Source organism: Mchenga conophoros, linkage group LG20 (genome assembly GCF_057382185.1).
Source record: "Mchenga conophoros isolate Kocher_MC1m ecotype Shallow Benthic linkage group LG20, M_conophoros_male_GT1.1, whole genome shotgun sequence".
Lineage (NCBI taxonomy): Eukaryota > Metazoa > Chordata > Actinopteri > Cichliformes > Cichlidae > Mchenga > Mchenga conophoros.
This window is the reverse complement of record NC_140545.1, coordinates 34,805,423-34,876,214: the sequence shown is the minus strand read 5'-3', so window position 1 is coordinate 34,876,214 and position 70,792 is coordinate 34,805,423. Positions and strand designations below refer to the sequence as shown.

The 70,792-nt window shown below is 40.8% G+C and overlaps 3 protein-coding genes across 5 annotated transcripts; 1 reads left to right on the top strand and 2 right to left on the bottom strand.

Annotated features, from left to right (window-relative positions):
- Positions 1-10,465: 10,465 nt before the first annotated feature.
- On the top strand, positions 10,466-19,198 carry LOC146551285 (G protein-coupled receptor 37-like 1). Its single transcript, XM_085259663.1, has 4 exons — positions 10,466-11,798; positions 13,988-14,296; positions 14,828-15,196; positions 15,419-19,198. Exons 1-4 carry the CDS (start codon positions 11,094-11,096, stop codon positions 15,590-15,592), a joined length of 1,557 nt encoding a protein of 518 aa, XP_085115789.1. The 5' UTR covers positions 10,466-11,093; the 3' UTR covers positions 15,593-19,198.
- An 8,189-nt stretch (positions 19,199-27,387) lies between these two features.
- On the bottom strand, positions 27,388-38,223 carry LOC146551284 (ADP-ribosylation factor-like protein 8A). Its single transcript, XM_085259523.1, has 7 exons — positions 37,812-38,223; positions 36,391-36,471; positions 35,560-35,633; positions 34,596-34,689; positions 34,181-34,248; positions 33,785-33,855; positions 27,388-32,273 (listed from the first exon to the last, which is right to left on the bottom strand). The coding sequence occupies exons 1-7, from the start codon at positions 37,932-37,934 to the stop codon at positions 32,221-32,223; spliced, it is 564 nt and encodes a 187-aa protein (XP_085115649.1). The 5' UTR covers positions 37,935-38,223; the 3' UTR covers positions 27,388-32,220.
- Positions 38,224-40,182: 1,959 nt separating this feature from the next.
- Positions 40,183-57,998, bottom strand: LOC146551283 (tyrosine-protein phosphatase non-receptor type 7-like). 3 transcript variants are annotated; one of them, XM_085260313.1, is made up of 12 exons: positions 53,694-53,993; positions 51,355-51,630; positions 49,671-49,837; positions 49,307-49,487; positions 48,491-48,575; positions 48,320-48,399; positions 45,814-45,951; positions 44,880-45,080; positions 44,058-44,254; positions 42,090-42,203; positions 41,920-42,004; positions 40,183-41,026 (listed from the first exon to the last, which is right to left on the bottom strand). In XM_085260313.1, the coding sequence occupies exons 3-12, from the start codon at positions 49,775-49,777 to the stop codon at positions 40,919-40,921; spliced, it is 1,296 nt and encodes a 431-aa protein (XP_085116439.1). In that variant the 5' UTR covers positions 49,778-49,837; positions 51,355-51,630; positions 53,694-53,993; the 3' UTR covers positions 40,183-40,918. The 3 variants fall into 3 exon arrangements, with proteins under 3 accessions (XP_085116439.1, XP_085116437.1, XP_085116440.1); XM_085260311.1 differs by lacking the exons at positions 51,355-51,630; positions 53,694-53,993 and adding an exon at positions 57,875-57,998; XM_085260314.1 differs by lacking the exon at positions 51,355-51,630.
- Between the last annotated feature and the right edge of the window lie 12,794 nt (positions 57,999-70,792).

Sequence of the window (70,792 nt, the reverse complement as noted above, 5' to 3'; positions counted from 1 at the left end):
TAATCACCTGTTAGAAAAAAGTCTTTGTAAAAGCAACGAAATCCATGAATTTCTGATTTTTCATATATTGTAGAAGAAAATGCGAAAATGTCAACTGCAGGTATAATTTCTGGTATCCAAGCAAGACCATGCATGAAGTGCAAACTTATTTCTGGGTTTCAGAGTTCCTCAAGTGGACATTAGAGACATTGCAGTTTTCAATCCTCAGTCTCCAAATTTTCCTGCTCACTTAATTCTAACCAGCCATGTTTCTCTAGAGCCCACTGCTGTTTTATAGACTTCTAAATATTTACAGGGATCTTTTTAAATTCCTTTCAAATCATCCCTGGAACACTTCTTTCAATCATCCTGAAGTTTTCCAGCATCTGCGAAATTACTAAAATGTTTTTTCTTTTGTCAAACAGAACTTGATTTCACCATCATTGTTATGCGACTGAAATTTAAACCATGACAACTTGTTTCTCTCAAAGATGTGAAATGCAGAAGTTTGTGGTTTGCTATTGTAAACCACAATTTTCCGTCACAAGACAGAAACACCCAGAAGCCGTGTTTTTACCCCACAGATGTGCAGGCTGAGTGTGTCTGTGGAGTCCTGCTGAGCGGAGTTCTTCTTTTAACTGTTAAATGAGCAGGTAAGCTGTCTGATGCACTTCAGCTATGCTCCAGTAAACATCACAGACGTCTTATTCACCGACGGTTCATGAAGCTCTGTGGAACACCTCAAGTATTTACATAAAGAAAACAGACCAAAGTGATATCAAATGACAGCTGTCTGTAGGCTTGACTCAGTCTAGCTCTGTAAAGAAAAGAGGAAACAAGCAGGGCGAAACACAGTCTTGTTCCTGATTGGCTGGAAGGTGTGACACGCTACACTGAGGCGGCACAAATATTGGTTCCAAACCATTGAACTGGTGCCCACATCTGAGTTTCAGGGATTTCAATGATTCTGTTGAGTAATATAGAAGTGCACAGTGTCATACCTGGAAGCGTAAATAACACATGAAAACATGAGTGAAGAACACTAATGAACAATGCTTAAAAAAAACCATTTAATATTAGCCCTTAAAATGCATCCAGGATTAAAATACATGCCTCATGTCTGGTTGTAATTTAAGAAAATCTAATCGCAATGAACTGACTGGTGTTTTTTTTATGTGGACTGTTAGGGTCATTTTTACCTTTTGCCTCCAGTTTATCTTCACTGGACCTGGATAAACGTCACACAGGTGATGATTTAAGATCTGCAAGTTAATCCTGTGTATTTGTGTTAAAACCCAAAGACCTGGATACTGAACTACAACACACACACACACACACACACACACACACACACACACACACTGACTCGCATCCCGACAGGTTGGTCATTGGGATGCAATACCACAAATGACCACTAGGTCAAAGAGAGCTGTTTTCATGCATTATTGCTCAACAGATTTATATATTTAATCCATGTGAACAAAAAGCTTTAGACTCTGCTACCAAAAACTTTTTATATTTGTTTTTATACAGCCACGTGTTATAGGCACAACACAAACAAGGAGGCACGAGCAGCACTGTGTCCCACCCCTCTACTGGCATCTGGAAGCCGGCCAGTCAGAATAAAATGGACTTTAAGCCAGGCGGCCTTAAAGAGACAGGAGCCCGAATGGCTCATTTCAGAGGATCAGTGGATCAACTGAGGCGTCATGTTTTCAGCTTTTGCCTGTACATCCACGACAACAACTGCTAACAGTTAATTAGGCACATTTTAGGCCTCCAGTATGACTGCTTTGGTCCACTTTAATGGCAGAAATCTAGCATAGACTCCCAAGTGATTATTTGCAAATTGCTGCAGCTGCAAAGGCTCCACTCCCATGCAAAGTTTGCTATATTAAAAATTAAAAAAAAGATGGTGACGCATGTGTGTCCCAAAAAAGTCGAGACAGCTTAAATAAAAAGACAGAAACCTCATAACTCATATTTTATTCACAATTGAAAACAGAAAATATATCAAATGTTTAAACGAAGACAAATCTCCATTTTAAGAAAAATATTAGCTTCTTTATGTCTCAAAAAAGTTGTGACAGGGCCATGTTCCCCGCTGTGCAGCATCTAATCTTCCTTTAACAGCAGACTGTAAAGGTGCAGGAGCAGAGGAGAGCAGCTGCTGCGTTTTGTTGTCACATTCTGGTCTGATAGAATATTTTAGTTGATCAGCAGTTCTGAGTTTTCTTTGGTGTGTTTTTCATTTCATGATGGACCAAATGTTTGGTGAGAAGTCTGGAATGGAGGCAGGCCAGCTGAGGAACTGGTCCCATCTTTTGTGAAACCATGATGTTGTAATAGATGCAGTTTAGCATCGTTCAGCTCAAATGTGCAGGACTTTCCCTGAAAATGCAGCATTGATGGTTGTCACTTCCATAGGTGTTGTTGCTTTACTCAACATGTTTTGTTCTTTTTGTGTTTTGTTTAAAGGCTTTTTGGATTGATTAATAGTTGTAGTTTCAGAGGCAGTTATCCCTCCATGTGCTGTACGTAAATGCAAGGGAAACCGCAGCTGAACACAATAATAGTAATCAGTAATCCACTCACGCCACCTCTTCCTCTCCATTTACAGATTTATAACAACATGTGAGTTTCCGTGGTCACGTGGTCTCTGTGGTGACTGAAAAAATAAGGCCAACTATGCTTTTCTTTCTTCTCCCATTGGAACACATCTAGACTACGTTTAGGGGCAAACAGCAAGTCCTCGAGAATCTTTTGGTTTCAGGGTAAAATCCTGGTTTCGATTCAAAGTTTGGTTTAAGGTCACATTGTGATGAAAGGAAATCAATGAAGTAAAGAAAACAAAAGATGCCGGGTGTGTTTGTGACACCTGGCAGCGTCTGTCGTCCTTAAATAAAACTAAGGTTCTCTCAGAGAGACAAAATCTCACCTCACAGAGACACAATTCAGTCAAACTGTGGTGTTCGGTCGTTTGAGCAGGTCCTCCCCACTATGTCCAAATGTCTACAATGACTGAATCCTGTTTTTAGCTCCTTTGTTTTCAAATGTCAGCCATCAGGGAGAAGCAAACATCCAAGCCAACAACCTCCCGATTTGTGGATGCCCCCCAAAATGAGCTTTCTCTCTGTGTGTGTGTGTGTGTGTGTGTGTGTGTGTGTGTGTGTGTTTGTATGTGTGACATAGTTGTGTTGACAATTTAAAGTGATGTAGGGTGGACAGATTTAGAAAATGGCATCTGTTTAAATAGAGAAAAAAAACTTTCCATCTGAACCTGAAAACACGCCACTCTCCTCTCTGGAGGTTATGAACCCAGACGTGGGTGCTTATCTGGGGCAAAGGGAGGGAGGAGAACTGAAAAACTCCAGAAGAAGATGAAGTAAAAGTTCAGAAAAGCCTCGTTGCAGTTTAGAGCCAGTGTATTTCGGTGCACAAAATTCTCAGTTTTGGGGTCAGAGTCTGAGCCACTTTTGGTAAAGCAAAGGAAAGAAAAGACAAAACAACAATTATGTGTTAAAGTTAGAAAAAAGTAGTAAATAGCAAAAGGTGTTTAATCTTTATTCTCATAAGACTGAAAAGGCAAGCTCGTCAGCACACAAAGACTTCTGTCAGAAACAGTTTCAATCACAGGAAAGGATGAAGTGAAACAGGCGATAATCCCCAGGGCTGAAAAATGAAGCCTGTGCAGAAGCGCTAAAACCCACAATTCTTCTAATGGACACTCCAAACATGAGCGAATCACCACAGACTCACACGTTAAAACACTCAGCTGCGAAACCTTTGGTCTCTATAGCTAATTACCCCCTTCATATTCACTGTATGGGGAGTGAATTAAAAATAGTTCATCCATTTGGATGCTGGTAAGGCTTAAAAGAAAAACTGAGTGAAAAAGATTAGATACCGAGAATACGTGGACAGGAATCACATGACTTCACCCCAAACAGGGAGAAAAAGAGTCAAGAAAAACATGAGCTGGGTGGAGAACTTTCTTTGTGTCCATTAAACCTCTTTGCAGTGGTTTAACGGCGCCAATTAGATTAATAGCTGTTTACATGACGAATAAACTCCGAATATTGTAGTTGATGATATGATTAAGCATGACTTTGAATTGTGTTTCAGTTTTTTGGTTGAAATGTGGCCAGATGTGTCATGTGTGAGGTTTGTTTCATAAAGCACATTAAGGGTAGTTATTCTGGTGAACAGCTGATATTTTTATAGTTCTGCATCACTAACCACTTTACTCTGTTGTAAGAGTGAGTCCATGCAGCACTTTCTTCTGTGCTGTTAAGTACTTTTCAACCATGAACACTGGAGCATGCAGACTGAAGGAGCCGGGGGTCAAACTGAGTTCTCTAGCTGTAATTTAGGGCGTTTCCTACACCTCTAGTTAATTTACTGTGGCTATAATCTGCTGATGAGTTAGTAAACTTGTAGTTTTCCCCCCGTTTGGTTTCTTTTCACAGATAAAGCTCCAAACAAACTCCAGGTGAACCAAAAGATGTTACTGCAAACCATGTGAGAACATTCAGTCCTCATACAAGTCAGGTGTGTTCGGGGCAGGAGCCAGACAGGAAGAAGGTGCTGTGTTTGGACCAGTGCATGATGTTAATAATGTACTCCTCCTGTGGTACTCGGTTGCATCAAAGAATACAAAGTATACCTGGCAGTCCGAAGGAATTTAGCTCTAACTGGCAGTGTTCACGTGGGTGTCGAGTCACCTCCTCCAAAGGGTCTTAGCACAGCTGATGGACCAAACAGCAGAGGTGTGAAACACTCAGAAACATTCAGATATTGACAAATGGCTCATTTCCAAATAAAGAGATTGTGAATGAAGTAAATCAGACACGACATCAGTACACTCTTTGTCTTCTGTACAAAACATTGAGCTGTAGTTGACAGAACACAGAAATCAAAACCTGAATGATGCACTGAAGCAATGATGAGCTGTGCTTAGTTTATGGAAACAAAGAACAAAGAAACAACAGTAACTGAATATGAATCTTTAAATTTAAGTTAAAATCCCGAAAGCACATTGGGATTTTGAACACAGGTGGAAAAAGTTGGGCTTCCACAGAATCCTGAGGCTGCTAGAGGAGCATGGACTGGGCAGATGGATACGGTATCATTCCCATCAGGACTTGGGGAACAAACATCTGGGCTTTAAGATTCTCCAGAATGTTTCAGTGCGTGACAATCAGCCGGCGTCGTGCATCTTCATGATGAATGTGGTCTCTCCCCCTGAGGATGGACAGAACATATGGCACTGGCGGTGCTGGTGGACAGGGACAGTGTATTAATTAGGACAGATTGTATGTTTTTTTAATATTTGAGGTCAGCTGCAGGATGCTTCACTCCAAGCCAAACATGACTGTCAGCCTGGGAGATTTAAATGGGATTTAAGGGAAAGGAGGAATTTCATGCTCCGTTATTTCACACCAACATTTTCCACCGACTTTCTCTCCCATATAAGGTTTGCATGTGTGTGTGTCCGCTGACCCGTGCTGCCCTCCATGTCTTTCCACTGGAGAGACTGACAGCCTTATATAGAGCTGCAGGAGCAGAGAGGACAAAGTAGGACAGCGAGTCCACATGCAGCTCCTGGACTCACCTGATGGCTGTCTCTGTGAGGACCTACGGCACCTACAGCCTGTCACAGTGCTGACTCCGCCTGTAGCTGGTTGAACTGGAGCAACCAGATGGTCAGTATGAAATGCTTTATTATTACTAATTATTACTATTACTGCCGCGCTCCTTTCAAAAGCAATCAGAGATGGTAGGTGTGTCTTTTCACAATCCATCACACTGAAGATGTTCCTGCATTGCCCTTAATCACATCGTCACAGTTTGAGGGTTCACACTCGGTTTCAGGGTTGTGGTTAGATTTAGGTTAGTGCGGAAGGCCTCAGAAGATCAAATATGTATATCAATAACATAATGAGAACATGTCACTGCACAATCATAATCTAGGACAATATGGCTTAATTCTATTTATTTCCATGGATTACCATTTTATAGAGACAGAGTGAGTCACACTCACACACAAAGAGTTTATTTAGTCCACTAATCAGAAACTTTATATTCTAAATCATAAAGCAAGACAAATTCCTCCTAATACGCACATTAATCTAAAGGGGTTAAATAAATAAAGACCACAAGGCCTCCTGGATGAGAACGAAGACCTTCCAATCTTTGTGTATAACTCGCAGTGCTGGGTTTGACCTATGAACAGACTTCTTTTTTTTTTTTTTTTTTTTTTTTTTTTTTCTTAAATGACATCAGAAACAGCAGTATGCGACATTACGTGATGGCAGAGCTTCAGTTCATCCTTTGTCATTTTTTTTTTTTTTTTTAATAAATAGGACAGGGGGAATGAATGAGAGAAAGAGGGGGAGAGAAAGAAAGAAAACCAAAGGGGAGAAGAGACGGTGAGAAGGGGGGGGAAGAGAGAGAAAAAAAAAAAGAACTCCTGGGTCACCTGTATGGAGAAAAAAACAAAAAAACAAAACAAACAAACAGAGGAGACAGCAAACAACAAAGAGCAACATAATAATAGAGAAAACAAAGCACCATCACAATAAACTAGCTAGTCATAGATATCAGTATTTACTAAATAATAAACGATATTGTGCAGCACGCAAGATAGACAGCGCACAGTGTGCTTTGAGGCAGCAGCCAAGAAAGCTTTAGTCCGCGTCTGTGAATACCCATGTGTGCATACCTGTGTGGATCAGCATGCTTGCATTCCAAAGGTTTCTCCATGTAATGATCTGCTAGGGAGTGTGGGGGGGCCACAGCCCCGTCCTCCAGGGTGTGAAGCGGGTATGGAGGAGATCAAAATCCAGACATCCAGAGGCCCCCAGAACACAAGAGACCAAGGAAGACCAACAGAGGGGCAGCCGCGCCACTGTCCCAGTAAGAGCTGAGGAGAGTCCCAGATGAGGGCTCGCCCAGCAGCCGCGGAGCAGAAGTCAGGGGGAGTTGCAGTGACGCGCCCGTGAGCTCCGCCGGCCCCCAGCTGCGCCTGAGTGACCGAGCCCCAGGCCGAGAGGCCGGGGGCACCCCACCTCCAAAGGGGCCCGAGCGAGCCCCAGGCCCCAGGCCCCCACAAGCGGCCGCCAAGGAGTGAGCCGGTGTGTACCCGGACGCCCACCCCCAGACTTCTTCAGAGAAACAAGCTTCTGTGGGAGAATCAAGTTTCATTTTTCTTTATCATCATTTGGCATCTAATCAAATTCCCATGTACTCCTAAAACTCGCGGGCAGTGGTGCTCAAACATTTACTGGCACGGTTCATATCAAAAGTTTAAACAATGTAATGCCCCATATCCCCCATATCACTCTGTGCAAATTTAAACCAGTGAAACAAAATCCAAGATGATTTTCAGTGAAATGAATCGGTAGAAAACCAATAGCACAGGAGTAAACTCTTTCAGGCGTCGTCTTTCAACCATCCTTGCTTAATTAATCCAAATTCTTTCCCTGGTTGTTCACACCTGCACTGACTCACAGTCAGAGTTTAAACGGTCGTAAATGTTATTTATCTTCATTAGAGGGAATCAGTGAGAACTGCAGGAGGCTCTATCATAGGTGCAGACTGAATGTTGATCAGCACTCCAAGAACTGGAGGAGGTGTGTGTTAGTTGACTTAGCTAAGACGGAGCAATATCGACCTCTGATAGAAGAAAGCTGAACTGCAGGTTGTGGATAAACAATGAAACATCTCACGATCACAAATAAGATTTCCATACCTAGAATCTGATGCAGTGGACTATTCTGATTCTGCATCGCAATGAAAAAGAAATCTGTTCAAATGAATGCACAGAATCTATGTATCAAACCTCAGCTGAGCAGTTATTACCACAGATCAATACCACATGAGCCCAAAAGCCAGTAACTGATTTCCAACCAACTGGAGGAATCGGTCCGCCAGGACCTCCACTCCTGACCGCTGCCTGACTCACATTGCACCCGACCCCTACGGTGACTCCTGTGGGTGGTGGGCCTGCAGGAAGATGGGCCCATATCCCTCTTTTGGGCTGTGCCCAGCCGGGCCCCATGAACTAAGGCCCGGCCAGCCGGAAAAGGGTGGAGTGCCCACTTCGGGTCAGGGACGAGATCCTGCGCCAAGTGGAGGAGTTTAATCAAATCAAATCAAATCAAAATTTATTTATATAGCACATATTAAAACAACAGTGTTGACCATAGTGCTTCACAGTCAATAAAAACACAAGACAGTTAAAACAAACAATAAAAGAGGACAACAAACAATAGGTAACAACGCAACAAGCTAAAACAGACAACTAGACAGAATCAAAAGCCAAAGTAAAAAATAAGTTTTAAGACGTGATTTAAAAGACTGGATAGACTCGGCAGTGCGAATATGAACGGGGAGGTTGTTCCAGAGTCTGGGTGCCACGGATGCAAAGGCCCGGTCGCCTCTCGACTTCATTCGAGTCCTAGGTTGTGCTAGGAGCCTGTGGTTGGATGATCTAAGTGCTCTGTTGGGATTGTATGAATGGAGTAAATCAGAAAGATAACTGGGCGCTAAATTGTTCAAAATATTAAAAGTGAACAAAAGCATTTTAAAATCTATACAATATTTAACAGGGAGCCAATGTAATTTGGCTAAAATTGGAGTTATGTGTTCATGAATTCTCGTACCTGTTAAAAGACGCGCAACTGCATTTTGAATTAACTGGAGCCGGCAAAGAGAGGAGTGTTGGAGGCCCGAGTAGAGGGAGTTACAGTAGTCCAATCTGGATGTAATAAATGCGTGGATAAGCTTTTCAAGGTCCTTTAAAGGAAGGAACGGCTTTGCTTTGGAAATCTGACGCAACTGGTAAAAGCTGTTTTTTACCACAGTGGACACCTGTTTCTCGAGTTTAAGTATCTCAGGGTCTTGTTCATAAGTGATGGGAGAAGGGAGCGGGAGATCGACAGATGGATTGGTACCGGTCTGTTGTGGTGAAGAGTGTAAAAGCAAAGCTCTCAATTTACCGGTCGATCTACGCCCCTACCATCACCTATCGTCACGAGCTGTGCGTAGTGACCGAAAGAACGAGATTGCGAATACAAGCGGCAGAAATGGGCTTCCTCTGAAGGGTGTCTGGCCTCTCCCTTAGAGATAGGGTGAGAAATTCAGCCATCCGGGAGGGGCTCAGAGTAGAGCAGCTGCTCCTCCACATCAAAAGGAGCCAGCTGAGGTGGTTCGGGCATCTGACAAGGATGCCTCCTGGGAGAGGTTTCCTGGGCATGTCCCACTAGGAAGAGGCCCTGGGGCAGACGCAGGACATGCTGGAGAGATTATATCTCTCGGCTGGCCTGGGAACGCCTTAGTGTTCCCCCGGATAAGCTGGAGGAGGGCTGGGGAGAGAGAGGTCTGGGCTTCTCTGCTTGGGCTGCTGCCCCCGCGACCCGGTCCCGAATAAGCGGAAGAAAATGGATGGATGGATGTCTGTCCTGCTTGCATACATTTATGCTTTCTATTGATTTTTTTTAGATAATGTTTTTTTAAACTGAAAACAAGAACATAGTTTTGCCTACCTACACCTACTGAGTGCTGAAGTTGTAACTTTAGTTTTGGTTTTGTCATTTCTTACAGGACACACAGTTTACTCTTTCAGTGATCAAATCAAATGGGAAAATGCAGGGCTTACAATTAATAAATATATAATAACTGAAAATAAAATAAAGCATCATAAGATATTTAGTCTTATTAGAGAATACCTTTTTCATCCAGTTAAGTTAATATGTGCATGGACGCATGCACTTGTATGTTGTACGTACAATGGCTGTCATTGGGGAGATCACTCACAGCTAAGTCACTGTTTATAGGTGTGCACAGGTGACACGAGAGTATAGCCCTCCATAAAAACATGGCAGAGAAAGAATTTTACATTGAAATCAATGATAGCAGTAGAAGTACAACTTCCAGTAGAAAAAAACGTTTAGAAAACTTAAAAGTCAATTTTTAAAGACGTTTTCTATCAGATGACCAACTTAGACAATGCTGCAGAAGGACTGAACAAACACATATCCTGAAATGTTTTAAAATAGCTACTAGATGATAGCTGCTAGTCTAGATGAAATAATGGATGTATTAACTGGTGTAACTGTAACTGTAACTCTACCAGGTAAAAGAGAGAAGAAGAAAAAAACGCTTTAGCAGGATAGAAAGTGTCATTATAGAATCATACAGTCAGTCTTTGATGATATTGCTAAGTTTAGACAAGTACAAACTCAAAAAGAGAAGCAGTTTCATCAACACTCTTTCTCAGTCAACTCACCTGCTTCCCAAGTACACCCACCACCACCAGGGGGCAGCAGAACTGAGAATTTGTTAAAAATGCGTGTGTGAGAGAAGGTGAGAGACAAAAACAGCAAAAGAAAGTATGCGTGCATGATCGTGCAGACAAATGTGTGTATTTGTGTGTGTGCCAGCCTTGTTTGTATGCTTGTGTGTCCCGACAAAGGCTCCATCCAGCCGTGCTGCAGAGGGCTGCTCGTTCCCAGAGATCCTCAGAGCTCCAGGACGCCCAGTCTCTGCGCTGCCTGCAGCCAAGACACAGCAGCCCAGACACGGACACACACCCTGCTGCTGCCCCCACCATCCCGCTTCTCCTGGAGCCTCAACACCTGTTTGGATTATTAATGGATGGGAAAAACAGAGGGAAGTTTTAAAGTGAGTAAAGTGGGGGTGTTTGCAGTTTGAAGAGAAGAGATAACAGAGGACCCCTCTATCCTGGACCTCAAACTTGTAGAAAAACTGACTGGCTATCTTCAGAAACAGGCTTTTTCTATAACTGGAAATATTTTTAAACTGGGCAGAGTTTTATGAAACAATTTCAAAGTAATCTTAGCATTCCTTTTTAGTTGATTTTTGACCCCCGTCCCCCCACACGCAATTTTATGGATTTCTGGACTTGCTCAATCTAATTGAAATTTATTGGAAACTTTGCCAACATACAAATTGTTGTTTTCAGTGGATTGGAAATTTCTGGGAACATTTCTGGATTTTTACTGAATTATTTACAGATTTCGTAGCAACAGGTAGTCCTGAACTCTTCTGGTTTGAGTTTAAAAGGAAACTGTCATATTAAGTTTTGCATCATGGCTCTGTCAGTCGGTCTGTGGCTGTGTCTGTATCTGCTGCTGCTGCTTACTGATGCAAAGAGTGTTGGGCAACATGACGGGCAGCACAGCAATAATGATAAACCTTCCTCCCCTGTCGAACCAAAGCCCCTTTGGATTGGCAAACCGGTCAAAACCCAGGATGAATCTTACGTCCTTGACAAGAGCCTCCCCCAAACCGAGGTGCTGGACCTGGACCTTGACCGTAACCGCCGCCAAGCCCGTGGTGCGGATGAGGAGGAGCAACAGTCCACCTTTGGTGATTCCTTTGAAAATGAATGGGTTACAGCGCCTCAAGTTACTGAGTTCAGCAATAAAACGACTACAGTGGCAGGAAAGGTTCATGAAGATGATAACCTCCACACAAACAGCTCCAACACTGACCATGATGCTCCAGGACTTTTCAACCCCTTTTACCCCCTGATGGAGGGCTCATATGCAGCCTACGCCATCCTCTTCCTGGCCGGCCTGGTGCTGGCAGTGGGCGTAGTAGGAAACATGGCAGTCATGTGCATTGTCTGGAACAACTATTACATGAGGTCAGCCTGGAACTACCTACTGGCCAGCATGGCATTTTGGGACTTCCTAGTTCTGGTTCTGTGCCTTCCAGTGGTGGTCCTCAACCAGCTATCCCATAGGAGGATCCTGGGTGACATCACCTGTTGCATGGTGCCTTATATGGAGGTGGGTGTGGCTTATGTTAAAAAAGCAGGAAGTCAGTGTAACGACATAATTTGTTTTTCTTTTTTTTGTCCTATGAAGTCTTAAAGGAGTATACATCTGCTGTTGGACAGCTGACTGTACAAATACAAATGTGAAGCAGAAATTTTACCCAAACTGCTGATGTAGAAAACATCAGCAGATCCAAAGATTAAGATTTCCTTTACAACTACTTGTGTAAAATGACAACAAATATAAAAAAAACTTTCCAAAATTACAGGCATGTGCTAGTTCTGTAATAATCAATATAATAGCGGCAACTGACCTCAATTTTATTGTTTTACATTTCTAATCTTAATGAGACTAACAGCTGTAGATAGTATTAAAGAAGAAATGATGATTAATTCAATTCAATTTAATTGATATAGCGCCAAATCACAACAACAGTCACCTCAAGGTGCTTTATATTGTAAGGTAGAGCCTACAATAATGCATACAGAGAAAAAAAAACAACAATCATATGAGCCCCTATGAGCACTTTGGCGACAGTGGGAAGGAAAAACTCCCTTTAAACAGGAAGAAACCTCCAGCAGAACCAGGCTCAAGAAAACACTCAATGCATCATGGGAATCCCCCGGCAGCCTACGTCTATTGCAGCATAACTAAGGGAGGATTCAGGGTCACCTGGTCCAGCCCTAACTATATGCTTTAGCAAAAAGGAAAGTTTGAAGCCTAATCTTGAAAGTAGAGATAGTGTCTGTCTCCTGAATCCAAACTGGAAGCTGATTCCACAGAAGAGGGGCCTGAAAACTGAAGGCTCTGCCTCCCATTCTACTTTTAAATACTCTAGGAACAACAAGTAGGCCTGCAGAGCGAGAGCGAAGTGCTCTAATAGGGTGATATGGTACTACAAGGTCATTAAGATCAGATGGGGCCTGATTATTTAAGACCTTGTGAGTGATTCATGTTTTTATGTTATTTTGTTACTGATTGTCCAAAATGTAAGTCTGTTACTAGATTAGTTTACTAATAAAGCTGCCAGTAAACTAATTAAAGATGGTGCTGCAGGACAGCCAGACTGAAATGTGCTCGCTGGCTCTTTGAAATACCCAAACAACTGCATATTACATATATTACACTACTAGAGTATCAGTTTTTTGGTCCATCACACAGAAAATGGTTGGAATGGTCATAGGAAACAGTGTGGTTAAGATTTGCTCTACAACTTCCTGCTACAGCTTGCAGTTAAACAAAAAAAAAACTTGGAGATGAAAATGTGTTTGTATGATTAAGTGCCTTCCTATGGCCGACACTGCCGGCTCTCTGTCCATCGTCTATAGAATCAAGCAGCTTTGGAGGTACTGATTGCTGTTGTAGGTATACTCATTGTTCAAATCTATGCTACTCACATCACAGAGGCACAGAGATGCCATTGTGTTTCCATCTGACACTCACATTTACATCTATGGGCAGTTTAACATCACCAATTGACCCCAATAACTGCATGTCTTTGGACTGTGGGAGGAAGCCAGAGTACCCGAAGAGAACCACCGCAAACATGGGGAGAACATGCAAACTACACACAGATATATGAACTGTTAATACATTATGATATATTAACAGTATAACATTAACAAAAAGACTATTTTGTATAGAAGCATATGGGAAAACAATCCTCAGCTGTCTTACACTTTGACCTCAGTAAACATTTTCCATATGACTTAATGGGGTCTATTGACAATTCCAGGGTGACTAAATAAAACAGAATACTGATGCTGTTCATTATGATCAGTGTTAGATTTAAAAGAGATGATCTGTTGGTTATGCTCCACGAGAAGTCATTAGCCACTGAGCGTGCATTGTCCTCTGTTTCAACATTAGGCCCAGTTAGCTTGTTTGCAAAGCACCAGGATGGAGACAATCAAAACGCTCAGCTTGAGGCTTCATAGCCTATTGGTGATGTCATAGTAACCATGCCTCTCATCATATATATTTATGATATGGACTTGAACATGTGACATACTGAATCTTTTTCATCAGGTGAGCTACATGAGATAAGGTAATAGACTGATTTCAGAAATAGCAACATGAACTCAATAAAAGAGGATTTAGCAGTTTTACTGTAAACTGTTTAACTTTTAGGCACAGTTACCTTCTCTGATGAGAATGGCCACATTGACTTACTGCTGTTGTTACCCTCCTCTTCCCTGCAGGTTGTGTCTCTGGGCATCACCTCCTTCACTTTGTGTGCTCTGGGTATCGATCGCTTCCACGCCGCCACCTCGTCCTCCCAGCCAAAGGCTCGGCGGGTGGAGCGCTGTCGCTCAGTGCTGATGAAGATGGTGCTGGTGTGGCTCTCAGCTCTGCTGCTGTCCAGCCCTGAAATCTTCCTATGGCAGCTCAGCCAGGCCGTGTCTCCATCCACCGGCCGGCTGGTCGACTCTTGCACCATCACGCCCTCCTCTCCTCTGTCCCTCTACCTGCCTGATTCCCTTCACTCCCTGCTGCTCAGGTATCACCAGGTGAGACCAAAGCAGACGTACGCACTGAACTGACCAACACATAGTATCCGTGTGTTGATTAGGTGACACGGAACATGTAAATCTGGACCTAGAGCGTATATAATGGTGCTTCTCTCTTTAACTGGTGGCCGTCCACATGTTGTGTACACTAGCACTGAAGAAATGGACACCAGTTGGACACCGTCAAAAGAGCACCAGTAGGAGCTCAAATGAAAGTAAAAAAAATGAAGCATTTCTGTTTGTTTTCTGGTTTATTGAATTAATGAGTAAGGATTTAGTAAGGACAGAGATATCATGGGTTTGTCTCAGAGGAGCAGCTTCATCACACAGGTTGGCTCAGAGGTCATAAATGAAACCACATTTAGTTTTCTGTCCAGAACATTTTAGGTAAAAGCAGAAAGATCTGAGTTCCTGAAAGGGCAATTTAGCTGTGGAGAAAAGCTGTTGTGGCTTTTTTTTGCCCAGACAAAAGCAGAATGTTCCCAAAGTTCTCCTCCTTCAGCTCTTACTGTTTTAACCTCTGTGCTTCAGGGTCGTATGTGGTGGTGTTTTGGCTGCTACTTCTGCCTCCCTGTCCTCTTCACCATCCTTTGCCAAATGGCCACCCGGAATGTCAACAGCGACTCCAGCGCCACCCAAAAGCAGCGTAACCTCGACGAACGCTCCAACCAGAAGCGTCAACAACACCAAACCTTGGAGCGACAGCTGAACTGCACTCTACTAGCTCTAGCTGTTGTGTATGGCGTGTGTGCTCTCCCCGAGCATGTCTGCAACATCACGCTGGCCTACACGCACATCACCATCTCCGAAGACACTGCCACCATGCTGGTGCTGTTACATCACTTCCTGTTGTTCTTCAAGTCATCAGTGACGCCGGTGCTGCTGCTGTGCCTGTGTAAGGTAGGTTGCCACCGAGCTACAAGGTGTTTTCTCAAAGACGTCTGTACAACTGAAGCCTTTTTCCAAGCAGAGAATTCACCACCTGCTGTCCACTACCCATTTAGAGAAATGGCAGATGGTTGAAAAGGTTGAATTCCTTGCATATTGGTCCTCTGGAGTATTGTGTTTGATTTTGTGCGTATAGTTGTCACTTACCAAAGCTGTGCATCGTCTGCATTTCAGGCTCTTGGCCAAGCCTTCATGGACTGCTGCTGCTGCTGCTGTCAGGAGTGTCAGCCAACCGGAGCCCAAGGCTCTCCAGGACCTCCCCAGGTCAAACTCAAGGGGGCCAATGAGACGTCCATCTTCTTTGATAAGGCTAAAGACACGTCAGCCATTTTGTCCATCTCTAGCTAGAGCAACAAGTCTGTCTCTGATTGTAGATCATCTCTTCTTCTCTTAGTCTTTCCTCCTTTGCTCCTTTCTACAACATTACCTGTATACCCATCGTCTCCTTCTACACGTTCTTTCCATTTTTCCCTATTTTGAAAATATTTTTCAACTTTCTGTCTGTTCTCTTCTCTTCTACCGGAATATCGTTTGTATGATACTCCCATGTGGACTCAGAGTTACCCCCTTCAGCTTCCTGTCAGTGCAGGAAGTAATGTTTAATCTGTAGCAAGATTAGAAGAAGATGGTGTACTTGCACAACCAGTTGTTATAAATGCAGGAGCCTGTTTCAGGACTCTGAAAGAACTCATCTCTCTGGCCTCCTGCTGCACAATATATGGAAATGTCTTGAAAGTCTTCCTTGGTTACGCTCCTTAGATCGATGCTGTGAGGCTCGAGTTCGTTGTGTTTTTTTGGAACATTAATTTAAACTCATTTATATGCAACATTAGTTTGGTGCAAAGCATAGAAGTTTCCTGCTGTCATAAGAGGTGAACTGGGCTGAGCATAAATTTGAAATTAGTATGACATTTTAATATAAACATTTGATCTGCTTAAATATAAAATGAAAAACTTCTGGAACTGATTGAACTGAAACATTTCATTGACACAGACCAGCCCGAAACAGCTTCACATTAGTTAAACAAATGTAGCTGTTGAGGCAGAAATAATCCTGTGAAATCCTTTCCTGTAAAATGGGATACAAGTTATCCTGGTCACTGCATTTTACTTTTTCTTTAACAACAGTTTCTGGCTATGAACTAGTTTGTGTTTGCATGTTAGTTTCTCCAGTGGAAAAATAATGCTAATGTACAGAGGGTTAACTTTAGCTTCCCAAATTTAATTTAGAGTGCACTCACACCTGCACTTTTTAATGCAGTTAAATCTGATTCTCAATATGAATTATCTGGGTGTGACTACAGTGATGAACAAACACAACAAGGACCTTTACAGGTGGTTTTATCCTGGTCCCAAACAAACTTTGGAACAGTTCGTTTATGGGTGGGATGATGAGCGGCTCATATTCACATAACTTTGCTCTTTGTGTACAGAGTAAGTGTTTAAAAATGCTTTTAGAAATGTTTGAACGTTTCAACCAAAAGTAAATAAGTTTAGACCTTAAAACTATTTTTCTTTGAAAACCAGAAAATTCCAAGAACTTTGATGGAAATCAATGGAAATTCCTAAAAGTTGACAACAAACATTTACCATTTATCTTGAGAGTTTTTGCTTCTACATTTTTGCATCATCTACAATTTAAAGAAAGGGTTCAGGTTAGATTATTTCTGCCTCCAGTGCAGTGCTGCCTTTCAGCAATGTTTGCAGCATCTGTTCAGCAACAACCAGGGAAGAATTTTATTGAACTGTGCAGCTCATATATGCATAATATGCACTTGTGGAAGGAAAATCAGGATGTGTTTAAAGTTATTTCTATGGGTTCTGTTTTGGGAAAGGATGTGGTGCTTCGTGAGGCCACAAACCCATCCTGAAGCAATAAGATGAAGAAAGTGGTGAAACGAGGAGGATATCTGAAGAGTTTTTGAACAGGACTCTCACCCTCTCAATACTGAGGTGCTCTGTTTGTACAGGAGGTTCTGCTGTGTAGTTTTAAGAGATGTAATCTGTATTTAACACAGTGCTTTCACTCAGACCGTCAATCTCAAACAACTAGAACAAAAGAAGAAAGAGAACCATGAATGTAGCTTATTTTTAATGCTAGATGTGTAACTAATTACATATTTGTATGGCAGGAAATGAGTTATTAGTTTTTTGTATGTCACAAGAATGCATTTGTAATATCTGATGTCACCATGATGAATTTCTGACCATTGGCTCAGCAGATGGTGCCTTATTGTTTCCCTGCCCAGAGCCCTGACTGTAAAAGCCCTTTTCCACTAATACCCAGTCGACTCGACTCGGTTTTTGGTTATTTTCCATTACAATTGGGTACTCCCTAGTGTGCGTAGGGTCTGTATAGCAATGCAGTCCCGTGATGACACTTGGATGTGAAACAAACAGGGTGTTGGGGCGATGGTATACCTGCTGCTCAGTTTAAAAGTTGTTGTCAGACTCCGGGACCACGGTGTTGTTTTCTGTGGAGCCGTTTCCCTCCTTGCTGGGTTTCAAAAATGGCTGGGTTTCACTCTCGTGACTCACTGAGTGACGGCATTGACTAGCCAATTGGTGGGGTACAGTCTGTTGACATCACGTTTTTTGGATTGGACTTGGAACGGCAGCCAAGTAGATACTAAAAAATACCTGGTACCTGTTAATACCACACGCCAGGGGAAACCCTAAACACCGAGTGAAACTGAACCGAGCAGATCCATACTAGTGGAAAAGGGCTCTAAGTGCCAGTAAAAACTAGTCATACTAACTTTGCAAAATGTTGACTGCCTTATTTTAAGATTTGCAGAACAGCCTTTAAACAAGTGCTTTTTAGTCACTATTTCAAATCTGCAAATTAAACCTGGAGGGGGAAAAAAAGATCTGCTCTGCTACAACTCACAATTGTTGACACCGATGATGTTAATCAAGTTGACTTTGTGGTAACAAGGTCTAATATGTGGTAAAAAAGATGTTACTACACATTTGATATGGAAGAAATTACCATGGCCGCACAGATGAGTTGGAGAGTCATTGAAACCTTGTAGGAAGAAGTATAAAGAAGTATACTACACTCTGCTTGGGTCTAAATGACGTAAAGTTGTCTTCAGATACAGAGTGGGAGAAGCTCTACATGCCACTTTTTGTCTGTGATTTCATGGACTCATGTGTCCATGTCTGTAACAGAGTATAACTCCATCTGTGGAGTGCAGCTAGGCAGGTGGTGATAATGTTTTGACTCCTCAGTAGTATGACTGCTATTGGATTGGTACCAAAACTATGTTACAGAGAGTTTCGAACTCAACATTTAAATTGCTAAAAGCTGACAGTTTGTTTCAATACCTCGGTCCAAGCTCTGGAATTTGATATTTGGTGCCATAATTTTGTGTTATCTGTTAGAACAGAAGAGAAATGTGGATGAACATTAGAAACAAAGGTAGAAACTGTTGCACCACATCAAAAATTGAAATGATAAAGTTAGATAAAGTGAAAGATTAAATACCATTTATACTTCTTTTTGGTCTTTTCCGTGTCGTTGTGCTACTGATGAGCAGTTGTTGGAGTCGTGTTGTTTTGATAAATGAAAAAGAAAGTTTTGGATTCACCAAGGGTTGGCTAAGCAACGAGAGGATGATGAAATTCAGCTGCATCCAGGAGTTTAAACGTTACCGTGGTCGTTTCAAGAAATTATTTGAGTTGTACTTTATGTTTGTTAGAGAGAATCTAAATCTACACTTAGTTTGTTCTTGTGATGCCATGAAATGGAGACTGGAATCCTTTCACAATAAGCAACTTTACCAATAGAAACTCACAGGTTTGCTTCCTGCAGCCACCTGCATGTAAATTAGAATTTCTTCTGGAAATTTCTCTGTATCATTGCAGGGTCTTTAACTTACAATATAAAGCTCCTTGAGGTGACTGTTGTCGTGATTTGGTGTTATATAAATAAAACTGAATTGAAAAATTCCTCAAGTCTGTTTCATGAATCTGTAAAATACAACTTTACCAACAGCAGGTGGAACAACAGTTATGCTACAAGAGTTTATCTCTCACAGTTTGTTTGAACTTTTGAATCCGTGCAGCTGGAAAGCAAAGTCTGGTAATTTAGCCAGTGCTTTTTAAATATGTCACACTATAGGAAACAGACTAAAACACCACCTGGTGGGTGCTGCAGGTTTCTTTTTGGAGTGACAGCACCACCACTTGTTCTTTCATAGACTCATTCTTCATGTTGCAAAAATAAATGTGATTTTCCATATTGACTTCTCTTCATTTGACATAATATATCTAACCAAAACCACAAAAACGTAAACTTTAAACTGCTGTAGATTGTGTTTTATATCAGCGGTCCCCAACCTCCGGGCCTCGGACCGGTACCGGTCCGTGAGTCGTTTGGTACCGGGCCGCGAGAGTTGAGGCTCAGGTGTGAAATGTATAGTTTTCAGGGTTTTTATCTGTTTCCAGCGTTATTTTGTTATCGTTTTTATCGTTTACTTGGTTTTCCTGGGTCTTTTCACGTGTGCTATGAATAAATTTTCTTTTTTTCGGTACCGGTACTAGTTTTATTTTGTTGTATTTATCCGCGACACCTTAAAGACCGGTCCGTGAAAATATTGTCGGGCATAAACCGGTCCGTGGCGCAAAAAAGGTTGGGGACCGCTGCTTTATATTATACAAGGTTTGCTGTCCCGTAAACTCAATAAGATGAGGCATAGAGCAATTAAATAAGTGTGAACACACTGGAGAAACTGTAAGATCTGGGAACAAGTGGAAAGACAACATTACTGCTGACAGGGCAACAAAGCTTTTAAAACAGGACTTTACAAAATACAAATGTACTGTTCTTCCCCTGCTGTATGTTGCAGGACCTTCCTGAGAAGGTCCTGAGAACTACAACTATAAGGTCCTGAGAAGATTAAAAAGAGAGAGGTGGTTTCCAGAGCCTCGTCCAGCAGCTGAAAATCCATCTTGTTGTTTCCACAGTTGTCAGAAAGCCTGTTTGAGGTCCTTCTCACTTCCCTTTTTAACCGTGCCCTTTTTGTTGCAACATGCTGTTGGTTCCACAGACCCTGACTGGTCGAGGTGTTTTTTTGTGATGCTAAATTTCAGAAACATCAACTTACATGTAATATTCACAGGTCTGTTGAAGATCACGGCTGTAGAATTCTTAAATTTAGCGTTCAGTCAGTGAACCTGTTTTTCATTCTTGTTGGGATTCAACAGCTGTTTTAAAATTTCAACACTGAAAAAAACTCAAGTCCTTCTAAGTTTAGGATTTTCTTTTAACTAAACATTAAAATTTATACAATGTGAAGCAAATAAAAGCAACAAATCCCATATATGCGCTGGAACAGCCAAATAATCAAGTAAAAAGTGAAATGACTCATCACTTTAGCTCAAATTAGTAATACATTTATGTATGTGTCAAATCATTTATGCATTCTTTGATTGGTTTTCATAGAAAATCTTCGTATTTTGGTAAATATAAATGAATGAAACAGGTATGAATTTCACTCTGTGGAGAATTTAAAGGTCCTAATTGTAGCTTCTTGGTTCCTCTCTGAGTTCTTGGTTTGAGGATCTCATTAAAGCTTTTAAAGCATTTGTCCAACATGCTGTTTTAAATGGAGTACAGGGATCCTCTCTCTGAGAAGAGTCTAATAGTGAGGAGGATTTTCCTTCAGCAGAGCCGCTGCTGCTCTGCATGTCAATGACCTCACTACTGTCCTGTCTCCATGGGATACAAGCCCAAATTCTCCCTCACACACACACACACACACACACACACACACACACACACACACACACACACACACAGTTCTGTTAATCTCGAAACTCAAACTTTTGTAATCTGTGTGAGCGTCTTTCCTGCCCTGTCTTTGCCTGGTTACTCCGAGCAACCAATGAAGGTTATTTAAAAATGTAAACGTCCTGTAGACGGACAAACGGACACAAAGACGGAGGATAAAACCCCCCGAAAATAGGCTATATGTAAGGACACACATCATCCATAGTGATCTAATCAACCCAACTGATGGATTATCACCACCAATTAATAATTTTCATTACAAAAGAAGCTGTAATTTTTAAAATATGTTTTGTTTTTTCAAAGCTTCTTAAAGTTGGATTAAATATTGGCTGTGAACTCTATTTAATATGTAAAGGGGGAATGCTTCTAAAAAAATAAGAGTTCATCACATGTATGTGTAAATTACAAAACTGTCGATTAGGATCGTAAGCACCCAATCCAGCTTTCTGAGTCAGGACTGCACCAATATCTGATCCAATAAAAAGGAGACTTGAGGTGCTGAACTTTATGTAATTTGGTACGTTTATGTAATTTGAGCGCCTCTAAAATCTGCTTATGAATCGTGGATGAAAGAGTGGAACGAGGTGGAGAAACAGGGAGAGTGAGAGAGAGACTGAGTCAGAGTTGGAGGAACAGAGTGTTTCAGGAGGCTGGAGATGTTGTTCTCATTAGCAGTGATGAGAGCTCGCCCCTGTGATCCAAACTGGTGAACAAACCGCCTCTGTTCACTAATGAACGCACACACAGGGGCGACTAGACCTCCATTGGTCATGCGAAAGTGTCACTGGGACAGACTGGATGGGAACCAACTACTGGCTGCAGTTGCATAACAGGAAGGTCACAGGTTCGAGCCCCACATCGGTAGTCGAGGTTGGTGCGTCTTTACTGCTACATTTCTAAATGCAGTTTATAGCCTCTTTTTCTTTTATATGATTAAACTAAAGTTTGGGATTTCATGACTGTAACCTCATGTTTACAGTTTTAGTTGTAATGTAAAAACTTTTCTATTGTTTTAGCAGCACAATGGTGGACAAGCCGAGACAATAATACTCTTACATGTGTATTATGATTAGCCTGCCATCAGTTTAATAACTGTTAGTATTTTTCAAAGAAAGCACAGAAAAACAAACAAACTTAGATTAGCAGTAAAATGTAAAGATTATGTCATTATAAATAATACATCTTTGGGTTTTGGAAGAATTAACACAAAACATAAGTAAATAAATACGAGTGGAAAAGAATATCTAAGACTTTTACAACTTTTTTTTTAAACATTTAATGACATTAGCACCCATCCGACCACCAGGGACAAATACCGATTTCTGCACATCTTCATGAGGTAATCTGGTTTTTGATCATAAATTATTATCTTTTTTGCCAATGCTTATTTTCTGTTTGTATTATGTGTCATAATAGTAATGCTAACAATTACTATGATCATTTATTATTTCCAAGGTGCTTGAGAAGGTTGTGGCAGCACAGTTAATTGATTACTTAGAGACTAATCAGCTCATTCATCCAATGCAGTTCGGTTTTAGACCAAAATTTTCCACAGAAATGGCAAATTGCTATTTCGTTGAAAATATTAAGTGTAATCTGGATAATGGTAATGTTGTGGGTGCAGTGTTCCTTGACCTAAAAAAGGCTTTTGTCACTGTCAGCCATGACATACTTCTTTCCGAGTTGATAAAATTTGACTTTTCAAAGCAGGCAGTTGATTGGTTTGAGTCTCATCTTCACAAAAGAGAGCAGTGTGTGAGGGTTGATAAAGAAAAGTCGTCCATGTTGGAAAACAGAATGGGTTTTCCCCAAGGATCTGTTCTTGTCCCATTGCTGTTTAGTTTGTTTATAAATGATTTGCCTGCCAGTTGTCCAAAAGCTAACTGCCAACTTTGTGCAGATGATGCAGTTATACACGTACCAGCTAAGTCACCTGGCGAGGCAGCAGACACCTTAACGCAGGGGTAGGCAACTCCAGGCCTCGAGTGCCGGTGTCCTGGAGGTTTTAGATGTGTCCATGATCCATCACAGCTGATTTAAAGGGCTAAATGGCTCCTCAGCATTTCTTGAAGTTCTCCAGAGGCCTGGTAATGAACTAATCATTTGATTCAGGTGTGTTAACCCAGGGTGCGATCTGAAACCTGCAGGACACCGGCCCTCGAGGCCTGGAGTTGCCTACCCCTGCCTTAACGGCACATCTAAATGATGTCTAACAATGGCTGGAACATAATCATCTTGTATTGAATTAAGTTTCTCTGTCATTTTTCATATTGTATGACAGTTTGGACCCAAGCAGCACCATCTACACTTCAGCCTGTGGTGTCCTTATATAACCAATCTTTAAAAATAATGGATAAAATAAAATGTATCTGTTTTGATTGTAAGCCCAACAAAGGACAATTGTTGAAAATTAGCAATAGCTATAAACGTATGTGTGTTACATCAGTTTCATGTTTTGTACTTGGACTATGTTAAACTGCACTGTCCCTTTAAAATAAATAAATTCAAATTCAAACTGCTTTAAACACAGATCCTAAGGATAAAACTCATCGGGAGACCTTGACCCCACAAATCATGTCAACACACAACTGTACAGTGTTAAAAAACTATGGCTAGTTTCCTTCTTTATAACACCTGTGGGAGGTTTCCTGTATCGCACTCATCTGGATGATGGCGTTGGGAATTACTTCTCTTTGGTTGCCAGATGTTGAGATGCAGAGTTTTAGCAGATCAGTGTCTGCTGGGCTCAGCTCCACCAAACTGGACCTCTCAACTGTGCTAGCACTGTTGGGGCCTTTTGCGCACACACACACACACACACACACACACACACACACACACACACACACACACACACACACACACCTGGTACTTTATATCTTAATGTTTAGTCTTCTAATCCAAAAACAAAGGCTCCCATTAGCTTGGCCACATTTACTTTAAATGAATCCAAACCAAAACAACAAAATTCATCAGTCCATTGAAGGCGTCTAATCTTGTGGTGTCAGAAAAGATGCTACTGTGTTTCGTGAGCATAAAATTATTTACAAAGTAAAAAACTAAGCAGATGTTTGACACTAGTAACGCAGGGTTAAAAATGGTCCAAAGCATTTTTAAAACCTGGAAGGATGCAGTGAACCATCACATGCCAGAATCTTCAGTAAACATGATCACTTAAACGTTTGAGGAAAATCAGACGATAACAAATCAACAGTGGAACTCACAGCTCTGTCTCAAAGTGAAAACAAAAGCATTTTCACACATAATGTGACAAAGAATGGCTAATGATAAAAATAAATGGCTTCGACTTGTCAGAAAGACTGAACTCTGGAGTAATTCAGAAGGGTCACCAGGTCTGATGATTTACTCTCTTCCAGAGTGATGGGCATCCTTGGATAAGAAGAAGAAACACTGATGAAGTGATGCATCTATCACAGCTAGTAAGATATCAGTTTTTTTACACAGTGACTGGCCACCAGTCGACAGAGTAACCGTAACCCTGCTGACAATCTTTGAGACGCGCTGCAGAAGCTTGAAGCAGTGATCTGACCCCTGCTATTATCAATACAAGCTCTCAGTGAAAAATGAAAGAAACACTGGACAGAATTAAATATTGTGACATTGCATGAGCTTATTTAAACAATGCCAACATGAATGCATGCCAATAAAATATCAATGCTTTTTTTTCTGGCCCAGCAGTGTATACGGCTTATGATAAAGCTCTGAGCCCTCACAGTGGACCTTTTAAACAGCATAAACATAAGTGTTTGCAGCAGAATTCAGAAGCTCCACATGATAGGACAAATGTCCTGCAGTTCATTATTGGTCACTAATCACTCTCAGGTATTGAGCTGACTCATAAATTTAGAGTTTTGGAAACAAACATAAAAAATGCTCGATCGGTTTGGTGCATGCAACATAAAAAGGTTTCTCTGTCGTCCTCATTACTTTGCATCTGAAAAGGCAACCTCGCGCTCCCCGTGTGAAATCCACTGATATGGAGAACTTCTCTGGAAAAGTGTGTGTGAACCTTGGCCCTCTTATCGCCAAGATGAGGCCGAGTGAATGAAGAGCAACAAGTGTGTATGTGTGAGGATGTGTGCGTTCATTTGTGTGTCTTCGAGTCCAAGCTCAATGAACACAAACTAATCTGACCTGAATGTCTCATGCATGCATACACACACACACACACACACACACACACACACACACACACACACACACACACACAAAACCAGGAGCACAATGTTGGTTTTGTTCTGTGGGAAAACTGATGAGGAAAGGAGTTAAGAGGAGGAGGGGAATACTGTTGCCATGGCTACAAGGACGGGGTCCCCGATGGAGAGCTGGGTTGACTCTCACTGGAAACAAATACATGCACACACACACACACACACTGGTGGGACCACCTTGTACTGCAGACAGGAAACTGTGAGGCCTGCTTCTTTGTCGATTGGTATAAAAGTAGTTGCGCGCACACACACACACACACACACACACACACACACACACACACACACACACACTTCACACTATGAAAGAGAAGTTTTGCCCACTTGTCGACAAGTAGCTCAGAGAAAAAAATGGAGGGAGGGTCTGCGGAGAGAGGAATGGATGGATGCAGAGAAGGAGAAATGAGGATAAGGTTAGACTTAGTTGGGAGTTTTTATCAGTGCGATCACGTCACAACCAAATGACCAAATGACCAGCGTTTTCCTTTTTTCCCTTTCAGCTTCTTTTCTTCTGCTTTTTTTGTCCGTCTGCTTTTGAATCGCTGAGAAAACGGAGCTCCACACTGCTTTTTCTCTCCTCTAAACTGTCACTTACCCACCAAAATACAACCCTGAATGGAAAGAGAGTTGCTGGCGTGATGCAACCATACATTCCTCGGGAGGCCGTGCTGGAGGGATTCGACGTGCTTCAAACTAAGAGCTTTGTTGAATGTCCATCCATCATACAATAATTTATAAAATGAACTTCATGTTCAAACTAGAGCTGGAACCCATAATCTCGCAAGGAAAGTGTTTATTTAGGACAATGAGCATAGACGTCTATAAAACTGTCTGCAACCAGGGGAGTCGCCCTCTGCTGGCCATCACAGAGAATGCAGGGTTAAGGATAGAAAGCAAGTTTAAGGCACTTCCTCGTTGGCTTCATTTTTCCAACCCAGATGTTTTATGTTGTCTGCGCTCTTAACACAGGAATTTTCTACATAAGATATTTAGGAATGTATCTGCTCTAATGGGAAAGCTAGCGTTAGCTGTCATTAGTCCACTGAAAGTCAAGTGAGTGACTTTCAGTTAGTTTCGATCATTCAAAACTAAAGTAAAAAAGAGAGAAAAATAAAGATGTTTAACTTCTTAGTTTGCCATTGACAGCAGCTATTTACCAGTAAAATTCCCTTTATTGCCCTCTTATTAAACAGTAAGTGGCGTCACCTAGTGGCAGTAGAGGGTACTACAGCAAACCTACAAAACATCTTCTGGCAGTTACACCATCTCACATTTTTCCTCTGGATTAATCATTAATGTCTTTTTAATAATTAATCACCTTAACTGCTATAAATCTCCGATACCTCCAGTATGTCAGCCCTGTAATGTGTTGGGAATTATAATGAGTGTTGACCACAAGTCATTTATTTTATCGTGGGAACTGTCTCAGTGTACAAATACAGCAGCAGATACATTTCACATCAGTTGTGCCAACATCTGCTGTCTGACTGCTGTTCTCGGTTGTTTCTCTGTGGTCTGCAGCCTCAGAGCAGCTCACAGCCTTCAGTCTCACTGCAATCATGCTTGTCATAGTGCTGCTGCTCAAGTGACAAATTAGTCTGAATTTGACCCGAAAGCTGACCTAACACACACACACACACACACACACACACACACTCTTCAGACACATTAACTGACATGACACACTGCCCCCTGCTGTCTCATCAGTAATACTGCAGCTCAATTTCACATCGATTTTCCATCAGATATACTGGTTTCTTCCAACATGTCACAGACAATACTGCTGCCTGATTGGCTCAGTCAGTTCTGAATTTGACAGTTTGTTTATAGTCTGAAGCTCTCAGTCAACTGTGTAGTAAAAGTTTTTTAATTTTACAGTTACGCCGTATTTTGTACCTGTTTAGGCTAATAAATAATTACAAAATAAAGAAAAAAGTAATGCTCCCCTTAAAGCTCGATATTTAATTACCTTCGCTCAGACAATGTCTGATTGCACCGTGAGCAAACTCAAGGCAGACCTAGAGGATTACTTACTCTATGGATACTTATTTATAGTTGGATCTATCTATCTACAAACAAATATAATAAAATGTGGTTAAAAAAAAAGTAACGTATCACTTTTCGCCATAGTTTTTAATTAGTATCATACACAAGCATGTTTCTATTAAAACACATTATATCAACTTAATTAACCAATAATGTACAAACAGGTTCAAAATGACAGGCTGTCTCACTGTGATCATCCTGCATGTGCAAACTGACACACAAAACAACAGAATCAGCAGCATGAGCACAAAGAATCCAGTCAGCATCAGAGCAGAGACGCTTCGCGTTTTGTTCTTTAGAGTCGGCTTCACTTAAAACCAAAAACCAAAACCTTAGGGCATCGCTGAATTTTAGTTTACTTTGTTTTGGTACGTTTCTCTTTCTTGAAAGTTGCAATGTTAACTCTTAAAGTGGTTGAAGTGGTGTGAAAGCTGTTTCACTTATAATAAATCAATAAGTTGCAAAAAAAAATGTAAAATTATAAACCTGATGAAGAGGATTTGCAGTACTGGGTGCACACGTATCTGCAGTAATTTTTGAAAGATTAACAAAAAGCTTGGTTTGAAAAGTGCAACACTGTTACTATTTACATGTTTTAGGGTGTGGATTTTTCAGGTTTTTGCTGCTGATTTATGCAAAAATCTTGACAGCTTTCTGAACGCAAGCGCACAGGATGACCATGAAACATTTTACAACACATCCTGCACAATTGTTTTGCACATGCAGGATCACTGGTCTTCACTAGATTATCTGCCATATATAAAAAAAACCCAAAAAAGCAAAAATCAGGTCAAACTTTCTATCCCAGTGACCATATTCCAGTGTATTCACCTGTAGGAAAAGCACTGCAAGCTTTGTGTGATTCTCCTCAGTCATAAAAACACAATATTTAAGCACATGTCAATACTTTATTGCACTGTTTTACCTTCATCTCCCCTTGTGCACTTGCATTACTTTTCTGACGGTAATACTCAAGTTGACACACTGGATTAAGGCCATTTTATGGTAAAGTTACACCAGAATATGCATTTACATCATCAGGTCCCACAGATATATAATTCCTGTCCTTAGCATGCAAACAGAAGAGGCCAGAGCCAATCAGAGCAGACCTGCAGGGGGATTTCAAGTTTCACACATTCAGAATAACAAGGACAAAAAAGAACCAACAGCTGTTGTTGAATGGTGCTGATCTGTCTTAATGGACTCTTGGCAGGCTGGTAAACTAGTCAAAGTGGCTGGTGAATGTCAGAGTTTACGAGCCGAGGTGGAACTGAAACTATGAATCTCCACTGTTCAGGTATAGACTGTCCATTTTCCCAAATAAAAAGTAAAAGACAGAGAGACTCTACTGTAAATTCCCCTCTGCAGATAAGTCTGTCTGATGGCTCCAATAACTAAACCGAAAAAAAAGAAGAAAAGACTTTGCTGGCTTGATAGATCTCGAGTGGACAAAGTCAGAAACTGTTGTCTGGTTCAGAAAACACCAGAACCTGAAACCTGGAGCAGCTGGAGAGCAAACAGAGCTTTCTGAGGCTGAGGGAGATTCAGTTTTCTCTTTTCTAGCGCTGGTTGTGCTTACTATTGGTTGGTTATGAAAATGCTGCACCTACTGGGGCTGCCAGCTCACGAACACAGCTCCTTCAGATCGCTGGCTCTGGGCGGTTGTTAAGAAATAAGCAGCTTTTCACTGTCGGGATAAAGAAGGCCAAACTGCAGATTTAGCGATACCACTGATAATAATATCTGTATAACTTTAACCTCACATTCTTCTAAGTTTTGCACGGAGTTGCTCGGATTTCAACTTCAAAGGGCTGCACTGTCTCAAGCCTCCAGTGCGGAGCGCTTAGCTAATTTTCTCAGGGCTTTTGAACAGAGTTGCTAAAAACTAGAGTTCAGTCGTAGTTTTTTGGCGTGGGAGCATGCATCTTGCACCCTCTGACATTCAATCTCGATTTCCTGAGTCGGCATTTTTAAGAGTTCAGTGTCATACGTCTACCAAGCAAACCTCTCAGAAGCATACATGATCCGTGATCTGTGGAGTTCCTTGGAAGCACAATCTTTTATTGTTGGAACTTCCATTCTAGAGATTTTCAGCTGGGCCAACAGCATTCTTAACAATCACCATTTAAGGTGATATTTAAGACTGTAAATTGAATATTTTGAATTAAAACTGATGTTTTCGATGAATCAAGCACTTTTAAGAGAACCACTTGACCTCCTGTGACTGCACTGCTACAAGAGGTGTTGAGATTAGTTTGTGTTGCTGGTTGTTAGCAGGGTATCTAAAAAAAAGGTTTGGCTGGATTTCCAAGAAAATGTTAGCAAAGTGGGCTGTTTGAATCCTGTTTTTTCCCCCCAATTTTAACAATATTTACCGATCTATATGTTTGTGTCACAGGAACACAGGCTTTACCTAAAATCTTAAGGCAGACTAACCTTATTCGTCGCGACAGTGTAAAGCAGTCTGACCACATTTAAGCAAAGCAACCAAATTACAGAACAAACACGTAATGCTTCTTCCTTTTCCTGTCTGATTGGCTGCTGTCAGGACCAGGATGTCATGTGATCCAACAGGAGTTGACCAAAATGAAATCCAAATGAGACAAACGGGTGACGTGGCATGCCTAAACAATGTTAATGTTAAGCGTGTTCCAGTGCTACGTTATGGAAACCATTTTGGGAGAGAGACCTTCAACCACCTTCTGTGACCTGACATAATTATACGATAACTTGTCAACACTGTGCCTCAACACCTAAAGGTTCAACATTAGCCTGCAGGTCAAGTCCAGCTAACTGAGCACCAACTGAACATATAAATATAAATTATACAAATAAGAGTAAAGTGATATCTGTGTAGCATCATTTTGATACCAGCAACACCCAAAAGAAAGTCCTCTTGTTGTTTTCAATATATACACAAACGTTTGCTGTAGAGAGTTTATGTAGACGCTCACGGCTCCCAAGTGTCAAAAGAAAGGATGTGTGCATTTATGTGTGCATGATTTGTAGAAAACGCATCCATTTCAAGACTTAATATGCAAAACTATGACCAAAAAGACACAAATATAACTATGCAAGTAAATGTGAAAGACTCATTTCCAAAACGTGTGATCCAAACTGGGAAATAAAGAGTAAACTGAATTTTTAACTTTCTTAACCAGGTCCTGATTTTAGTTCATTTGTATAATGACTTAATTCTAATTATGAACACGATATTAAAAAAGTGAACAGGAATATTGTTTGGATTTTAAAATAATAAAAACTGGCAATTATGTCCAGTTTCTGGTGAAAACTTTAGTTCTTTCCAATTTCAGTTCAATTCTGTTTATGTTCATTCGATGGAATTTGATCATTTTCAGACCTTTCTGTGCACAAAATGACAAATAATTTTTAATCCATATTTGCAGTCAGATGAACAAATATGGGCGATACTTATGATGCCATCTTGTGGTGATTATAAATAACACGTTGTCAAATCTGATGTGAGGTATTAATAAGGTGAATAAATATGTGTATAAAAACTTGTAAATTGATCAGCTTCAAAATAAAAATCTGATACGTGAGGGTTTCTCCAAGTCAAGCAAACTACACGGTTTCATTTTGGCCAACATGATGTGATAGCTGCATGTAATCACATGACCCCCGCTGTCCAATCAGCAGACATTTCAGAGCAGTAAACACTAGTCTAGTTAGACAACCATATTCGACTTATGAAGTAAAAAAAAAAAAAAAAAACGACAATAAAAAAAAGAAAGAAGCAAAAAAACAAATAGAAAATAAAAAGCTTATTACAGAGATATGAACATAAACACTTCTTCAGTTAAAGTACCATTTCCTTAAGTCTGGACAGATCAGGTTATGTCACAATAAGATTATTAACATTATTCTCATTATTAATATCTTACAAAAAACAAAATTAACAGTGCAATAAAAAGGTATTTAACTCCTCACTCCGCAAGAGAGAGAGAGGAGACGGCGAGGGGCGGGGCTTGGTGACAAGGAAGGACAGAACGAAGGTAACATCCAAAAGAAAAGAAAGGGAACAGAGAGGGAATACAGTGGAGGAGCAGTTTGCAACAGACGGAGGAGGAAGAAGAGGAGGTTCTCAGGATTATACGAAGGATGGAAGATATGGAGGTAGAACGGGAAAATGGGAGAAAGACGAGAAGAAATAAATGATTTGTGGTGATGGCATTTGGAGGGGGCTGAAAAGGCTCATGGGAAATCTTTAGGAAAGATGCACAAAACAGCCGCTCATTAACCAGCTAATAATGCTTAACATGTGTCTTTGTGGCCATTAATCGAAAATAACAGCTTCTCCTGATCATTAAGACTAAAAATGGCTGAAAAACATTTGATCGTTTAAAATCAGGTAATGATGGCGGCTGTTGTGCGAATCTGTAAAGATGCACAGATACCACTTTTCCTGCTGTCAGTCGTCTTTTACCATGCAATCATGCACAGTACTTACAGGTTTTAATGTGTCTGCCTTCATACATGAACAATACAGGTCGGTTCTCTACATAATGCTTCTTTGAATAATGCTTTGAAGAACCAGAAATGGACCATCTAGATCCTTCTGCAGATGCAGGCAAGCAGCCCAAAGTTTGCTTATTGAAACAAAATGGTTGTTTGTTTGGGCCATTTTGGGCTTGTGCTGATTTTGGCTGCATCAGTGCACACGGGGAAATTCTGTAGCCGTGGCTTTGCTTTGGTTTCTTATGTGTTCAACCTGCTGTGATACTTCATCAAAAAACAAAGAGGTATCAGTGCATCCAAAGGTGTAGAGGGATCAGGTAACTGGGGCTAGGCGGTATTAAGAGGGGTAGATGACAGAGAGGATAGCTGGGGGGTATTGGGGTAGGTGGGCTTGGCCTGTACTGTTGGGAATGTGTCATTTCTCAGGAACTCCTCTTAGTCCTGGAGTGTTGGATCAACCACTGAAGAGTGATGTCTGCAGAGAGAGATGTGATGTCAGCATTGCATAGAGGCGCTTGAACAGAAATCAGAGAAGAAAAGAAAAGTAAAGAGCAACTTTCAGTTTTAGCTCTTGGCTTGAAGCTCGTTTCTTTAACAAGTTTTATATGTGTAAACACTAATTGAAAACCGTGTACCCTTCAGGCTGGCCATGATGTAAGCTCAGACTGTTGATGGCTCAGCTCTTCTAAGCTGACACATCTCATATACAGAGTGAGCTGGTTAAGCTGCTCCAGCCGGCCCACAGCTGCTCATCTGCAAGCCACTTTACATCCCCAGTTCCTCCATTCAGGCCGTTGCCAGAAAGGGTGTGGATGCCCCATAAATGAGCCATACTGGTAAAAATAAATGACTGTGGATGGGACCATCAACCTTCTTTTGATTATAATGGTGTTTAATCTGAAGTTAAAGGGGGCAAACTTTGTACTGAATATGGTAATGTGCAAATATATATTATATTTGATTATAATATATTGGAGTCTTTGAACGCCTACAGCCTGAAGTCACCAGTCGCTTTCTTCCTACATGTGTTTTCTTTTGTTGTTCTGACTCCACCTTAGCCTGATAAACAGACTCATCATCAACTACTATATCATTTACAAAACGAGTAAGAAATAATTGGTTTCATGATACTTCTCAGCACTTGATGTTTCGTAGTTAATAACTGAGATGTAAAAACTTGTGTCAGACATATTACAGGGATGCTAATGGGACTGTGAGAAATAAGGTCCCCAATGTGCTTTCATAAGAAGTCAAAGCTTTCTTTTTCTCACATTCACACAGTTGAGATGGGCTCCAGTGGCCCCGCGACCCTGAACTGGATAAACGTGAGAGAAGGGATTGATGGATGGATAAAATAAATATGAAGATCTATAATTAATATATTATATTCATTAATACTGACAGTTTTTCTATTCTTTTTTGGTAATAATTGTCTATACAAACTCTTTCATAGTGCTTTTTTTCAATAGCCCGACAGCACTATGAAAGCAACTGCAACATCCTTTGATGTCCACATAAATTCTTGTTAAATGATGAATGAAATTTACTCGTTCATTTAAAGTGACAAAATCAAACCATTTTTTAACAGCTTACCATCACAACCTATTGTTTCTGTGGTTTACGCATGCATAGCACGTGTCTTAATGGAAACCAAAGTTAAGGATCGGCTATCTGCACTGTGTTCTGAACAAACCTCTTGTCTCTGTGGTCTCATTAATGTTTCTCAGGGATTTCACTGCGTCCAGAGACAAAAGTTATCAGCCAAACACACGTACACATGTTTGTGCAATTTAACAGACACTGAGTGTTTTGCTGGTTGACCTTTAGGTTTTTGCCAGAAACTTCAATTTGGCATGGAAATGTAATGATGTGTTTGCTTTGTTTCCACAAAATAACAAAACTGTTCTGAACATAACTTTAGGGCTAATGCACAAAGAACATACGTTTTTTTAAATTTATGAGCATGTGTGTGTGTTTGTGTTGTACCAATGTTGTCTTTCTCTTTGCAGGAGATGGAGTAGCAGCAGATCTCTCTGTCCTGGATTGCCGACAGGTTCCTGATAAGAAACAAACACACACAAGGTCAAAGAAAAATGTATTCCACTCAGAAGGATTTTGAATTTAACTTCGTTTTTCGAGCTAGAATTCATCAAATATTGATGTATGGAAGTGTACAGAAATAGAAAAAAATATGTGACGTCAAAAGGTTGTTTTGCCTTGAGAAAAAAATGTTTGCTCACTGGATGTTTTTTAGGCATTCAGTGAAAAAGTTAATTTTGGACACTGAGTGTGATGATACTACAGCCAATGCACCAAACGACTCCACAGGGGAACATCAGGTCTGAGTCAGAAGTGAGACTCAGCGTGTTGGCGTGGACTTACATCCTCTCTATGAGCTCCTTCTCATCCAAAGCTCCTGGTAGGTCTCTCTTATTCCCCAGAACCAAAACCTGGAGATGCAGGTGAAACAAAAATCAGCTGAACATATTGCAATATTTAATTTTACTTGTTAAATGGCAGCTGTAAACAGCAGACTACCTGCGTAAATAAGGAAAAGGCCTGAGCTTGATCTAAGTCAAACAGTTAACTCTGGTTATTTCTTAAATGTGCTCTCCCCTCATTTCCTCTAGTGGCTTGATAACTGCTCTTCTGTCTGTTTAGCTTCTGCTAGGTTCAGCTGGTTCCCATTTCATGTTGTGCATCAATGTCATGTGTCGCTATCAGCTTTGTGTTTGTGTAAGTCGGGCTCAGTGGGAAAGCTCGGCTCTGCTTGGGTCAGTTGGGTTGTTGTTCTTACAGGAATCCCCTGCAGCTGCGGTTTGTCCAGCAGGTTGTGGAGTTCATTCTTGGAGGCTTCAATCTTCTCTGGGTCTGCTGCATCCACCATGTAACTGCAACAGGAAAAAACAAGAAAAAATTAAGTGGGAAGGTCGAGGGCTGAAAAATAGTCAACACAATAGTGGGAGAAAAATTCTTGTTCCTCTAAGGTCCACTAGAGGAAAATCAAGGTCCAGAAAGAATAATTAGGAGCTTCAACTGATTCCAATGTCTGAAATGAGCCTCTTGACCATGTTTTGTTGTTTGTGCCTATAGCAGCCCTTAATGAAATTATTTGACATATATCATGACTTTATGTGAAGTTAAGAGTCTAAAAATCTGTTCAGCAGTAATTCTATTATTTCAATGATCTGCTAATAATACAGGACAGCGGGCATCTCAGGTATCTTTGTGTTAAATGTGACAGTTTATGTATTGCTTGCATTAGCTGTTAACTAAGAACTCCATCGTCTCATCTAAACACGGTCACTAAAACACTCCAAAATGACAAAGGACTAATTGCTAAGACTGTCCATGGTTAATATACAGTATATGGAAAACCTGTGTAAAAAGTCATCAACTTGACAAATAAAATTTGCTTAACTTCACATTTTAAGATATCAAGGTTGATGAAAATGTTTGGGAGCCTTTCAGTATCACTGTTACTGCATCTCAGCTGCATTTGCAAACCAACGTTGGTGCTTCTTGTTACATAAATCTGACCCACATTCACTGCAGCGCTCCTGTCACATCTCAACAACACAACTGGGTTAATATGAGAATCCTGCATTTCTAAAGATCAGTTTCAAGGGTTTTTCTAACATGTGTTCATTAATCTGACCACTCATACCCACAGCAGTTTTACAGCTCAGGGCTTGCACTTTTTATTTTTACATTTAGGTTCTATAGTCAGGAATATCTCAGTTAATGAAACCAGGACTTACACGATAGCGCTGACTCCTCGACAGTAACGCTCCCACATGCTCCTGAACCGAGGCTGACCGCCAATATCCCACAGCTACAAACACAAGGAAGAAGAAACTAAGTGAGAACTACAAATTTAATATAAACTACAAATTAAAAGGCAAAAGAAATAATATTGATAAAAAAGTAAAAATAATACCAATATCATTATTTTTGTTAAAATTGCTGTTTTTAAAGGGTTACTGAAATAGCTGAGACACATATAGTGTATAATGCTAAGTACCAGAATGATTGCTATGATTTATAAATTGAGGACTTCAGTCCAAACTTCAGTCAGGAGAACAACTGAGATCATTCATCCAGGTTAGTTATTAATATACTGCAACAATATGGGAACAGAGCAGCTGCGAGAGAATTCAACATTAATGAATCAATGTTACGGAAGTGGAGGAAGCACAGTTTTTGGCTTTCCCCATATTTCAAAAGTGCTTCATCTCTTTGCTATGACTGTCGCCCACCATAATTTGCAGATGATAATGGTTGTAGCCGTTGCGATGCTTTCGACCAAAACAGGCGCAGCTTGATGACATCATCAACATGTGCTATCGCAATAGAGCGATATAGTCAAAATCTCTATCGTTGGCCAAATTTGTATTGTTTCTATCGTATATAGTTTCTATCGCCCACCCCTACCCCCCCCAACACAAACAACAAAAACCCCCAGCTGTTTTGTATCCCTTATAATGCTAAATACATGTTTTATGGATTATTGTTTCAAATTAATTTGAAAAAAAAAAAAAAAAAGAATCCACAAAGCACACATGACAAAGGCAGCAAACGGAGCTATCGACCTTGATGGTGACGTTGCCTTTAGTGATCTTCCTCATGTTGAATCCGACTGTGGGAATCATGTCTTCACTGAACTGACCAGACTGAAAAACACAAAGAAACGTACAGTTATACAAAGACTATATCATAAAAGGTGCAGAGAGTAACTCTGACATCATCCACTGGCTGGTAAAGTTCATTTGGAAAGTTTAGCTACTCACTTTGTGTGAATCAACCGTTCAGATAACCACAATATAAATAAGACTTTTGGAAAAGACAAAAACAATATTGAGTTCTCACTAAAATAAAACAAACAGGAAGTATCCTAAGTGTTACTTTTGTATTTTAACACTTACTTTGAACCTATATATATGAAAAATAAGGATATCCACAGCTCAGAGCCAGCTACAGCAGCATGGCCATTATAAAGTTTAATCATTTTCATTGTTATGAAAACACCATTGAAGCTTGATTTTTGTTTTGATATGTTTTCAGTTATAGTTTCGTAGAAAGAAAATCTGAATCTGCAAAATATCAGCAGGTCACAGAAAAGTCTGAAATCATGAAGGCCAAAAAGTTGGCTTCCAAAAAGTTGAACCCCCCGCCCCCAAACAAACAAGCTTAGCTAACACTAAACCTAAACAAAAACTACAGTGAAACTACATAGAACATCTATAAATTGTAAATATAAACTTAACAGAACATTGTTCTCCTAGTTTTTTTAAGGGAAAGACGAGCATTTATGGGAAAAAAGCATATTTTATAAAGCATCTTCAGACTTAAAGATAATAGAAGTGAAAACATGTGCAGATCTAATATCGGTCACACAGAAAACTGATGGTGAATCAATAAAAGAATATGAGCCATAAGAATAATCAATAATGGTGTCAAAATCAATAAAAGACAACCAAGGAAACCTCACTGAGTTAAGGACAATATATGTTAGTGGGTCACTCAATCATTAACTATGTTACTGGGCAGCACAGGAGGCTAATGAGGTATGACAGGGGGGTGACTAGTGTGTGATAGGGTAGGTCAGTGACATGAGCTGGGCAGGGTCGGGTCGGGTTGGGCTGTTTGGGGGGGGGGGCGCCCATCATCACTAGACATGAAAGTCTCAACAGCGGCCCTGATAACAGGGCTAAGCATGACAGTCCAGTCCCAAAGGGTGGCCTTCACTTCTGTCCAAAGCCCACCGGTGCAAATGTAAAAGCAGTTGTCATAAATTATCGCTCGATCATGGGCTTCATGCGAAGCCTTAGCAGCTTCTATCACCGGGGGGGCATGAAGTCGGGCTGCAGCTCTGTGCAGAAACTGATTTAACAACCACCTTATCGACTCCTGTTGGAGACACGCTGACCTCACCGCTGCAGGACAACAATGGATGCAACCAGATGCTAACTGACAGCTGGCACATCTGCTAGCAGTTAAAAATTAGCCTTACCGCTATCACATTAACGAAGGTCGTCTTCCCCGAGTACTGCAGCCCAACTAGGGTCAGTTCCATCTCCTCCTTCCAGAAGAGCGCCTTGAACCAGTCCAGCAGCTTGTTGATAAGGGCTATCATCTTTGTCTTCTGCTCCTAATGCTAATGCTAGCTGCGACTGATGCTGCTACGTCTTGATGGCTATGCTAGCTTGTTAGCTGGCTGGCTAACGCCCCGACAGTTCTGGTGTTTTGGAGGCTGACAGTCACTATGACAACCGCGGACGGCACCGGGAGAACCAAACACACCGGTAGGCTTAGCATGTACCGTGGCACGGGTTTAATCAATCGGTGTTTTCAGCCTCGGACGTCTGCTGTGGTGTTTACTAGCTACGCCTTTTACTCACGGCTATGTCAAATACGAAAGTAACGCAGCTCATCACATCCGGTGTGGCACCCTTCAAAATAAAACAGTACACAAAAAACGTATGTTCAAACCTTATATTAAACAAACGTTTAGCGTGGGCACGTATACATGTATACAAGAAGGTCTCTACAGTAAATAAAATTAAAGCTGTTTTAGTCTACAGTTTTAATTTTCATTAGGTACGTTTAAATTGTTAGTTAACGTGTTGGGGGGGGGGGGGATTTAGGGGCTACTTCCTGTTTGGGTGGGGCTGATACATGAAGAAGAAAGCAAAGCAAAGAGGAGTCAGACGTATGTATGAGTGAAACACTGCCCTCCTTCGGCTTTTCACGCTAAAAAAAATACAAAGTTTTTTTTCCTTTTTTCTGGTTTAAACTTCATAATAATAGAAGTTTATCACGTTAGAAAAACACACATTCTCATTTTTAAAAAGTTTGCTTTGCTATATAATTATTTAACTTGGAGCACTTTCTTTAAATGAATTCATAAAGGACTGACTCGGGAATGGCACCAGGGCCACCACTAGGGGACACCGTGAGGTGCGTCATTCGTGAAACACATTTGGCAGTAAAGGGAAGTAAATATTGTAATATCTTATCAATGACGAATAACGAGTCATTTCAGATCAAATTTTAAGGCACATCTCTAGAAATGACGTTCTGCAAACCAGATATATGTATTTTGACCTTTTACATCCCCTCTATAAAGAAGACTGTCGGCTGCTCTCTGCCCTCCCAGCAGGGCTTGTACACCTTTGCTGCCTCACGAAGGCCAAAAATGTTTAGAAGGACCCCTCGCATCCTCGATTTAACCTGTTTCATCTCTTGCCCTCTGGCAGCTGCTACGGGGCCATCTAATTAAGGACAACAGGTTTCAACAATTTTTTTTAATCTAAGATGTATAACAATGATGGGCCTCAGCAGACATCGATGATCCGTGTCTCTCTCTTCTTCTGACCTACCTCTCTGTCAGCTTCTCTCGTCCATCTCGCTCTCTCATTGCTCTGTGTTAAATCATATAAATATGATTTAATGTGTTTTGTGCAATAACTTTCACACAATGTACAAGTTATTGCACATTATGTGCGAGGACAGTCACCACTATGAAATAAATGTTTTTGTTTCTGGAATAATTAAAGCTAATATGAAGCACTTACTCACTGTGCATGTCTGCATTATTAGCAATTTTCTTTGCAATATTCACGCTATTGATAATTGATTGTGCAATAAATGCATTATTAGTAACACTTTAAACATTCATCTTTTGCACATTTACTGTTGAAATGATTGTATGTTTCCTTTCTTGCATGTGAAATCGTAGGCTCTTAGTTATAATTCCAGTAATATGAAGCCATTCATCTTAGAGTTCAACATGAACCTGGAATGGACCCGTGATTCAAGTCATAATGTAAAAATGAATTAGTCATAATTTTAATAAAGTGTTTCCCATTTACAGGCACTGAAAGTAGATGGGATGGGTCATGTTTTGCCTTGATTATGTCAAGTGCAGGACTTAAGGCTTTTAATTAAAATAATTGGACAAATAGTACACGTGGCAGAATCTGAAACCAGAATCACATTTTGTTAAAAGACCATTTTTTCTATAACAAACTTTGAACATCGGTCACGGCACAGATCATTGTTTCCAGGCAAAGCTGCCCCAGTTTCATGTCCATGACACAGAGGACCAGAAACAAGCACCAGCGCCCTGAATGTTTGATCTGCTTTCTGATGATTCACTTTGAACAGCTGGCAGCTGAAGGAATTTTGAATGCACAGCAACACCAACGAAAAATCATTTCTGATGTCAGGAGGTGCGCTGTTTGAACAGAAGAATGTTACATCTTTTAATATTTTTGCTCGAAGGGCTGAAGAAGCATTTTTCTTCAGCATACCACCCTCATCTCTGGACACAAGGGTCCTTACATGTTTACCTGCTGTCCAGATATTTCCATAGGGTGTACTTACTTATTCACAGGACTTTATTGGAAGCTTAAAACATAGAATTAAAATATTTAAACTTTCTGAAAAAAATTTAATGCAGAGCTGGTCGGCTGAATGTGTCCTTTAAAAATTGCTGAGTGAAAAAGTATTTATATTCATAATTTATTGATCTGATTGTTTTATACACATTAGTCTCTAAAGGAGATCAAAAAACAGCAGATTTCAACAAGGCTCAAGAGGTGTTTTTGTTTCATAAATTAACAGAATGGGTCAAATAATAAGAGAGAAACATGGTGATCCAATGATTTGTGATTGTCAAACATGCCACTGCTGATGTGACAAACTGTCCTGGTCGCATTTCATGAAGAGATCTATGTGATTTGTTTTGATACCCTCAAATGTTCTGACTATTAAAACATGTCTTCATACTTAGCAGGCCATATTTAGAGTTAAACAAATGAATGTGTGTGGTAAATAGCTGCTCGAAAAACACCACAGCCAAGCCAATGAATATTCCTGCCTTATTTTATTTAATTAGTCTGATTCAGTCTTAGTCTGTCATGAACATGATGCTTTTGATCTTCTAATTATTCCTATTCTCTGCTTGTTCAGTCAAATTGGAGCCAAACACCAGTTCTTTGGGGCCCCTGTAGGATCCTCCTCGTCCCCCTGCTGGTGCATCAGTTCTGCTGCTGCTGGCGTCTTTCTCCTCGCTTCTCCTGGACTTCTCTGAAGACACTGCTGGTTATCCAGGTTCTATGAGATCTTCCTGTTCTGTTTGCTGTGTAGCTCGAGGTTCTGCAGCTGTATGCTGACCTGGTCCTCTGGGTTCTGCTGGCTCTGAGGCAGTGTGCCAGGCTGGTTCTGTAAATATTCAGAATTGGTACACTGTTTACAACCTCAAACCAAAAATTACAGACGCAGCTGTCCTCTGATGGCTGCTGTGGTTCAGGTGATTAAGGTGCGGCTGATGTTACATGTTTCATTGCTAACACACAAACTGTTGTTTATTTGGATTCAGTTCCAACCACATCATCCTGCCACCACAGACATGCACCACCGCACCAACTGTTGATGAAAACAGTTCCCACCAAGTTCTAACTATTTTGGTGCAAAGCGCTGTGCAGCAATGACTGCATATATTAACACTAGGCAGCAATCTGTGGCTGCAGCGCCAATAATGGCCACTCGAGGCTCTAACAGTCCCCACAGACTGTATGAACAGAGTCAGTGTGGAAGTGCCTTAAAGCTGCATTTCTGGTTGTTTACAAGACTGTGGCTCCCGTTGCACTTACTCAATACAGCTCAGTACAACTTATCATGTCATTTGTGGTAGCAAATACACTTAAAAAACAGGCTAAAGTAGGGTATGCTCACAGGCTTGTGATGGACAAGCCTGTGAGCCTATAGTGTCCCTCAGTATCATGCTTAGATTCAGGCACACTCCCCAGGTCTAGTTTAAAAAACTGTGCCCCAACTAGTGGGTCACACCGCCACGATTGACTCCATCTTTTATATACAGTCTATGAATTGTCGCATAGGGCACATACCCGACAACAACACCAGGACCCCCAAAAACTGTTTTTATAGTTGCTGCCACTCAATGTGCAATAAATCTACAAACACATTTAAAGAAGGAAAATCAGAAAACTAGACTTTTTGAATGATCTGTTTGTTGTTTTTAGACATTTGTATAAACCACTGGGTTCAGAGCTGAAGGCCACAGGCAGCAGTCTCGGCAGGGTGCTGCTGTGTACCTGTTTCTGCTGCAGCTGGGAGCTGTACTGGGCCAGTGTGGAGTACAAGAACTGGTACTGCTCTGAGGTCTGGATCATACCGCCCCTGCAAATGAGCAGACCACAGGTTTTAAACATGCAACTGCATGTTAAAGACGGACTGCAAAGGAAAGAGAGAGGAAAACACCCACCTGTCGAGTCGAAGCTGACAAACTGTCTCCAGGACATCAGCTTGCCCGGTTTCTCTGAGCTGCTGACAGCCGATAGTGCTGGCTATAAAACAGCCTGTCCGCCCGATACCTGCACTGTAGAGGGGAGGACAGGGGAGATGTTAGGAGAACAGCAGTGTAGATTTAGGATGAGTATTGTATTCATCCGACTCATCCATCTGTCTCATCAACACAAAGAACAAAATCTTGATCAATCAAATAATAATCAAAGTTTTTAGAGCTCCACCTTTGGATGCAGTTCTTACTTGAGAACAGGAACAATTACAAAGATTGTCTTGTGACAGTCCTACGATATTCAGCTAAAAAGCGGCTAATGTGGAGGAGATGATAGGGAAGGTTTCTAGAAAAGTTGGTAAGATCCATGACCTTTGTGCTGACTTTTCTTTGAACTCAGTCACAGCAGATTTATTTACTCTTTGCTCAGAATCTCTGGTTTCTGTGTGCTTCAGGCATGCAGCAGCATATTGGTACTCAAAGACGTGTGTCAGGTCACCGCAGCCCCATCGCTTTAAACTTTTATCTGTCCTCTCTGCTGTGGTTGGCTGCTCAGTCAAGGCAGCCACCCCTGCTCTCAGGCAGGAAGCAGCTTTCGACACATCGGCCGCGGCTCTGGTTTGACACATCGCAGTCTGTTCACCCATAACCATCACGCTGCTCTCAGCGGATGTATTTCAAGAGTGGTTTATTGATGCATGTTTTAACTTCTGTTTATGGTCCTCACTCTCCTTTATGTACACAATGTATTTTATATTTTACTGTATTATTGTCTTTTTGGATTATTGCAAAGCACCTTCTTGTGCAAAGAGGTCTATACTTCAGTTTAAAAACATGTTCCTGAATGGTCACACAGCTGCCTTGTCGTCAAGCACAAGTAAACGTAAAGTTATTTTTGTAAAATTAGTTTGTAAATCAGTTATGTTTTGTGACTTTATTTGAAGCAAATTTTTTGCACACAAGCTTTTATTTAGAAAATTCTTTTGCCCTTCCAGGGTGGGACTTGTTGCGTTTATTTCAGTGCAGGAGAAAAATGAAACTGTAGCTGGTTAGCACTTAGTTCTCTTTTACCAACGTTGTTTATAAAAACATGGTGCAATGATCAACTTCTTCATTTTAATGCATAAACAGCATAAACAGCTGTTCTGTTCTCTTGTGACTTTTTCATAATGAGATTTAATTGGCCAGTGGCCTCTTCTGTGGAGCCAGCTCCCAGTTTGGATTCAGGAGACAGACACGATCTCTACTTTAAAGATTAGACTTAAAACTTTCCTTTTTTAAGAAACGTAAAGTTAGGGCTGGATCAGATGACCCTGAATCCTCCCTTAGTTACACTGCAATAGACCTGCTGGGGTTTCCCATGATGCTTTGAGTGATTCTTCTTCACTCACTATGTGTTTATACACCTCTCTGCATTTAATCATAAATTATTATAAATCTCTGTCTCTCTTCCCCAGCCTGTCTTTGTCCTGTCTTCCTCCACTCATTGCTAACCAATCACAGCAGATGGCCCCGCCCCTCCCTGAGCCTGTTTCCGCTGGAAGTTTCTTCCTGTTAAAGGGAGTTTTTCCTCCCACTGTGCTTGCCTTGAGGGGATCATATGATTATTGGGGTTTGCACTCTATCATTAAATAGTCTTTTCTTTACTATGTAAAGCACCTTGAGGGGACTATTGTTGTGATTTGGTGCTATATACTAAATAAAAATCAAATGAATTGAGTCGTAGCCACTGGAGCTTGACAGCAGATTTTATTTATTTGGCTAACTTGTTTATTTCTCTCAATGCTGTGAGCAAAATGAAGCGAGAGAAGTGACGCTTTAGTTGAGTAAGATATGACACCTGTCTGTGTTTCGTCAGGTAACGTGAACTAACCAGAACCAATTTTATCCATTTTGAGAAATCACAATTTTTTTTGAAGGAAAACCAAAACTGACCTGCAGTGGATGATGATTGGTCCAGGGCTGGAGGCGGGCGCAGAGACTTCCTGAGAGCTAGAGGGCGGCACGAGGGACTTGCTGTACGTCTCCACCTCTTCCACCAGCCTTAGATATGGAGCTATGCATTGTGGGATATGATGGTCAGGCCAAGATGTGAACCAGTAGTGTCTGACGTGTCGACACTCTGAATGGAGCTGAAAGCACACAAACACACAGTTATCAAACAAAACCAGGTGCACAGACTCAGGTGCTTCTGTTGGTTTTATTTTGGAAACGTGCATTTATAATAAAGTACTATTTTATTTCTTCCTAAAATTTAAAAAGGTTTTAAACCTTAAGTAAACTAAACTTATCAGCAAAATGTGAATGAATTGTTTTTTTTATTCGTTACAAAGATGTTTTTGTTAGACTGACAAGGAAACCCACATGGAAAAGAAATAGTAAAAACTTTAAAAGACGTAATTTCATTTTCACTGATCATGATTCTGCTTTAGTTCACTCAGCTACTTCCACTCACTGCTATGAATGTACAAACCTAATAACATCTTCTAGAAGCTTTAAGAAGCTGATAAAAGCCTAAGAAATATTTCATAAGTCTGTAATCAGAGTGGTTTCACCAGAAAAAACCCCAAACACCTCTGCAGATGTCTAATCGGTCCATCTTTGTTTAACCACAAAGCATTTAAGCAGTGCAGCTTTGTAGAGCAGGACTGCAATAACATCAGTCATCCATTTAGACAGTGATCTTCAGAAATGACAAACATTTAACACATGGCTTCATCTGGCTCATGGAGGTGAAATCTGCGAACTCTACTGTACCTGAATCTCCATATCTGTGACCGTGAATCCGTCTTTCTCTCGGCTGTCTTTCACTCTGATAAGGAATCTGCCGATTTGTCTCGTCTCTCCTTCCTCTTCATTTTCCTTCTCCCTCTGCCCGTCCTTCTCCTCCGTGTCTTCGTCCTCCTCCTTTACCCTCTTCGTCTTGTCTCTCGGCTGTGGCCAGTACACCTCACATTTCTTCAAACAGACAAACAGCCAAGTGTTCAGATCCATAATCAGATGGATGTAGCATGAATGCACAGCTCAGTGCACAGTAGAATACAAGAATAAAGTCACATTAAATGGAGTAGAAAATATACAACATAAATATATATAATAAATATAATAAATAATAATAAAAAGCAGCTTTCTTTAATGGACTCTGTACATCATATTTACTGATGAAAGCTGGCCTGCCAATCACCCACGCAGAATTTCTTAATACAGAAGAAGCTGCGTGAGTAAACATGCATGACTAGAACTGTGGTTGTTATTTTGTGCGATATCTGTGTTGTTGTGCAACAGCGAATTCAGCTGCGACTTCTAATTTAACGTTGTCACTTTAATCAATCTGAACCTTGGTGAAAAGGCGCTGCTGTGCTCCATCTTGAATACAACGGCTCCCAGTGTACTGACAGTCCACAACAATTTTGGCTGCTCATCACTCAGGCTACCTGACAGATTTGGCACCCTGTGAGGTCATCCTGTTCCCCCGAAATAAAGTTCAGGTTGAACTTTTGACACAATGGAGGAGATCCAGTGAAATGAGGACAACCAGGGAGTGTCTCAAGAGCGACAGCAGTGCAGAGGAGGGTGTGCCGCTGCATAATGTCACTACTTCAGTTTGTTTTTCCACAAATTTGCGGTGCAGCACAGCTATTACACAAAAGGATGAATTGAACACAGGGAAACAACACTTGTGTCTCCTCACCTCGTTGTTCTCCTTCAGCCTCGTAACCATGACGATGATACTGCTCCTCTCCTGCCACACCATGTCCCAGAAGTCTCCCACGGTGTGCACCATGGGCCCCTGGGTAGCGATGTAGGCCCTGGGAGCCCCTTTGTAGCCCTGCCACATAAAGAGCATCAAATCTCACAACAATCAGTCAGTAAACTTTCTCACAGTATAATGCTTTACTCTGAGGTCAATACCAGGACACTAGAACCACTGGAGGTTCTAGTGTCAAAAATGTAGGTATAGGAAGGAAACATTTAATGATATTTTGGAGGAAACTGAGACTTTAGTTGTCAAATAAAATAAAGAGAAAGTCCACAGAGTTCTGTACTTGTGGTAGAGACATCTAGGGGACACCTTTTCAGCATCGTAGCTGCAGCAGTTGTGTCTTTGAGACAAAGCACAGTTCACCCAGCCCCGACGCCACAGTTTAAAGCATGTTTTACATCCTAATTTCTATTTTAGTGTTCTCTGTTTCCATCTCAGCTCTGATTAGGTGACTGACAAGCACATTTGCTGACTTGTGGACCGGGCATTTCCAGACCAGGCTTGCACAAATCAACTATGAGGTATTTTCCAGCAGAGCTGGATGCACTCTGACCGTTTTCTTCGTGTTGTTTCATTTCTCAGGTTGGTATAAATGGATGCAAATGCAGATTAAGAAATGTCACTTGTTGTTTTTGTCACACACATTCATCATATCCCCTAGACTTCTAAAACCACCCTGGCCTCACAGGGCAGGAAGTGAATGATTCAGATTCAATAACAACTGTCAAGGGTCCAACCAGCACGCCACCAAATATAACAGGAGTTTAACTGAACGGGCAGATGAATGAATGCTACTTTTTACTTGTTGTTGCACATCAGCAGAGGCAGCAGGTGCTTCATGAAAACTGTCAAAAATTAACAACACAGGCGCACACTCCACAAACACACACAAATTGAGCTGAGGCTGCACAGTGTGAGGGATGCGTGGGCCATAAGGGAAGACAGGGGGAGGGGGAGTCGGGGACATGTCACTTCCTCCCTCACTTCCTGTGGTTTTCCTGGTTGCAAACTCCCACGCTGACAAACCGACGGCTCATATCTGAGTTTCTGTTTGTTTAGCTGTCCAACACACACACACACACACGCACAAAACACACACAGACACACACAAACGAGAAGACACCCACGCAGAGTGACAACGCTGTCACACACTCTATCAGCTTGTTTCCTTTTTAATAAAACCCTGAAGGAAACATATTTTCTTTTCTGTCACTTGACTCATTTAATCCAGGACTAAGTAATAAAATGAAACGGCTCAAATGAAAGAAAAGACATTGTTACTGAACCTGAGTATCTATTTTCAAAAAACTTTATCTGCAGTACATTTTTTCAAGTATAGATAATAAATATACACTCATAGAAGATGCAGCAGCCCCGAAGATGACAGCCCAGACTCTGACAGTCCAAGCCTTTAAAAGCTCCTAATCATCCCAGCACAATTTTAGAGTTAGGAGAAATGTCCAGGATTCAGTTTCTCTCTGCTGCGGTACGGCAAGGATCAATGTGATAAGGACCTCTGACACGTCTTTTTAAACCACCATGAGCCTGAATTAAAAAGCCTCTTAACCGTCACTTTCTGTCTTTTTTTCTGTTTTTAGGAACAACACTGGAAATAAGCCATGGAAATTTCATAGGGAGCAGCCATCGGAAGATGGAAAGGATGGACATAGTCAGCAACAATATTTTTATGTTTATGTTCTTTATGCCAAATTCTGACCATCCAAATGTTGCAGCAGAAAACATGTCGGCGGTCTCATTAGACCAGGCAACCTTCTGTTTTCCAGAATACTTAATGTGGTCTTCTGCTGCTGTAGCCCACCTGCTTCAGGTTTCCACATGTTGTGCATTAACAGATGTTCTTCTGCGTACCTTTGCTGAAACATGGTTATTTGAGTTACTGTTGCCTTCCTATCAGCTCAAACCAGTCCGGTCATTCACCTTTCACCCTGAGAACTTCCACTCACTGGATGTTTTCTCTTTTTATGACTTTTTTTTAACTCTGTGTGTGAAAATCCCAGTATTTCTCAGCAGTTCCTGAAATAGCTGCCATATTCAAATTCGCTTAAATGACCCTTCTTCCCTATTCTGATGCTCAGAATGAACTTCACCAGATCATCTTGACCACATGTCCAGATCCTTTGAGCTTCTTTCCTGTGATCCTGTGGCTTAGATGTTTGCTGATGAGTGTATACTATCAATTTTTATTTAAACAAAAAATATATTAGTTCCAGAAAATATATCACACTTTTCATTAAACCATTAAAATTAGCAACTAAAACCACAAGAGCACAACATGCTCATTTGTGCTGAGACAAAAAAGGAGATTACAGAGACCTGATGTGGTCGGTGGGAAAGGCCCACCTGACATAGAGTGTGAGATGACAGAAATCTGTGGGGTTAGTTGACTTGGTAAGAAATAATGTTAGACTCTTACCCTGATGTAGTTGGCGTTGATGTAGCGATCAGGCCCAGGTTCATCGTCCGGGTTCCTCAGGATCACTCGGCTCTCAGGGTCTAAAGACAAACATACAAATAACGCACGGTGATAAATGGGAATAAACACACCAAGAGCTTTTCTACTGAGGTGAGACGGACAGTAACTGACTGGGGAGGATGGTTTTGTATCGGTCTTTCATCATGTGTCCCGGAACATCGAGGTCAGCAGCGTTCACAAAGTTCGGAGGGATCTTCTGTTGGGGAGACGGGAATATTAATGAATGTTAAAACTGTCCTGAAAGTTGGAGAGTTTAACAGTCTCAGAAAGCTATTCCATACCTGCTAGAAAGCACTAATTCTGGAGTAAATGTTCAGGATTTTAAGGTAATTGGTGGATCTGATGTTTTCTAGATATCATAGCTTTGCTTTTGTACTGCAGGTACATACAGTCAGACAAACAGGAAGGAGAGGAGGAAGGTAAAAAATTTCATAGACATTTGTTTTCAACTGTTTTGGGCAAAAGACTCCAATAAAGACTTGACAATATGAGCAATTTGAGGGGTTTTCCATTGTCCATGACAGTACAAAGTGCAACACAAAGTGATTGTGCTTCACTGTGTCAAAACCTGAACTTTTCAGAAGTTTCAGAATGCAACCCCATCATCCTGAGCTGATGAGCCATCTGCGGCGTTTATCTTTTACAGTGAAGACTAATATTCAGCAGTGACAATCATCAACATGAAAGTTGGGCCAGTTTAGACTTTGACACAGTGCTGCTTGTAAGACATGAAGCAAATCACAAATCTACTGAAGGTAGACCTAAAAACACGTTCAATCCAGAATCAGCAGTTACTGCTGGCACGTGTTACATGCACAGCAGGAACAGTTCAAAGTCCTGCAGATATTTAGTTTGTTTCACCTCATATTTCCCTTTTGTCTCTGCTTAATTTTAATGTGTTGAATGTTTGCAATGTTTTGAGTGTACCTGGTACTCTACATTCAGCGTATTTGTGTCAATGGCAGCTTCCTGCAGCAGCGTGTGTGTGAGTGGTCGTGAGGAGGTGTGAAGCAGCTGAAGCCACACCTCCTTTGGGGTGGAGACAGAACAGACAGTCTCCACCCCCAAAGTGTTCACATCCAAAAGAAGAGACAAATTAGAGCCCCGCCTGCAAAATAAGAAAACATTCAAGAGAAAAAGATGATTGATAGCAATTTTAAACTAACTAAAGAAAACATATATTGAGAGTTTTAACAAACACATTTTAGTCACAAAAGTGTAAATTTAAAAAATGACATTTTTAGAGGACTGAGGGTTTTAGAAAGCAAGATTATGCATAGTTAATGCTCACCTCTCCTGGAGCCGGACTGAAGCTTTGCGAGGAGGTGTGGTCAAGGGTGGGGGTGTCACTGGTTCCTCAGCAGGAGGGGAGGCGGAGTGCACTGCTGACATGCTCATGGTGAGTATAGGTGTATTTCAGTGGTTGGGTCCTCCTTATCTGCGCCTCACCACAGCATGCTGCAGTACAGAGAGAGAAGGAGCTTTAATATCCCCACATCATTTAGTTTTTCAGTAACCAGGAAGCAGGATAGGCTGGCAGAGTGATCGTGCGAATCAGAGCTGCTGATAACCAATCAGCAGCCACTATGCTCAAGCGTCACTGCACCCACCAAAGTCTGCTGAACTCTGGGAAAAGAAGTACACACTGTTTCTGAAGTTAATTTTTAGTCTAAACTGTAGATAAATGATTTTGGAGGTTTTTTCTTGTTTTTTCTGTAAATGTGTAAAACTGCTTCACAAAAAATTAAGACGTCACAAAGGTGATGTTCAAGTGTAAAATCAGCCAGTGAGATCTACACAAAAATGTAAAACAGGCTTAAGTGACTTGCCAATACAAGTAAGAAAGATTGAGAAAGATTGCTGACTGGGAATTACGTTTAAAGCAACGCCAAAATGTTTTAACCTCTGTTTTCGACCGTGGCGTGAAAAAAACAGCGTGTTTTGATATGAGACACAGAATATAAACCACGAAGAAGACAGAGGCTCGCTTTACCAGCCTCAGTGAAATAAACATTGCTGGAATTTCAGCTGTTTTTTGGTAAATGGTCTGTATTTATATAGCGCTTTACTAGTCCCAAAGGACCCCAAAGCGCTTTACATATCCAGTCATCCACCCATTCACACACACATTCACACACTGGTGATGGCAGCTACATTGTAGCCACAGCCACAGCCTGGGGCGCACTGACAGAGGCGAGGCTGCCGGACACTGGCGCCACCGGGCCCTCTGACCACCACCAGTAGGCAACGGGTGAAGTGTCTTGCCCAAGGACACAACAACCGAGACTGTCCATTTTTACATAAATTTGCTTATAAATTACTTTCTGTGAGTTCACATCCACTCTTAGTGCATTATTACTATTAGACTGATGCATCCCGATAACTAATTGAATTTCTGAATAGATGATCATGCATCTGGTGCTGCTTCTGTTGTATGCCTGTTAGTATTCTGCTCCTGTGCATTTTGGATCAGCAGTAGTTCTTCTTGGCTCTAGTCTGGCAAAGATTCAGGTCCATTTTGCCTCTAGCCCAACCTGGTTGAGTGACAACATCAGTCTAGGCACGTCAGGAAGAAATACGAAGACATTAGCAGCTTTTATCATGTAATTATGGTCACAGTAACTCAGAATGCATCATAATAGAAAAATACTGAATATGACTCATGGGCCTGTAGTACAACAGATATTTCCCACTGCTTTTTATAACAGCTAAAAATACAAGCACTGTGTGAAAAATCAAGCAATAATATCTGAGAACCTGTATTGTCATTGTTATTACAGCAGAATGCAGGCAGCATAAGATGAATGACCGTTACAGCCCCATGCTGAAACATGTGGCTCTGCAACTGCATGACTTAACTGTATACAATTAGAGAAGCTACAGTGCAAAAAAACTGAATAAAGCGGCATTTTGGCATTTCTAAGCCTTTTTGTTGTGGCCAGTTTTCCAAAAACAGAAAGTGTGTTTGCACTCACCATTCTGTTCCTCTGTTGCTTCTCAGCTTCACTTTAACTTAAATTTCTGTTCTGTTTTGCCATTCAGGAGTTTCCAAACAAAATAAGAAGATCACACTCCACGTGTCGCTGCTGACAGCCCTCGTGATCGCAACAGTTCGTTGTTGTCATCTGACATGCTGAACAAATTATTAATGCGATGATGAGGCAGCGCTCTCGTCAGACGGAGCACAGATCTGCCATCAGTACCCGACAGACGAGACCCGATGAGCGCTGGTAGCAAACTCAGCCTGAACCCTGATGAAGTGAAAACAAGTGTGTGTAAATAAGTGTGTCTGTGTTTGTGTGTGTGTTGTCACTGTTCAGTGTGTTTCCACATCAGTTCGGACCTGAAACGTTTCAGCGTGTCTCCATCGGAAGAGAGTTTCCTCATAGCAGGAAGTCAGCACGCCCACACTTACTCAACACACTCATACAAACACACGCCTCAGTCAATAGACTCAAACATAAAGGCCAGACTTACATATATTACTATTTTGATTTTTTAGACTCAATTGAACTTCACAAAATGTGTTTCTTTAGAAAGCTGCAGAGAGTTTGTGCTTGATGCTGTTGTTATGCAACTCGATCATGAGTCAAAACTCTACCACGAGCTTAGCAAAGTTTGGATGATTCACAGAGCTGCAATAGACAAATTAATGGGAAACACAGCAGGCTGGAATAAACCAGAATTACAAATCAACACGTACGTTATCTGTGCATTCACAAAACTGGTTTAAGTTCTCAGAAGTGCTGTTTAACAGAGAATCAAGATAGGAGTTAGATGGAAATGGACAATCGAGTTTCACCAGATTTTCATGGATGTCAAACATTCTCGTCTTGCTGTAATGAATTTTTGTTTTCTTTTTGTGCACGGCTCATTTGGGCTTTTACCTAGAAAACAGTAAATGTTATAAGAACCCCAGAGTGCAAACTGACAATAAGAAAAAATGCATATTAACGCTCTCTGGCTGCAGAGGCACCTTATCTCTTTGGTTATGGTTTAAGTAATTCTGGATAATCAGTAATAAATAGCAGATATAAAAAATGGGTTTAATGTTAGGGAGGTCCTGAGGTGAGGAGTTATTTGTTCCTCTGTGCTTTAATCTGGACCTCAGGACAGTTGGGGGCATTTGTTCAGCAGACCTCAGGGATCTTGACATAATGTGTAAACTTAAAAGATCACAGAGGCAAGACGGTGCAAACCCATGCAAACTCTGGCAGTTGGTGGAGGAGCTCCAATATGGGGGACATGAAGTCTCGCTTGCATCTGAAAATTAATAACTGTCCCGCAGCATTTTGGACCAGCTGCAGTGACTGACTGACACCTGAATAAAGAGTCTTAAAGTCGAAGTGAAATGAATGCACAGCTAACGCTCTCAAAGTCTCTGAAACAGCAGAAAGATTTCATTTTTGTGAGTAGCTGGAGATGAAAGAAGCTAGCTTTGATGACAGCATTCACGTGTTTGTTCCTCGCAAAGTGCTTTTTATAAATGTTTAAAGAACCGAGGTCACAGAGGTCAGGAAACGTCTGAAACATGTAAGTTTGACGAATATGCAAAAAATCAGGAACAGCGAGGCGACTTCACAGCTCTGCATATTTTCAGGTTCCTGACAAAATGAACTTATTATGCTGAATCATGCAAACATCGGGATTCTTCTGTCACCTAACTAGAAACCTTCAATGTGGCAGCTGGAGGTGATTTTACTACTTCCATATTTCTGGGTACATTTTGAATGCAGCATAACATGCGAGTTGATTTATATTTCAAAATCTGCAGTTTTAAAATAAATGGTATTGAGTGCAAAGCACTTTGTTTATATTTGAAGTATTTGGAGTAAAAGTGCAACGCGCCATAACATAAAGATGCTAAAGTATTACATTACATTCCTCTGCTGGTCCTATCCATTCTGTCATCCAATCATGTGGAGGATTGTAAGTTAACTGTATGTTAGTCCTACAATACACACACACACACACACACACACACACACACACACACACACACACACACACACACACACACACACATGAACACCACACCCCCCCTCCTGGACACACCCCTGGCCATAGCAAACGCTAAATCTTCAGGAGGTTGCTTGTTGTGCACAACATTTTCCTGGAAACACCGCATCCTCTCGAGCTTCTAATTACACTCATGTAACAAATTTAAAACAATTTGTTGCTGTGGGTTATATTTATAGTTAAAAGTACTCATCTTTTTAGGTCCCATGAGATGAAACATGGGACAGTTATTGAAGAGTTATCGACGGTTTTCAGAGATAAGAAGAGAAGAATGTCTGAAATTGATCAAGCTTACCAGATGTTTCTTAGCCATGATGTTCTGTGTAATTCAGGTCTGTAAGATGTAAATCCGTCTCTGATACTGAAGCTCCTGCTCACTTTACTCGCACAACTAATAAACTAATCAGCAGCTCAGCAAATCGCTAACTAGCACTGGAATAAATGGGTGCTCCCCATTTGTTCTCTCTCTTTCCCACCTTCCTCAAATGAAACTAATTACTTACTGACACACTGGGGGCAAGAAGAAACAAGTGAACGGAGAGGGAAAGTGATAGTAAACGAGGGAGAAAAAACAGAACATTAGGTGAAAGAGAGAGAAGAAGCAGCAGGAATAGACTTGTCCTGTTTTTCTGGCTGTTATTACCTTGGTTCAAGGTGTGCAGGTAGAGAGGGAGAGGCAGAGAGACCTGAGGGAAGAGAGAGAAAGAGAGAGAGAACGAGTGAGAGGGAAAATTAGTCAGAAAGAAAAAGAAGAAAAAAGAGATGGAGAGATAATGAAAGAGAGGAAGAGTGAAATGCTCCGGGCGTTGATTATTAACACACCAGCAACAGCTGCTCATGAATCATTCATGTCAAATCACACAGCACATCGCTAACAGCAGCAGTACAGGAACATGCACTAATGTAACACGCATTCATATAAAACAGCAAAATAACAAACAGGAATATTAGCCTGCACCCCCTGACACTGATGGCTATTTACCACAGAGGAAACTTAAAAGTCAACCCTTTTTATGAGAAAACACTGACTCAACCTCACACCTCCACACTGTTTTTCACTCGTCGCTTGACAATGGAAAATTCTGTCCTTTGGACCTTTGAACCCCAAATGTGTGACTTTGTTTAAAGGACTTTCTGCTCCTTTAGAACATTTTTATTTTGTTTTATCGTGAAACTCCACTCGAGCCACCTGTTTTATCTCCCATCTCCCTAAAAGCTCACTTTTGACTGGGCTCTTTCTGGAAGCCTACTGAAGAGCAGCACACTGTACTTATGAGCTGCTCTCATTCGTTTTAATCTCAATATGACTTTAAATTGGAGAAATAAAGAATGTAATACTAGGCATTTTACTCCACCTGTTGAAGTGGACAGCATGTGGGACTGGATCAGTGCAGAGGGGAATCAGCAGCGACTGTTTGCTTTGTTACAAAAGCAATTTATGTATCTATGCTGCACCACACTTACTGTAGTCAGCACAAAAATGCTGGTTTTCTTTCCGAAATATATATCTCTAGTAATATTCAAGATATTCTTCCTACATCCAAGTAGAAGGGTTGGATCAGGCTTTCTAGAAAATATTGTGAAATTAACAGAGCAAAACAAACCTAGCATTAATCTTGCAGACGCGTCTAAAACCTGCATTCAGGCAGGTTAAATAGTCACTGGAGCCTAAAGACAAGTGGAAGCTAAATTTACTTGAACTTTTACACGCTTGCTAACAAAGACTGAGAAGTTTGCCCGTATTACTTTACATATTCTATATTAGGATTAAAAACAGTAACAGAAACGAAAATCTTACTCAAATCATTTATGGAGCCATAAACTCCACATTTGAGTCACCTGGAAACATGTAAAACTCATCTGGAGACTTTTCAGTAGGTTGCAGATCAAAGAGTTCATTTTAGCTTCCAGCAACTTTTCTCCTTTTGGCTAAAAAACAAATGGCCTGCTTTTATTTTTTGTCAGAAATGATGGATGCATTCTTCCATTTAACTAATAGGGGCTGATGCTCATCCTAATTTTGAGAAAAATTGCACAAAACCCCCCAAAATAACACGACGATGGAGCTGCATCTAGGACTTTAATATTGTGCAGCAATAAGAGGGAAGGGACTTGAATTTCACTTTCACTAAGTGGAATTTAAGTGAAGTTAAAGGGGTGAATGCTCGGGGAGTCTGGACTTCATTACCAAATCCTCACAGCCAGTCACCACTGCGCTAATGAAAATATGCAAGACTGTCGTCTCAATTTCAATCATGTTTTGGTAAGAGAAGTTAAACACTATGTATTTTCATACTGTCTTATACCATCCATCCATCTTTCTATGCCATGTTATATTATATTCATATTATACTTACTCAGGAGCACAGGTACAATAACAGAACAGTCTACACAGGCCCTGAGGATTAATAACTGGGCTTTAAGTGGCTCTTAGATGTCTCAAAACTTCATGTTACCAGGAAGCAAAAGGTAAATATTTGCAGCATTTCTTCTGGGTGTTAATGTGCAGATTTTCAAGGCAGTCTATAACCAAATACTGTAACAAAAATATACATTTTGCTGCTTCTTCCTTTGAGTTATATAAAAAGGTTTGAATGACATGTTTTGTATTTTAGCAGCACAGCGATGCAGAGATTAGCTCCATCTGTTGCCTCACAGCGATAACGTTCTGGCTTTAAATCTATCTTTGTGGTTGCTGTAGGTGGAGATGTGAGATAAATAAAGCTGATTGGTCAGCAAGTCGTTCAAAGTGATAAACTGATGAACATCCATTTGAAATTTCTCTAGTTTTGCATGTTTTTTTAAAGTCAAGTTACATTAACGTACAAATTTCCACCAGCAGTTTCCAGCTGTGCTCTTTTCACAACGACAAATGCTCCGTGTGAAAAGTCTCACAGCAGAAGTTTCTTTACCTCCGATGGTACAAGACATTTTTTGTTTTTTGAAAGCGTGCTACACAACAAACTGAGTCATATGTTACTGGAGAAAATACTGGGCTGAAGTCTGCAGTTCAATAGCAACAAGTAATGTGCAATAAACACAAAGATGAGTGACAATATTAAACAAAACTGTTAATGAGTTTTACTAATGATTCTGTTTCTGGAGCGCTTCCAGAGCAAATGAATGCAACTCATCCAAAAGACTTCCAGGGTTTGACGGTTGGTTTGAGTTGATATTTAGAAACTGAGAGCCAGCGTAAGAATAAAGGCTGCACAGGGAAAAAAGGACAAACACTTTTCTGTGTTTGTAATGTGTGTCTTAATTATCGTGGTTAGTATTAGTAACCATTAGCAACAGTTTCTTAACCATTACTGATGTGGTTGCTACTTTTTGTCATGCTGGCTGTCAGGTGAGGAGAGATAAAATTAAAGAGAGGGTCGGATTTTCCCTTCGCTACTTCTCTGTATTTATTACAGGTGACATAATAAGCCGAGTGGCCAAGAATCACATCACACGGGCAAATACTGAACCCACGGTGCACGTACCCCCCCAAACTGAAACACCCCCCAATTTTAAAACACTTTACTCAGTGTGAAAACACTGAAAGATTATTTACAACTATTTAGAACCCAGATTGATCCATAAAGGATTTTGAAAGGTTTCTCGTACATTGATAACATCACTTAATACAGTAATGTTATTGTATGCAGTATATATAAAGTTAAAAACAGTCTGTGGGGAATAAACAGCAATGGTGCAGTTATAGTTAGTATAGGTAGTTGACTGTACTTTACTGCAGTAGCTTTTGTAAAGACATTTTGTGATCAACTTCACATTTTACCAATGAAAAACAATATTTGCAACGAGATCACAGTTATGACTTTTAAGATGTTATCTGAAACAGTTAACATCAGCAGAAATATGTATTCACTCGGTCGTGGCCGGGTTCAGTATTTCTGTAAAACAGCTTGCTTTTAAAAATGTTGAAATTACTTTAAAGTGGGAGGAGAAGACGCTCCACATCTAAAGCATATTTGTGAAAGTTTTGTTGGTCACAGTTTTCACAAACAGCTGTTCCAGAAATTGAGGCTCAAATTTGTTCAGGTAAAATTAACTTACATAAATAATAACAATAATTCATGCACTACCTTTTTTTTTTACAGTATATCTTGTCAGGTCTTTTAAACATTTAATTTTATTATCCTGATTTTTCCACAATGCGTGTAAGACATATTTATAAGAATAAACATTTTATTTAAGAATCTTATTTATATCATTTTTTTAATCAACACCTAAAAGTAATATTTAGTCTGAACATATTATTTTCAGTAGATGTATGTATAAAATATTATATTAGTACTTTACATGCACTAAAACAGATTTACCTTCGTTTTTAGCATCCAGCAGTAAAGATTGCATAAACTTTGTATGATAAAAGTTTGTCATTCATATTGTATTCCTGTTATAAGTATGTCCATCACAAGTATCTCACACTGCATCCACACTCAGGTTGCCAAGTCCCCCCCCCCTCCTCACCTCTCAGAGATTCCCCGTATCCTTCGATCCTTCCTTCCCGCCTTTCTGGTCTTCCTCCTCCTCTCTTCTTTCTTCTTCTCTGTTCTCTTCTTCCGTCTCTCTCATCTGTTGCTGTTGCTTTCTGTTGTTCTCTCTTTACTTCTACCTTCGTCGCCACTTCCTTTTCTGCATCCACCCACTCACTCATTACCACACACACACACACACACACACACACACACACATTTTTTGCGTACATATACGCTTTCTATTCCCCTCGTCCAAGGTTATGGGTCCCCCTTAGACTGCACGCCACAGGCTTTAACTCTGTGTATTTATTTGGTGTGTGTGTTTGAGGCTATCAGCAGTGTTTCACAGTGGGGCTGTACAAACTGATTTTCCACATCTTTTTTCTCTCCAGCTGTCAGATGAGCAGCACCAGGATTAAAACCTATTGGGACACAGCCGGGAAGGCTAACCCCGCTAACTTTATTAGCACTCACCACAGAAATAAAATGAACAGAAACAGACTCTGCTGTTCACGACTCTCATATCAGGAGACGGTTATGTGGCGGTGTGGCTGTAGGTTATTTTTCAGAGCTGAGGTGCCATTTATGTGCAGCTAAAAAGCTAATTTGAAAAGCTGATGGCCGTGTTTGCTGTTAGCTGCTGCGGTCTGCTGTTTACTGTCAATTAAAAAAAGACAAAAACAAAACGACTTCACAATCAAACGATTTTTTGTGGTCATCGTGTGAAGCAAATACAAAATGGAAAGTGAAACAAAGTCACAACAGGAAGGCCTGTACAACATGAAATTATAATAGTGATAATCAGACTTGATGAAATGTGTTGCTGTAGTTTCTCAAACAAATGTTGCATTTAAACTAAATATCTAATCATATTTTAGCTGGTTGTGGCACTTTGCCCGCCAGCATATGCTAGCTATGCAACTACTATGATATCATTCACTGGTTTTGGTTCTGCATTTTTAAGCCTTGGTGTTGGTGTTTAGTCTGGAATCATCTTTGGGAACCAGAAGTAACCATATTTGGACAAGAGGGCGCAGTGCTGTTATCAGCTAGCAACTCGATTAGGAAGCTGTACGGGTGCCCAGGCCTTCTTCTTCAGCTCTCTTTAGACGTCTCCAAAATGAATAATCTGCCCCATCTCACCCTGTACACATCATGCCCTCTCTCATATATCCGGTAACCTTTTTTGTCGTCCTCTTTAGCAGCTAAGGTTTCGACACACTTTTCCCAGAATATCCATTATGTTTCTTCTGATGTGGCTACATCATTCCCAGTCTTGCCTCTTGCACTCCAAACGTTCCAACCTGGGCTGTCCATCTCAGTCACTCCCAAACTTGATCACTTCACAAACCTCCATGTCTGATGAATAGTGCTCTGTACCACACAGAGAGGTCCAGTTCAGCGACTCAGGTTAGTAGAGGGAAAACCTAGCAGGATTCTGCCCATGTCAGCTGATACACATCTGACTTTAGGCCTGAATAACATCCACATCATGAGTATCACATCATCAGTTGTAAAGCTGGAGATTTTACCATGGGAGTCTGTGGCACTGACTTGCTTTTGTAGCCTCAAGTGTCTATAAAAGGAACTTTGTCCCGTCCGTCTTTCTATATTCTTATTTTCCTTTTTTAACAGCTTCCTACTTTAAAATAATATGTGTCACTTTCCATGGCTCCACCTTTTTAGACTGAATCTTTGCTGTATTATAGGAAGTAGCCTTAAAAAGTAGTACCCATGATGCCACCCAGTGGTTTTGGACTACTTTATGAATTTTTGACATTAGTGTTCTGACTGCTGCTATGCTTCTTAGAGCCATTAGCAACCTTATATGCATGTGATGCTAATTTATCAGCTAATGTTAGTTAGCTTTATGAGCTAGCTGAATTCATATATTCATGTCAGTCTTATTTCTATAGGGCCAAATCATAACAGCCGCTTCCAGGTGCTTTAAACTGTATGGGTGCTAGGTACGTACACACATATTTATTAGTTAATGCATTAAAATACTAGAATTTTGCTCATCAAACCAGATGCACAAACGTGTTTTGTGGTTTGTATCACCCTGAAAAACCATAAAACTATCATTCAGTTCATCAAAAATACTCAAAAATGCTCCAACAGTAGAAAAGGTTTAACAACATGAACTAGTGGATGAGGCCTAACATAAACCGATCAACACTAGCTACCTGCGTCAAACACCAAAAAACAGTTGTGCCCCTAACTCAATTATCCAGATGGATTAATAATTTTTTTAAAAACAATCATATCACTCTGAAATATTACGAAGGAGGAAATAGTCCAAAGATGGAAGAGACATAGAGGGGAAAAACTTTTGTGTACCACGCGGTAAATATGCTTTGTGATGCTGTAAAGTTGGATATTTTAACACAGTCGATGGGGACTGACATGCTTTTGGAAACAGCCTCATTTGTCACTGTGGAGCTACAGTTTTGAGTTTTCATGTCAACCAATAGTCATGTGTTACACCTGTATTAGTTTATTGACCTGACAATTGTTTTCTAAGGCCACGTTCATCCATCTGTTCATTGGTTTTCTAGTGGGTCTGTCTGGGTCTTGGCCACAGGGTAGCAGTCTGTGCAGAGATACTGAGCTCCCCAGTCACTGCTTCCATGTTTCCATGGTGGTCCAGTATAGCTCAATAGTGAAGTAGTGTTCGCCTCACTGGTGTAAAAAAAACTTGCATTGTTCTTGGTTCACTGAAGCTCCTGACGAACACTGTCTGCATACAGACGGGATTTCCTTTTATTTATAAAAGTAACAAAACAACACATTTTTTGAACACTAATGATTTTGCTACTGTTTATAACAAAAAAGTAATCTGAGTACTCTAACATGTTGCTTTGTATTGTACTACAGTGAAGATTTGTTTTGTACACAACAAGAAAGGTAACAGGTCTGCAGAGGCCACCTTTAATAAAGCATTTGTACTCTGAAGTCAGAGTAACGGGTGGTTTTTCAGGTTTTTCCTGTTATGCTGACGTTAAACTAAGCCAGTGTTCATTTGATAAGATGCCAAGAAGAGAAATATTAAACAAACAACTCAAATACGAGTTCATTCCATCCCTTCCTGCAAGAATCTCAGGAGATGCTGTGTTTTTGGTTTCCCTTTAGCTCTTTTCACGTTGGTCCTCATCAGTCCTGTCTCCACATCATACGTCTCAGCCTGCATGAGTGCAGGTCAGAGGTCAAGTTTATTTGTATAGCCTAAAAGCTCAGATCAGATTCACCTCAGAGACTTTCCTCTGTAAAGACTGAAAACATGCGTGTTGTTTGGTAAAAGACTTCCGGGCTTGTTTGTCCCGCTGCAATCACTCGCCTTCATTTGTACATGCAATGATGCCGCCTCGCAGGTCTCTCTAACGGCTCTCTGTTTCATCAGTGGCTTCTTATTGCTCTGCTCTCCCCGTCTGCTCTTATCCACCGTCGTTTACCTCGCTGATGTTCTGTATGCTGTGCGATTAGCTGCTGTGCGTTTTCCTCCAAAGCCTGTCTGCAAACCAAATTTCCCTTATGAACAATAAAGGCAAAATGACTGAATGACTCAGACAGGGGAGTCTGAGTGCACTACAGCGCTCCTGACTTCAGCGGCTCCCTGTGAAGTTGTTTCATTAGTTTCTATGGTAATTCAGCACAGCGCTGGAAAGCAATTCAGCTCACAAGTAAAATACTTTAATTCTTTCCCTTAATGACACAGGGAGCGCTCATACTGTCATCTGTGTCATAATGGGACACGGGGAGAAGATGGAGAGAAGAAACAAAAGAGAGACAGAAAGGATGCAGAAAATAGAAAGAGCAGCTGATTAGACCGGAAGTAATAGGAGAAAAGAAAATTTTGTATTTTTAGAATATTGATTATCTGGTAATGTAGGTATTGTCAAGGTCACAGTCAGCTCTTATATTCAGGAGTTAAAATGAACCAGTGTTATCTGAAACCAGGGTGGTACTTTCAATTAAAGGTACAATAAGTAAAATATCTTACTTTAGAAGGAGTTGTGATTATTTTGTAGTGACTTCCATCCCTTGTGATCTTTAATCTCTACAGCACATGGATATCATGATATGACTATGACCACTAGATAGCGCTACAGTATAGAAACCATCCAGCAGCTAACATGCATGATGCCTGCTGCACAACCCCAGGTTGTTGGGGCGACACAGCCGTCACCTGATGCAGGTGGTCCAGCGAGAGAATACTGTGAGTGCAGACTGTAGATGGTGTATGAGGATATGTAAGGATGTAAGTGCAGCAGAATGTGGTAGGATGACAGCGAGCGCTGACCTTTCTGCTCTCCAGTTGTTGGTTGCTTATTCTACGATATGATTGAAAGCAGGTTACTGTTTTTACTGTTGAGGCAGATCGTATTAGACTGCAATAATGTGTATATGATTTAATAATCCCTGCATACGCCATATTATTATCTGAACCTCATATTGTTATCCTTTAACAGCTTTCTGTTTTTCACAACTCATCTCTTTGATTGCACACATTTTGATCCTATGAATTATTTGAACAGAACTGACAGTAAAGTTGGTTTTGACTGTACACTTCACTGACTCTGTACAGGGTGGGATTATATGGGCAGACCATACCTGGCTATAAATTTTTAGAATCATAATACTTTACTAATTTGAGAGGAAATTATTTAAATTATATAATTTTGTGAAGAGTATATGTTTAATCAACAACATTACATATTATAGCTTTAAACGATTCTATAATGTTCATTTCCACCTCAATATTTTTATTCTAGCATCATACACAGTTTAAGAAGAATGATCTTTATTAATATTAAATCGGGCCTTGGTGCAGCCCCTCAGTTCATCCTCTGTGTAAAACAAGCTGTTTTAACTCCTCCTTCCTTAAGACCAAGTTTCCTTTAAATTAACTTTCTTCTGATTGCCTACCATTCACAACAACAAGCAGATGGGTGGGGTGTCTGTGCTCACCTGAGATGACCATATTAGGATCTCTTGAGCTTTGACTCACAAGCATTGCTTATATAGTGAGACTTTAAACTTGAACATGAACATCCACCACTGATACAACAAATATGGCAAAATGTCCTCCAGGAAATCACTGTGAACTTAAGCAAAGGTTATCATCATGTAGATGTAGAAGCAAAAAAGGAAAAGAAAAGAAAATTTAAAAGAAAGAAAGAAATGCCTGAACAGAACTACTGTAGGAAAATAACTGGAGTATCAACCTAACAAGAGGTTACAGAGAAAAAGTGATACAGCAGTGACCTCCGGTGGCCTCTATTTACATTACATATGTTTTTTAGTTGTCTGGGCAATTAGGCTTTAGATAAATAAAATGCATCTTTCCAGCGGATTTTCAGCAAAGTATGTAAACTCTTTACACCATAAGGACAATAGGCTGAGGCATAACTGTAGTGAGGCAGAGATCAGGGTTTAAAACAGTTTAACAACATTGAGTGAAACTCTAATACCTTGTGTAACCCTACCAGTGCAGCAGCCTTCCTGCGCTCCAAACTCTGCGTTGTGTTGCTTTGTGTTGGATTGGTGTGTGCAGCACAGAGACCAGTCGGACACAAGCTTTCAGTTTGTGGCTGGGATTGCACCATTGCACCATTTATTTAGACACCAGGGCATAAACCACTTCATCTCTGCTGCTGGCCCTTGCAAAGCAATTACAGTAAACACTTTGCTTAAAAATTAAAATATAGTTAAGTGCAACAAAAAAGCAAATTGTTTGAAATATAATCATGTAATTAAGGAACGTTTACAACAATCTCTGGGTCCAGGTGCACGTGTGAGACAAAATGAACATAAAAAGACTACTAGCAAACCGTAGCTGAAGCGCTAATGCTTTGTCTTGTATTACTGTGCATGAATGAGTGCTCTGTTAACACAGGAAACATAGCACAAAATCGCAGCAGATATTTCCAAACAAAACATAAAACCACAAACTCCTCACACTCTCATCAGACAGTACATGAACATCTGAAAACACTCAATGTATACATAATTTGACTGGACATTTTACAAAGTATAATACTTATTTTAAACGAAACTCATGGGGGATGCCACTAACAGTACTTACCTTCTTACAAAGCAATCACACTGAGTCAAGATGGCGCCCACGCAAATGAGAAACTACCATGTCCTGTGGGGACAAATGCCCCAAATTGCTCGAATTTACAGTGTATACACAGGTCAAGAGTGTCACCCTGTGATCTATTCAAGTCACTACATTACACTTGAAACTGCCAGGAAACTGTCAACTTGTGTTTTAAGGGGCATCTGATGAAACAAAGCTGAACAGCAGACATTATTCATTAGCTGCTACTTACTTCCCACGTCTGTCATGGTCCTGGGTCATCATCATTTTTGAGTTTGTTAAGCTTGTTGTGATTTTTTGCAAAATATTGAGATTCTGATGTTCGCTGCCTCTGAGTTTTGTAACTTAAGTTCTAGTTCCTAGTTACTGTCTAACTTAGTCAGTCCTCAGTCTCATGTTTGTTTTCTTTGTTTGTGTCAGCCACTGTTGTTCCCCCCCTCGCTCTCTGTCTCTGGCTTTGTCTGCTGTATATGCTATTGTCTTCCCATGGCAAGTTGCGTGTCTTAGCCTAATTCTCCATGTGTGTTTCTCATACTGTGAAGCATAACTGTGGCATCATAGCCCTGAGTAAATGTGGTTATCCCAGCTGGACTGTTGTCAAAGCTGGAAAGGCACCTAAAGAAAGCTCCAGCCGATCCAGGAGAGAAGGACAACTGCTGACTAAACAAAACCCTTAGTGATCCCTTTTGGGGCAGGAGTATCGGGATAGTTGAGACGCATTTTTTTCTAAACACCACATCTCTGTGGCTTTTAAACCCCCCAAAAATCTGCGCCATGTATAAGTAACTTCTTCAGTCTCAGCTGACTGCAGGTTTCCCCAATCTTATAAACATTTGCACAATATCTGAAACTAGCACCACTGAATGAACAATGGGCTGTGAGGTCAGCTCCTTGATGATTAATATGCAAATTGTCATGACCATTGATCAACAACCACTGATCAAAGACCATTAATGAAAGATCATTGATCAAGGCCATGAGTACCATTCACAGAGAGTTGGGGAATGGCTGCAATCAGTTCAGAGATGGTCTTTCCCTTTTCACATAAATGGCCTCCTTGACTCAAACCAGCGTTCCTCCCTGTCCAGGATGTTACATCCTCATCATTGAAAGAGTGTCCACTGGCCTGTAGGTGTAAATAGACTGCAGAGTCCTGGCGTGATGAGGTAGCTCTTCTGTGTTGTGCCATCCGCTTCGCCAGAGGTTATTTGGTTTCCCTGAGGGGACCTAAGGGTACATCTTTCGCTATGTTACAATGCTATGATTGCAGCCATTCAACCAAATTTCTCTGAATGGCACTCATGGCCATTGATCAGGGATCTTTAATCGATGGATAATAAAGGCACAAAGGCATGTGCTGTGATGCTCACACCTCTGATGAAGTCTCACAAGTATCAGCTTTCTTTTTATTGCTATAAATATGGATATGTACTGATAAGCAGTGTTGGTCAAATTACTTGAAAAAAGTAATCAGTAACTAATTACCGATTACTTCCCCAAAAAAGTAATCCCGTTAGTTACTTGTTAAAAACACGATTTACAACCTGAATAGGTGATAAAGCGATAGATCTTTCAGCCCAATTCTACTTTTTCTGCATAATCCATCATACAACATGTAATCAAATGGAAAAGTCTCTTTTTAAAACTTGTTTTATTAGTTTTAATCTTTTAACTTTATGCATCAAGCAAAAATTTTATTATATGCGACATTCTCTGACTGGAAGAAATTAGTTTAACATTTAAACCTATTTTCTGCAAATTCCAGCACATAAAATAAAATATTTTTTGTGTTTACACTCAGTCTTTCAAATAGATGCAAGTAAAACACAGCAGAAAATAAATAAAGTCAAAGACTCAGCGGTCCTGTTGCTCTATTTTCACCTGTAAAGCAGGAGTGGGGTAGGCGGAGGTTTACCCTGGTGCAGGTGTGCCACGGTCAGTGGAAGAATCCGCGAGTTTCTCTGTGAGTTTCCCATTACGTCGTAGCTACTCGGTGCTTGCTTGGAAGTTTAGGGTTTTTTTTCGCTGTAAAAAGAAGTTTTCTTCCCACGCACAGCGGACACTAATGTTTTTGTCACTTTTTATGGAATCAAACTCAAAGTAAGGTCGGTACTTCCACGCTTTAAACGCTGCACGCTCATACTCTCTCCTGCACTCGATATATGATCCATTGTTGATCTGCACACAGCTGTTGTCACTAACGGCGCACTCGCTTACGTCACTGTCGTGAGACATTCTCGCAAAAAATCATGGTTTTAGTAACGTAGTAACGCAGCATTCCTAGGGGAAAGTAACAGTAATCTAATTACCGTTTTTGCAATAGTAATACCTTACTTTACTCGTTACCTGAAAAAACTAATCAGATTACAGTAACGCGTTACAAGTAACTGCTGATAAGTGATCAGAATTATAATATTTCTGACTGCCTGAGGCAAATTTTCCCCGATTAGAATCAAATTGAGTCAATTAAAAAAAACAAAACAGAGAACCAGCCCTAGTAGAACTTTTAGAACGTAGATCTTAGAACTGTTGGAACTGTAGTAGTGCTGCTGCCCTCTCCACAACAGTTGGAATAAAAAAAAATGGCCACTCCACAGACAGGACCACGAATAAGCTACTATACTGCTTAAATCTAGAAAATGGATAGGGGGACAAACATACGGCCTACCTGTGACTGCCGTGCAGTTTAATCAAAGCTGCCCAGTTATCTTGAAGAAAGTACATAAGTGCTCAATACTGCACTCGCAGAAGGCAATGATTGGGGAAAAAAGCCTGTGTGGTCCTATATCAATCAATCAATCAATCAATCAATCAATCAATCAATCAATCAATCAATCAATCAATCAATCAATCAATCAATCAAGGCTTTACTCGCCTCTGTCAGTGCGCCCTAGGGTGGCTGTGGCTACAATGTAGCTGCCATCACCAGTGTGTGAATGTGTGGATGACTGGATGTGTAAAGCGCTTTGGGGTCTTTAGGGACTAGTAAAGCGGTATACAAATACAGGCCATTTACATGCAGGTTGCCCTGCAGTGAAATGGCCTGTACTTGCCCCCCCCTCAGTCCAAACATACACAACTTATGTTGTGTTTGAAAATAAAAGTTGGGCTGATTTTAACATCATTACAAAAAGTGTAGTTAATTATTTTTAATCATATTCAGATTACCACAAATTGTTTTTTTCATTTAGTTGAACTTGAAATGTTTGTCAGTAGATAAACAATTAGTATTGTACGGTCAGAAATATCAAGTTATTCTTAATACTGCATACTTGCAAGGAATAGGTTGTCCTAACAGTCATCTTAAGTAAGCTTTACTTAGTAAAACGCCTTATACACCTCTGTTGGCTCTCAAACAGTGAGTGAGGAAGTACTCAGGACCGTTCTTACAGAAATCGAGGGTATCCTGAATGCCAAACCCCTAGGTTATGTTTCTGCGGCTGTGGCTGACATCGATCCAGTGACCCCTAACTACTTGCTCATGGGGCGGCCTGACAGCTCCCTACTTCAGGTAGTGTATCCGGAAGACGAGGCGCTAGGGATGCGAAGATGGAGACATTCGCAAATCCAGGTGGACAGATTCTGGGCATCTTTCATCAGACACTATTTGCCTAATCTCCAAACTCGCATGAAGTGGCAGAGACCCATGGAGGACATAACAGAGGGAGCAGCTGTTCTGCTGGTGGATCCACAGCTACCCAGAGCATCATGGCAGATTGGGAGAGTGACGAAGATTCTTACTGGTTCTGATGGCCACACCCGAACAGCAGAGGTGAAGATACGTGCCAAAACATACACCCGGCCTATAGGACGTCTGATTGTGCTTCCGGCGATCAAGGATGAGGATGACCAGGTGGGGGAGCCCTCGTCTGTATAAACAGCCTTTCCATGGTATGGGAAGGCTATGTTGGAAAGGCTGTGTGGGGGAGCCCCCTTGTGGCGAGAGAGCACAGCTGCACTATTGAGCACATGTTCCAGTGATCAGAGTTTTTGAGCTAACAGGGAGCAAAAGCCACCTGGCACCTGACTGACTCAGCAGGGGGATGTCTACACACGGTGTGAGTCGTGTGCATCACTAAAGAATTGTGATTAGTTGTGGAGCCCTGCCTGGAAAGGACAGTTTTAGTCTTTTATGCCATTTAGACATTTAGTGGATGTAGAAGTACAATGTCTATTGACCTGTTCGCTATGGGGCTAGTTCATGCTACTAATGCTACTTGTTATGCTACATACTTGCTAGCTGTAAGCTAAACCCATTTGATGTTTTGTGATATATTGTTGTTGGGTGTATTGGCAGTCAGTGTCATGTACTGTAAGGGTTTGGGAGTAGTGTATGAAACTTGTGCATGTAGATGTTCATATAGGAATTCCCATTTGTAGTTCTGGTGAGATTCGAAGAGAGCTGATGAATCATAATTCATGACTTAGATGTTTATTACATTCAGTATTCTGTATATGTTCTGTTCACAGACCACACCCACACCCCTCACCACTCTGTAAGCCTGCGGTTGCATTACTGTGATGCTGTACTGGGCTGTTAAGCTAAGGAATCGCAGTAAAGACGGTACAACCTTTATCTGTGCGTCCTGTGTGTTCTGATTGACACCCCAAGGTGAACACCACTGCTATTCAGCCAACGCCTATACAGTCCTGGGTTCAACCCAAATTAACAAGCGTATACCACCTCCTGGGATTGTAGGCCCTCACACACGTCTTCATTTGAAATGATTTTAGTGACCATGTCTTCTGTAATCTGCCAAAATAGAATGACTGAGTAACTGGATTAGGATTGAGACATTTTCTCTCTTGTAAATTACACCATTTTACCTTGTATTCCTTTGGGATCTCCGATGGATACCTTGCCTCTCTGCCGAACATGAGGAAATATGGGCTGTATTTTGTCGTCAGCTGCTTTTTTGCCCTCAGTCCAAACATGGTGGACTTCAGAAATGTGTCCCAGTTCTTGGGCTCGTCACTCACCAGTTTATTGAGGGATCTGGAATGTGAATGCATAAGAACAATATACTAAATAGCCAGCGTTGTGACATAGTTACAGCACAAAATATAAATGACAGTATTGTACCTCTGGATTGTGCCATTTAATCTCTCCACCAAGCCATTGGTTTGGGGATGGTATGGTGAGCAGAGGCTTCTTTGGATGCCCAGGGTTTTACACAAGCCATAGCTGACCTTGAAAAGGTGATCACATTAGTCATCCAAGCTTACATTACATATCTGCTTGAGCTATTAATACCTTACCTTGTTGCAGAACTCTGAGCCCTTGTCTGTTAGCAGTCTTTTAGGTGCACCAAATTTGTAGAACAAAATCCAGAATACAACTAGTGACCTCATCTGCAGTTTTGTTTTTCAGTGGGTAGGCTTCTGCCCATTTGGTGAAATAGTCAACCATTACACAAATATACTGATTACTAGGGCTGCTCAATTAATCAAATTTTAATCACGATTACGATCTGGGCTTTCAACGATCATTAAAAATGACTGAGCCGATTATTAGCCCCTCCCTCATTTATCCGCGACACCTTAAAGGCCGGTCCGTGAAAATATTGTCGGGCATAAACCGGTCCATGGCGCAAAAAAGGTTGGAGACCGCTGATTAAGAGGACCCGAGGGAAGCTCAGAAAGCTAAGCAGAAGTTATTTGAAGAGGAGAGTGACTGCTGTTGGTTGAAAAGAGAGGTAAAAAAAAAACTTCAGTGGTGTTGCACACTATTTTATATTATTTTTTTAAAGTCATTGTTAACCCTTTAAATCCGGTCAGAGCAGCACGCTCCGTTTTGTGTAACTATTTTTAAATCCCTGTAGAACCTGAACCGCGTAAGCTAGCGCAATAATTTGTTTTGCATATGAAACCGGAGGAGTTGTACTTATATCTGATGCCATCAGCTTGTCCTCGGTCACGGTTTCCTTCCACAAAAAGCTTTGCAAAAATTGCATAAAAAGCGCTTGCAGGAACAAAAACATAATATTCCAGAAACACGCTTTGCCGATCCGATCAGTTGTTCGTAACACTTCCCACAGTGAAACAGACGTCAGCGCGAACTATCGCATGTCCGCCATTTCCTGGCCAAAACCGGAAGTGACGCCATTTTCGCGGAAATGTAGTTTTTTACTTGTAGGCCTTAAAAACCTATACTGGTCATGTTTGACTTTTCTGAATAGTTGCTGGGATGCTTAGAACTCAAATTGCACTGCTGGAAATAGTATATTTTGATGCACATGCTGTTTTCTTTGCAAATTTGCATCATAGGATTGTTTTTTTGTTTTTCCTGCAGTGTATATAAAAATTGGTGTATCTCCAAAATAAAACTATGAAGACACTCAAAATTAATTTCCTGTTGTTGTAAACTATTTTTTGCAACTTTTTTGTATTTAAAGTTTTGAGGGATAAACCTCTTAAATTTCTCCAAGTAGAAATATATGTAAAAAAACAAAAACGATTTTCAATTTTCTTGTAGTTTATTGCACTTTTTTGCAATTAATGTAGTTACTATGGACTTAATGCATACATATTATTAAAATATGGGCTATAACAGTTGTATAGCAACTTGAAATGCTCCCACAAATGGCACTACAACATGTGAAAAAATAATATAAGCTCTGGTGGACTTGGTTCTATAGTAGGTCTTAAAGGGTTAAATAAATATCGTCAAATAATCGAGATCTCAATTTCAGTGAAAATAATCGTGATTATCATTTTTGCCATAATCGAGCAGCCCTACTGATTACCACCATCCGTTAAGGTCAGTTTACCCACAAGATCCATTTTAATGAGCTCAAAGGGCTCTGT

Excerpts from the sequence above, each read along its gene's own strand:
- LOC146551285 (XM_085259663.1), top strand. The coding sequence starts at position 11,094 with ATGGCTCTGTCAGTCGGTCTGTGGCTGTGTCTGTATCTGCTGCTGCTG. Across the intron at positions 11,799-13,987 it reads GCATGGTGCCTTATATGGAG|GTTGTGTCTCTGGGCATCAC; the intron begins GTGGGTGTGGCT and ends TCTTCCCTGCAG. Across the intron at positions 14,297-14,827 it reads TGCTGCTCAGGTATCACCAG|GGTCGTATGTGGTGGTGTTT; the intron begins GTGAGACCAAAG and ends TCTGTGCTTCAG.
- LOC146551284 (XM_085259523.1), bottom strand. The coding sequence starts at position 37,934 with ATGATAGCCCTTATCAACAAGCTGCTGGACTGGTTCAAGGCGCTCTTC. Across the intron at positions 34,249-34,595 it reads CGCAGCTGCAGGGGATTCCT|GTTTTGGTTCTGGGGAATAA; the intron begins GTAAGAACAACA and ends CTGCATCTCCAG. Across the intron at positions 32,274-33,784 it reads CAAAGAGAAAGACAACATTG|ACATCACTCTTCAGTGGTTG; the intron begins GTACAACACAAA and ends CTCTCTCTGCAG.
- LOC146551283 (XM_085260311.1), bottom strand. The coding sequence starts at position 49,777 with ATGAGCATGTCAGCAGTGCACTCCGCCTCCCCTCCTGCTGAGGAACCA. Across the intron at positions 49,488-49,670 it reads TCAGTCCGGCTCCAGGAGAG|GCGGGGCTCTAATTTGTCTC; the intron begins GTGAGCATTAAC and ends CTTATTTTGCAG. Across the intron at positions 41,027-41,919 it reads CCCAGCTGCAGCAGAAACAG|AACCAGCCTGGCACACTGCC; the intron begins GTACACAGCAGC and ends GAATATTTACAG.